Below are 72,089 nucleotides of genomic sequence, written 5' to 3'. Positions count from 1 at the left end.
AAAGTTTCGTATACAAAAGGAAAATCTGATGTAAGTACGATCAACCGTTGGCTTGAAGGGAAAGGAAGACAATATCAAAATGGGAAGTTTTCAGAGCAACAGATAAAGACTGCATTTGACAAGTTTGTGAATAACTCTTCTACTGGTAGTTCATCATCTCATGATTCGCAAGTTCCAGTACAAAAATGGAAACCAGTTATCAAAGTTGCGAATGTTGTGAAGGATAAGATGAAAGTCAATGGAAATCCAAAACTGTTGAACAACTATATTTCAATATCTAGATCTGATGATGTTGATATAATGGATAGTGTCACAGACAAAGTGTCAAGTGAAAGGCTATGGAAAAGTCACAAATGGACAAGTGTCAAGTGAAAGGCTATGGAAAAGTCACAAATGGACAATTCACAGTTAACAGGGTTGCTTCTGTTAAAGGTCTTCAACATAACTTGATTAGTGTTTCGCAACTTGTTGTGGGTACTGGAAATCGGGTTGTGTTTAACAAAGAAGGAAGTATCATTTCAAATGCGAAGACAAATGAAGTACTTCTCAAATCCAAAAGATATGGTGACATGTTTACACTAGACATCAAACCAATCGTGGGCAAACCTGTTGTGTGTTTACTATCAAAGGCATCTAATGATGTTAGCTGGCTCTGGCATCGAAGATTGTCGCATTTGAACTTTTGCAACATTAACAAACTTGTCACTAAAGATTTAGTTTGAGGTTTACCTATACTAAAATTTGATAATGATATTTTGTGTGCAGCTTGAGAACAAGTAAAACAACATAGAAAAGGTCATCCAATTGTGATAGATTCAAAGATCGTGGAACCATTGGAACTTCTTCACATTGACTTATGTGGACCGTCGACTATTGCTACAATCAATAAAAAGCGGTACATTTTAGTTATTGTTGATGATTTTTCTCGATTCACATGGGTATTTTTTCTCAAGTTAAAATCTGAAGTTGCTCAGATGATGATTGATTTTATCAAAAAGATTGAAATTAGTCTTAAAAATAGTGTTCACATAATTAAAAGTGATAATGGTTCTAAGTTTAAAAATCAAACACTGGACTCCTTTCTCACAAGCAAAGGCATTTCGCATAATTTCTCATCACCATATACTCCACAACAAAATGGTGTTGTTGAAAGGAGAAATAGGTCTCTTTGCGAAGCAGCCAAAACCATGTTAACATATGCGAACTTACCTCAATATCTTTGGGCTGAAGCTGTATCAACTGCATGTTTTACTCAGAATCGGTCTTTTATTCATCGAAGATTCAATATCACTCCATATGAAATACTCAACAATCGAAAACCTAATGTCAAATTTTTCCATGTTTTTGGTTGCAGGTGTTTTATAATGAATCTCAAAGATAATTTGACCAAGTTTCAAGCTAAAGCTGATGAAGGCATATTCTTAGGATATTCGCAAAATTCAGTTGCATACAGGGTGTTAAACAAGCGAACAAGAAAAGTTGAAGAAACTTTCAACTTAACCTTCGATGATTACTATCTTAAACAAACAGATAGTAAATTTGAAAATAAATCAATTCTTGTTAATTCAGATACTCAAATTGAGAATTCAGAAATAAATGATTTTGGTTATGACTTAATTTTTGGAATTCCTGACAAGGCAATTGATGCGGAAGTTAATGCTCCTGATAATCAAACATCAGAATCCTTAAAACATACTGATGATTCAACAATCACTACAAGGTCAATATCTTGCGAAAGTGTGCATGAAGTTCGTATGGAGGGGGAGCATACGGTTACCAAAGAACAGAGAGAGCAAACTTTCGAGGGGGAGAATGAAAATATGAATCATCAAGTTGAGGGGGAACATTCGCAATCTCAACAGAATCATCAAGTTGAGGGGGACCATTCGCAATCTCAACAGAATCATCAAGTTGAGGGGGAGCATTCGGAATTTCAACAGGAACATCCTTTTGAGGGGGAGCATCAAGATGAACATCATGTTGCGGAGGAACATGATGCAAAAGAGAAAATTAATCTTGATGAAAATGATGAATTTCATGAAATAAATGATAATTTTTCTGTTGCAGGATCTGAAAATGAAGATATGTACTAAGATGCACCATTGGAATTTGATCCTGATTTTCCACCACTTGAGAAATGGACAAGGAATCATCCCAAAGAACAGGTAATTGGGAATCCACAAGATGGTGTGTTGACAAGAGCTCAAATTCGTGCGAAAAATAAGGTACTGAATGCGAATCAAGAATTGTGTATGTTTAATGTTTTTATTTCGAAAATAGAGTCAAAGACAGTAAAGAATGCTATGGAACACTCAGATTGGGTTGTTGCTATGCAATCTGAACTGGCTGAATTTGAACGAAAAAAGGTTTGGAGATTAATTCCTAAACCTTCTGATGTTTCAATTGTCAGATTAAAATGGATTTTTAAAAATAAAACCGACAAAGATGGCAATATTATTCGAAATAAAGCTAGACTAGTTGTTAAAGGCTATTCGCAACAAGAAGGAGTAGACTATGAAGAAACATTTCTCCTGTTGCAAGACTCGAAGCAGTTCGCATATTTTTAGCTTATGCAGCTCACAAAGACTTTGATGTTTTTTAAATGGATGTTAAGTGTGCATTCTTAAATGGAGAACCGGAAGAAACAGTTTATGTTGAACAACCACCAGGATTTATAAATGAGGAACATGCTGATCATGTCTACATACTAGACGAAGCAGTTTTTGGGTTAAAACAAGCACCAAGAGACTGGTACGCAACACATACACATTTCTTGAAACAATCTAAATTTAAACAAAGATCAGTTGACCCCACTTTGTTTCACAAGAAAGTTGGGAATCATCTCATGCTTGTTCAAATTTATGTTGATGATATTATTTTTGGCTCAACTGACCCAACATTGTCATTTGAATTTGAAAATCTAATGAAGAGTCAATTTGCAATGAGTATGATGGGAAAAATTAATAATTTTCTTGGTTTAAATATAAGACAGAATAGGGATGGAATTTTAATCAATCAAGAAAAATACACAAAGAACTTGCTGGAAAAGTTTGGAATGACCAACAGCACGAAGCTGAGAGTACCTATGGCAGTGGGAACAAGACTAACTCCTTCATTAGATACCCCTGTTGTTGATTTAACATTTTATCGAAGCATGATAGGGTCTTTATTGTACTTAACTGCAAGCAGAACTGATATTATGTTTTCGTTATGTAATTGTGCTAGGTATCAAGCTAATCCCAGAGAACCTCATTTAACTGCAGTGAAAAATATTTTTTGCTATCTTAAGGGGACAATTTCGTTAGGACTTTGGTATCCTTCAAAATCGGGATTCTTCATTCAAGCTTTTTCAGATTCTGATCTAGGAGGATGTACGTTGGAGAGGAAAAGTACAAGTGGTGGGTGTCAACTATTGGATGGGAAATTGGTGAGTTGGCAGTCGAAGAAGCAAACTTGTGTTGCTATATCCACTGCTGAAGCTGAATATATTTCAGCTGCTGCTTGCACTTCGCAAATCATTTGGATTCAGAGTCAACTTTGTGATTATGCTATCAATATGAAAAAGATTCCCTGGTATTGTGATTCTCAAAGTGCAATTCACATTCGTCATAATCCAGTACAATACTCAAAGACAAAACACATAGCTCTTCGATATCATTTTATCAAAGATCATGTGGAAGATGGGAATATTGAAATTCATTTTGTTAAAACCAATGAACAACTTGCTGATATTTTTACTAAACCTCTTAATGAAAAATCATTGTTAAGAATTTTAGCAGGTTTAGGGATGATCGATGTGAATTCAGTTTTAAAATCAATAGTTCAAGAATGAAAGGTCCATTCAGCAGCTCTGAGTCGGAATCATTCAGAAGTTACTGTGCGTTAAGAGGCTTCGCATTGCTTCGCATCCGTACAACTGGTAACTAAGGTTCAATTTTTTTTTGAAAAACTTGAAAAATAAAAAATATTTTCTTTCGTTTTGTTTTCATTTTCGAAAATCCAAAAATCCAAAAAGATTTTATTTTGTTATGTTTTTATTTTCGAAAAATTCAAAAACCACAAAAATATTGTTTTTTTTAGTTTTGTGTGTTTTACTTTAGTCCAGAGCTTAATGCGAAGAGGTCATGCTTGTATGTTTCTATGGGAAGGTATCATTTCTTTCAACTTTGTACTAGTTAGGATGTCCCTAGAAGCATGTTGCAACATGTTGACCCAAGCCTCATATGACTCTATGTGTGAGAAACAAAAGCCTTAATGAAATTATCTTATGAAAATTTCTTCCAAATAAGGCTTATATTAGCATTAGTCAAAAGAGCTACCTTACTCTTCTCATATGAGTAAAAAGTTTTCTGTTTGGTCCACAAATAACAGAGGTACATTCGATCTTATAACCAATCTTTTTCATCACAAAATTCTTCACACAAAAATCACACACAAAGACATATGTCCGAGAGGTCTCTGATCAAACCCATCGAGACTTAGATATACAAAAATTTTGTATTTATGATCTGACATCATGAGTCCGTGATGAAGGTGAAATCCGAACATCTTACACCTAAAGGAATTGACGGGGAATATTGTTCCAGAAATTGACGAAACTTTTGTTTCAATACCAAAGTTCGAAACTCCAAATCATATTCAATTCGCATGCGTGGTCTTGATCAAACATTCGAAACCCACGATGTTTGTTACCCAACAAGATCCAGTACAACAATTTTTTTTCATGAATATGATTTCTGTGTGAGTTTCATTCGCATATCCTAGTCATGATAAACATTTTCAAAAGCCGACTTGTCACTGACTACACTGGTCATACAAGTAATTTCAGTTACAATTTCTCACCTCATGTTAAGGTTGATATGTAATGAAATTTTAAACCAACCCCACACTCACCTATCAAAAGAAGCCCTTTGATACTTACCAAAAAGTATTCGATTGTAATTCACGGGAACATACACAAGCAGTTGATCATCTCTCTTGATGATTAACGAAGCAACCTTTGCCTAGGGTTTCACTGCCTTCGTGTCAAATTACATATTTGACATCACAGATTTCCAAATTTTTTTACTTGCTTCTTATCTTATTTCTTTGATTCACAAGCACTCACGAAATCCTTGAGGTTCTGAGTAATACCAACTCAAGCTGATGATTTCAAACATCTGGCATATGACTTCGCTTTTCATCCCAAAAGTGAAAGAGCCTAACCTCAATGCGAAGAGTCATAACGGTTACAATTCCATAAAGCGGATATTGACAGGCTGTGTATACGTGACGTATGGAATTCTGCCCGATTTTCTAGGTGAGGTGACTGTTGCTTTTTGACGCATGGCTACCTTTTCGCAGTAATGGTCCGATTTTCAAGGTGCCATGTCGGATCTCATTAAATGCATCCCTCTTCAAATTCAAATCAATTCGGGTTACCTATAAAAGGGGTTTTAAGAGTGTTGTATACGGTTACGCGAACAAACACAAATACTCCTAAATTCTTTGATTCTTCATCTTCTTCAAACCCTAACAATGGCTGCTACTCAATCCAACACCGAAGAAGTTCTTTCACAATCTCTTATGAAGATCCAAAGCACAAACTACCAAGTGGATCCTAATGTCTCATCCTACCCAGAAGGCTTGAAGATGTTGATTGTTGCACTCAAAAGGTCACCTTTGTCAACTCCTATGTTCAGTTCTTTTCCGGTTCCGATGACTTGGTTTTCCATGGAGACATCAACTGCATCATACAACTATGCAACTGATGTCATCACTTTCAATCTGATGAACAACAAGAGGGTTCGTCTTAACAAGAAAATGTTCATTGACTTCTTGAATATTCCCAATAACCCTCCATTCTTTAAACCCATCAATTCCTAAATTATTTTAATGTTCAATGAGATGGGACATCAACCATCTCTTGAAAAGATTAGTGATTTCAGGAAATTCGGTTTACCCTGCACGTGGAACTTTCTCTTTGGTATATTTCTACGGTGTTTAACAGGGAGGACTGTCGGTCTAGACAGGGGTCGGATGGAAGTGTATGCAATGGTCATGGGTCTGTACTATGATGTTGGTGTTGATTATGGAACTCAACTGTGGAAGGAGTTCATCAAAAGTCTTGAAAACACGAATGCTGAGAAGGGGATTTCGTGTGCACGGTACTGGAGTCTAATTCTCGAAAAAGTGTACGAAAAAGAAGGTATTCACGTTCCTGAAGGTGGAGAGGTTGCAGAATTTTCATTATATCAGTTTCTAAAAGTGGTTGAAGATGATGAAAATATCTTCGCAAGTGTTGCATGGATTCCGGATGCGATGCTTCGCAAAGTGCACTCAACACACAAAGTTTTGGTTCGATACATGAAAACTTTTGATCCAGCTGTGCAAACTGGAGTGTTACTGGAAGTTAGTGCAGAATCCTCAAAGAAGAAGAAGAAAACTCAAAAGGAAGAACAACTTCAGTATTCCAAAGTCTCACAAGCTGAAGAGGTTGAGAAAGAAGAGATTTCTACCAAAACGAAGAAGGAGATTATACCCTCAAAGTCTGGGGTATTAAAGAAGCTTCGAAAATCTTCGCAGACAACGACTTCTTCTCTTAATATTCGCAAAACGGAGGTCAGTAGTAAGGGGGCAACATTTCGAGATGTTCCGGCTCCTGTTTCTCCTGGTTCAAAGTGCAAAAGAGCTCAAGAGGTTGCAAATCATATCAAAAGCTCTACAAGAAACGAAAGATGATCATTCGCAACGAATCCTCCGATGAAGAAGTTGTTCCGGAGACTCCACCTGTTTCACTCTCCAAAGTGGTAATTGTTTCTCTTCCTATCTCTTCGCATATTTCCACCACCACATCCATTCCACTTGAAGTAGTCACTACCAAATCAGTTTCTGAGGAGGTACCTACTTCGAATATGGTTGTCAACGTATCTGATACGGGGGCACCTATCACAAGTGTTGAAACTACCCTGCCTATCATCCTATCAGCTTCATTACCCATCTCTTCTGTGAATCTATCTACTTCATTACCACCATTTTCTCTTCTAAACACTCATATCACTACTTCCTTAATTTTTGATCATCCTTTACAACATCCATTTACCACCTTATTTCCACACAATCACCCGAAACTCCTCAACCTTCGCAACCAATGTCCGATGATGAAACCGAAGGAGGCAGTTTTGGAGGAACTTTTGAGGCCCTACATTTCGATTCAGAGGAGGAGGAGATACCTGATCATATGCTTATGTCAGGTAAGCAATTTAAAATCTTGAATCGAAAATTGAATGCCATTATTCAGTCACAAGCTGATTCTAGTACAAAGTCATCAATGTCGGGATTGGAGGTGGAATCTATGATAAAAGTTGGTGAGAAGAGAATAATTGAAAAAGTTGATCAGTCTGACAAGAACACTGAGCTTCGCATTCAAGCTCAAGGAAAATCATTTAATGGGGTTGTTACTGAGTTGAAAACTGTTACAAAAGAACGTCATGTTCTTTTTGTACAGGATGTCAAGAAGGTCCGAGAAGATGTTAATCTTAAGGTTGAAGAGTTAAAGAAGGAGATTACGAAAGAGCTTCAAGATCTTAATTCTCAAAATTTGGAGGTACAAAAAAGGGTTGATGTGGTTGCCACTGATCTTAACAAAATTCTCATTGATTATCAATCTCCTGCTCCACTTATCGAAGCCAAACAAAAGGAGAATAAGGAGCAGTTTGATAAACTCATTCAGTTGGTGACTGAATTAAAAACCTTGGTTTCGCAAACTTCTCATCAATCAATTTTAACTTCTGAATTTTTAACTCTCAAGGTCAACACCCTAGAACAAGCAATTCAGAAGGCTTTGGCCCCAATCACCAGCTTTACTTCTGTTACCAAAGAATGCCCCACCTGCTTTCACAGGGGTGCAAGGGGGAGAGAGAAAAGGAAGTAAAGACGACGATGCGAAAACAGTCGGAAAGGTGATTTCTACGCAACTCAAAACAACACTACCAGTGCTCACAAAGTCGATTTCCTCAACTGTAATGACAACAAGACCAATTGCCAAAGGAATTTCAATTGGTTCAAAAGATGGAGGAAGCTCAGGTGCGAAACCTCAAACAGAAGATATTGGTAAAGGGAAAGGGATAGCGTATGAAAAATCAAAAGAGTAAAAGACAGTAGAAGCAGAAGCCGAAATGGAGAGATTGAGACAAGTGCAGAGTATCATGAGGCAAAGGGCTAGTGATCCACCAACAATGAACAAGGGTGATCCTACGAAGCTATACTCGTATGAGACCATTGAATCCAAGGTAGTGGGGAGTGAAATGTATGAATTTGAGAAGAAGCCGAAGAGGAGCTATGACGTTGCAAATTCGGATAAATGCCAATTGGATTTTCTGATAAACGAAATGTTGTTTATTACGGCTCAGTACAAAATCAGTGAAAATTTGAAAATGTTGATGATTACATTCACATGAAAATCAGATTTCATGCTGTACTGGCAAAGAATCAAGATGAAGTCTGATCCCTAATGAAGATCAAAAAGGTGTTAACAATCAAGAAGGATGTGATGTTCGAGAACATGCTTCAAATTTTCAGATATTTTGTTATTCGAGCAGATGACAAGCATTATGATTTCACCATTGCCGATTTTCCCTTGATGAATTGTAATGATCTCATTCAAGTTTCCCTGATTCTGAAACACATGCAAGATAACAAGCTGAAAGGATATGAGACTGATTTGTGCATACTTGGTTTCGCACATATCAAGATATTCATAGATAACTACTATGATTGTTTAGCGTTAACTGATGAAGAACTCACATCAGGACTTGGAAGGAAAGTGAATGTTCCTTGGGAGACTACTTTGACACAATCGGCATTATCGAAGTATGTTAATGGAGAGATATGACTTAAACCCTTAGGCATGGTGTTTGCAGGGAAAGATACGAAGGGGAAGCCCAAGAAGTTTTTGTTTAAAGTCTCAGAGATTGAAAGATATACTTCTTCGCAATATACGAATTTCATTGTTCGTATGAATAATTGCAAGAAGAACAAAGAAGGAGACAAGAAGGAGCTTAAAAAGATTATCACCTGGTATGCTGAAATACGAAAGACAATACACTCAGCTGTTCAGAGACTCACAAACAGAATAGTTTCGACTGTTTACAAAGGGGGAGAATGTAGAGTCTATGTGTTGTAAAAGTCGAAGTGTTTGTTTCTTTAGTTTCGCATGTTAGTTATTTTACTAAGTCTTCTTTTGTGCGAAGCGTATAGTTCAGGACTTAGTATATTTTTTGTACACTCAGGTTGCCTATAAATAGGGATTGAGGTTCGAAGTAGAATAACGAGAGTATTCATTCTGCTTAAACTTTGTAATCAGTTCTTCATCAATATAAGATCTGATTAATATTTACTCTCTGTGTTCTTACTTTTCAATCATAAAATCATAATTGCTTTTGAAATCTCGATAACAATTCTCATTATGAACCAAACAAAATTAGGATTTATGGCTATTAAACCTAAGGCCTTTAAATTTTCGCAAATTAGGGTTTAAGAATCATGTTTTTCGAAAATCCCTAAGGGTTTTCTATCCCTTTCCTTTGGCTACTTTGAAATCGGAATCTAGGGTTTCCTAACCCCTAGCATTTTTGGTTTTTAGTCAAGGTTGAAAGACTTGCCTTCCACTCCAGGCAGAAGATTTCAAAATCTAAGGATTAAGTTAGTAGCTTGTTATTTTTGGTAATTATCTTGTTAATTGTTTAATTGGATAAATAAAGATTTCCCTACCTAAAATTTGAAATCCATGGATAAGGATTAAATTAAGTTAATATGTTTAATTTAAATTGGTAATCCTTATTTTATTTAATAATTTAATTAATTGTCTAATTTTTGGATAATTATTAAATCAATGGTTTTTAAAATTTTTAAATTTAAAATTAAATGGTTTTAATTTTTGAAAATTTTAATAAAATTAAAAAAGCCTAGTATTTTTAAAAGCTTAAAATACACCATTATATTATATGTAATATTAATGGTTTAATATTACTATATATATAACACACGTTAGTCGAACCGTTAATACGTCTCATTCACGAAGCCATACTATAAGGGAGTTTAAGAAAGCGGCCTGTAAAATGACCCTTATTGGGTATCCATTCTTATCCACCGCTCTCTTGTATGGTGGAGGTGTTGGATTAGTGTCTAAGTCCGTAACCATATTTGTCAAGTACTTGATCCGATTGTGCATGGTTCTTTTGGGTTGCCTTCACCAAAGCAACTTGACTGGAGAAATAAATAAAGAGAGAGGTTATTATGATTTATTAATATGTTATAAGAGTAATATATTAAAGGAAAAATCATATTTGTTTAATTAATATTGGTCAATAATTAATTAGGAATTAATTTTGTGATCAAGTGTAATTAATTAAACTAGAGGGGTTGAATTGTAATTATGTGATAGTTACAAATTAGGGCAATGGTTATCCTTATTATGGGTTGGATGAAATCAAGGGATAAGATATCCATGAAATCGTCCAAGAGATAAAAGGATAAGGTTTTTCAAGGCTTATCTTATGATTGCTTGGTGGGCAAGCAACTGGATAAGGATAATGACTGAAACCCTAATCACAACCCTATATAAAGACCCATAGACCTTGAGAAATCGTACACTTGATTCTAAGAGATCCCAAGGCCAATTTCTACCTCTCCCCTTCTCTCTCTATAGCTTCTCCAATTGCTTGTGGTGTTTGTGAGCCATTAGAGGCATTATACTTGTGGTGCTTGCTTTCAAGACTTAGGGTTTGGATATCTAAGTTGTTATTACAATATAACAATAAGAGGTATGTGATCTAACCTTATATGTGAATTTAAAAAATAGCATTGCACATTAGGGTTTTATTCTTGTGTTCATAATGTTGTGTATCTAATAGTGAAAACATAGATCCAACTCTAGGGTTGCATGTACACATAGGATTGTTTGTATAAATCCCATCAGTGGTATCAGAGCCATTGGTTAACTTGTTTTCAATTAGTTTATTCAATTATATGAACTTGAGATATTATGGTTTATAGCTAATAAACCCTAGGAGGCTATAGATTTCGAGATTAGGGTTTCCTAACCCTAATTTGCGAAATTATCATGAAAAGGTTTTATGAATCCTTTCCATTAGTCCAAGATTTCGAAATCTAGGGTTTGAAAACCCTTAGATTTCGAGATTAGCCTCCTTCCCAAGATAAGATCCTAAATTTTAGGGATTTGGATAATCCCATATCTTGTAATTATCTTTTAATTGTTAAATATGGTAATTAAAGATCTTGAATTATCCCATCCCTTATTTTCGAGATTTAGAGAGGGATTCAAGGGATTAGGATATCTTAAATGTATAAATGGTAATTATCCACATGATCTATAATACCTTGTGATTTAATAATTTAAATTAATTTTTTAATTTATGGTAATTATTAAATCAAGAGTTTTAATATTTAAAATTTTAATTTAAATGGAATTAAATTTCGAAAATTTTAAATTGAAGATTAAAACCCTAGTATTTTGAAATGTTTAAAATACAGCCTATACTATTATATTATTACAAGTTTAATAAATATATATGTATAATTAAAATGCTAGTCTTACCGTTAGTAGGCCTCATTCACGAAGCCGGACTAAAAGGTGGGTATAAGGTTGCTGCCTATAAAATGGCGCTTAATGGGTGTACACTCACACCCACCGCTTGCTTGACTGGTGGAGGGTCGTTAGCCGAACGGGTAGGATAGGGTAATCCTCTCTTCATTAATAAGTATAATGAACCTGTATAAAGTAACTAAACAATTTTACAAATTCCCAATCCTAGCTACTTTAGGAAAAGTGAATTGATGCAATCCCATGAAATTACACTTTGCACCCTTGCTAAGAAGTTAGTGGAGCATGTGTGGTTTGCCGGCACACTGATTGGTTCTAAGAAAAGGTGGCAAAGGGTGATTCTTTGTTTGTCATAGTTCGATGGAGCGTGTGTGGTTTACCGGCACATCGAATAGGTGATTGTAACAATGAAGGCACCATGTAGAGTTGCATGGTTATTCACACCCACTTTGTGATCCTCGGCATCCCAGTCACAAACGAGAGGGGCATATCGAGATTTAAACATGCCATTGAAAAGTTCAATGAATCTCTAAGAAAATCTAGGAATTCTCAATGCATTTAAAACTTAAGGTTATGTTTTTCATGGTGCAGAATTAGTGAATCGTCATTCACTTACCTCCAAATTATTTGCGTGTTAGATTACGGCATCCCTTTTCTAATATGTGAATAATGTTGTTGGGTCCTAGCCCTAATTTTTCGTTTTGGGTGTTTAGTTAGGGATTCAATTCTAATCAAACTTTGTCGATTCTATTTGTAGATGTCGAACGCGAACAACGTTGCTGCTAACTCATTCACGTTAATGAGTCTTTGCCAAAAGGTGACTTTCGATGGAATGAACTTTAGCGAATGGATAAGATACATTCACACAATTGCACGCTACGAGGACAAAGAGTATGTCCTCGACGAAAAGCTCGAGAAGGTCAAACCAGAAATCGGTACTCCGGAAGAGATGGCTGTCTTTGAGACCCACGAACGTGATGCAATGAAAGTACATTGCATCATGATAGCCACTATGAACCAAGAATTCCAAAAGTCCTATGAGGACATGTATCCGTATGAAATACATCAAGACTTGATGGAGAGGTATCATCAAAGCGTGAGGCAATAGCGCTATGAGATCATTATGAATATGATCACCGTTAAGATGGGAAGTGGAGAATCTCTTACCGTGCACTTGCAAAAGATGCAAAGATATGTTGATCGTCTTCGCAAGTTAAATGTTAACTTTGGGGAGGATTTGGCTATTGATATTGTTCTTCACTCCTTGCCCTCGTGCTACAACCAATTTAGGATGACCTACCACATGAACAAGGAAGAGGTCACCCTAAGCAAACTCCAAGGACTTCTAAGGACTGCTGAGAGCAACCTCAAGGAAAAGTTTGTTGCACCAACTCCCGCACCACCCGCTGCTCCTGTTTTGGCAATTGGACAAAGAAGGGGGAAGAAGAGGAAGGCTCTGTCAAAGAGCCACAACAAGGGAAAGTCTCAAGATGGATCCTCTTCTAGTGGGACCAAAGATGGCCCTGCTAAGCCCAACTCTAACCCAAAGGAGGCAGAGTGCCACTATTTCCATAAAATAGGGCATTGGAAGAGAAGTTGCCCAGAATATCTGCAAGCCATCAAGGATGGAAAGATCAAGCCATCTTTTGTAGGGTATATACACAATTAAATCTAATAATTCAACTCATGCTATTTCTTGGGTTCTTGACACAGGATGTGGTTACCACATTTGTTCTGATTTGCAGGGACTAGGAAGAAATAGGGATGTGGAGCATGGAAGAATAAATCTAATCATGGGGAATAGAAGAACGTCGGCTGTCACCAAGATTGGCGTGTATTCTTTAGTGCTTAGTAATGGATTAAATTTAGATTTGAGTAATTGTTGCTACTTGCCAGATATGGAAAGAAACATCATTTCATTTCATGGTTTATTTAGACAAGGCTTTATATATTCGTTTAATAATGAGAATGGTTCTATTTATGCTTATCTAAATGGTGTCTTATACTTTGAAGCAATACCTTGTAATGGAATTTATGAAACTGTTATGGTTGTAGATAACCTAGGAAATGATGTGTTGTGTATGGGTTCTTCCAATAGTATGGATAAAGAATCCTTGTGGCATTGTCGTCTTGGACATGTCAACAAGAAGCGCATAGCCCAACTCCAAAAGGATGGAGTGTTGGAGTCATTCGACCTTAGGGAAGATGACACGTGCGAATCTTGTTTGCTTGGAAAGATGACCAAGTCACCCTTCACTGGCACTTGTGCGAGGGGTGAGGGTTTATTGGATCTCATACACACCGATGTATGTGGGCCCTTTAAATCCACCACAAAGGATGGAAACCACTTCTATGTGACTTTTACCGATGATTATAGTAGATATGGGTATATTTACTTAATCAAGCCCAAGTCAGAAACGTTTGAAAAGTTCAAAAGAGTTCAAGCATGAAGTGGAGAATCAATTGGGCAGGAAAATCAAGATGCTTCGATCCGATCGAAGAGGAGAGTACCTAAGTCTTGAATTCCACGACTATCTCAAGGAATGCGGAATAGTTTCGCAATTGACGCCACCTAGGACACCACAGTTAAATGGTGTGGCAGAAAGGCATAATCGAACCTTGTTAGACATGGTCCGTTCTATGATGAGTCATGCTTCACTACCTATCTCATTCTAGGGGTATGCCTTAGAGACTGCCGCCCATATCCTTAATCGAGTCCCTACAAAGAAGGTTGCCAAAACACCTCACGAGATGTGGACAGGGAAGGCTCCCTCGTTGGCACATATCAAGGTTTGGGACTGTGAGGTTTTCGTAAGACGAGAAACTCACGACAAGCTCGAACCTCGTAGTGAGCGATGTATTTTCATCGGCTACCCGTAGAGATCCTTTGGATATCTCTTCTATAGACCGAATGACAATGTTGTCTTCGTCGCGAGGAGAGGATTTTTCCAAGAGCGAGAACTCATAAGCCAAGGAGACAGTGGGAGGCAAATCGATCTTGAAGAGATTCAAGAATCAAGTGATGAAGGAACCTCCACCGCTGGCTCTTAACCCGAGGAGGAAACTCCGGTTGAACCAATTGACAAGTCCTTACCTCTTAGACGTTCCGAAAGAGTTAGAGTTCAACCCCAGTTTTATGGTTTTCATATTACTACCGCAGGGGAAACGTATATTAGTGATAGTACACTAATAAATCTAAATGAACCTAATATCTATAAGGAAGCCATGGTAGGCCCAGAGTCTGCGAAATGGAAAGAGGCGATGGACAACGAGATTCAGTCCATGTATGACAACCAAGTCTAGAATTTGGTTGACAATGTGCCCAGACGTAAGACGATTGGGTGCAAATGGATCTTCAAGAAAAAGACCGACGTGGATGGGAATTTACACACGTATAAGGCACGATTGGTGCCGAAGGGCTTTACTCAAACTCCCGGAGTTGACTATGATGAGACCTTCTCACCAGTTGCGAAAATAAAGTCTATTAGGGTGATGCTGGCCATTGCTGCATTTCATGATTATGAGATATGGCAAATGGATGTCAAGACCGCTTTCCTTAATGGGAAGTTGGCTGAGGATGTTTACATGGCTCAGCCAGAGGGTTTTGTCGATCCAAAGCATCCCAATAGAGTGTGCAAGCTTGAGAAGTCCATTTATGGACTTAAGCAAGCATCTCGCAGATGGAATCTTTGCTTTGATGAGAAAGTCAAAGAGTTTGGATTTGTACGAAGCGAAGATGAATCATGTGTATATGTCAAGGCCAGTGGGAGTATAGTTAGCTTCCTCGTTTTGTATGTCGATGACATACTGCTCATAGGAAACGACATCCCGACTTTGCATGAGGTTAAGTCCTGGCTCGGAAAGTGCTTCGCTATGAAGGACCTCGGAGAGGCTTCCTATATTTTGGGAATAAGGATAGTGAGAGAACGAAGTAAGAGACTAATAGGACTTAGTCAGAATACTCACTTGGATAAGGTACTAAAACGTTTTAGTATGGAAAATTCGAAGAAGAGAGAACTACCGATACAGAGTAATGCCAAGTTGAGTAAGACTCAAAGTTCGAGTACCGAATCCGAGATATCAGAGATGAGCCGAGTACCTTACTCTTCCGCAGTTGGCTCAATCATGTATGCTATGACTTATACTCGCCCTGATGTGGCCTTTGCCTTGAGCTTGGTCAGTAGATATCAAGGGAACCCGGGCAAAGCTCATTGGATTGCGGTCAAGAATATACTTAAGTACCTTCGGAGGACCAAGGGATGGTTCTTGGTCCTCGGAGGGAGTGATGACTTAAAGGTATGAGGGTATAGTGATGCCAGTTTCCAAACCGACAGAGACAACTACCGTTCGCAGTCGGGCTGGGTCTTTACTCCAAATGGTGGAGCAATACTTGGAAAAGTTCCAAGCAGGAAACTGTAGCTGATTCAACGTGCGAATCAGAGTACATTGCAGCAAGCGAAGCGTCGAAGGAGGCGATATGGCTGAAGAACTTCATTGGTGACCTTGGAGTTATGCCTGCCATAAAGGAGCCTATGGAAATTTTCTGTGATAATGAAGGAGCGGTTGCCTTGACAAAGGAACCGAGGGATCATGGTAGATCTCGACAAATCGACAGAAAGTATCAGTTTATTAGACATCGAGTAGAAGAAGGACACCTCGTGGTTAACAGGATATCATCAGAAGATAACCCAGCAGATTCGCTTACGAAGGGACTGAGTAGGGTTAAGCACTTGCAGCATGCTAGGAGCATTGGGCTGAAGGATGACATTAGTTTAGATTAGAGAATTTTAAAAACAAGTAATAGATAAATGTAATTGACATTTGATGATTAAATAAAGGAGTATTATTTATAAGTAAAGTTACTGTCTTATGTTAATTGTTTAACTATTGTTTCACTTTGCATGTTTTGACTTCCAGAATAATTGAGTTTAATCGAATTATTCAAACAGTCCACAATCGTTCATATGTTGGAAGCAGGTATGAATGAAGATTGTCATGAATTGGTGTGTAGATTGTCTAAATGGTATTAGACATGGAAAATGTTTGCTATAACGTTCATGAGTGCTTATGAAAAGGTTTTGAGCATTGGAATAAACCCGCACTTACTGGAATCACTTTATGGAATGTGACAAAGGTGATCGCAAGATGATAATATCATATGGTCTTAAAACCTAGATATATGGTTTATTATTTTCTAATTGGTTGTGCATTAATAATGTGAAACCTCATCAGTAAATTGATGTCATAAAACGCATTGGTGTGTATAATTGATTGGTGAATAAGTAAATGCATATAAGTCGAATTTTATTTGTTACTTCTATCCTAAGAGGATAAAAACGATATCACGGCCGCTTGATGATTTGATTTGACTTATGTGCTGGGCCTGGTCAGGACTGAATTGATGTGTTCAATTAAGTTATATGTCGAATAAATCTGAGATCGAGAAACCAACTGCAGGACAATTAGTTCCATAAAATTGTCAACACAATATCTAAACAGAGGATTGTACGATACCTTATCTAAAGGACAGGTTACTGATAAGATCAGAGTTCAGCAGCGTCTTTGAGAGCTACGATTGCTAATCGAGTTGTACGTTACATTTGTGGTTACTAGACTTATTCAAGTGGGAGACTATTGGATTAGTGTCTAAGTCCGTAACCATATTTGTCAAGTACTTCATCCGATTGTGCATGGTCCTTTTGGGTTGCCTTCACCAAAGCAACTTGACTGGAGAAATAAATAAAGAGAGAGGTTATTATGTTTTATTAATATGTTATAAGAATAATATATTAAAGGAAAAATCATATTTGTTTAATTAATATTGGTCAATAATTAATTAGGAATTAATTTTGTGATCAAGTGTAATTAATTAAACTATAGGGGTTGAATTGTAATTATGTGATAGTTACAAATTAGGGAAATGGTTATCCTTATTATGGGTTGGACGAAATCAAGGGATAAGATATCCTTGAAATCGTCCAAGAGATAAAAGCATAAGTGTTTTTCAAGGCTTATCTTATGATTGCTTGGTGGGCAAGCAACTGGATAAGGATAAGGACTGAAACCCTAATCACAACCCTATATAAAGACCCCTAGACCTTGAGAAATCGTCCACTTGATTCTAAGAGATACCGAGGCCGATTTCTACCTCTCCCCTTCTCTCTCTATAGCTTCTCCAATTGCTTGTGGTGTTTGTGAGCCATTAGAGGCATTACACTTGTGGTGCTTGCTTTCAAGACTTAGGTTTTGGATATCTAAGTTGTTATTAGAATATAACAACAAGAGGTATGTGATCTAACCTTATATGTGAATTTCAAAAATAGCATTGCACATTAGGGTTTTATTCTTGTGTTCATAATGTTGTGTATCTAATAGTGAAAACATAGATCCAACTATAGGGTTGCATGTACACATAGGATTGTTTGTATAAATCCCATCAGGAGGGTCGTTAGCCAAACAGGTTCGATAGGACACTGAATCCTCATTAAAATTATAATGAATTATAAAGTAACTAAACTATTTTCTAAAATCCCATTCTTAGTTACTTCAGGAAAAATGTGAATTTCATGCTAACCCATGAAATTACACATTGCACCTTATTGGTCATTAGTGGAGTGTGTGTGGTTAACTGGCACACTAATATGGGACCAATATTATTGGCAATGGGTTTTTCAGTAAATTATTGTTGATTCAATGGAGTGTGTGTGGTTAACCGACACATTGATTGAGTGATAAATGACATCGAGAATGCCAAGCTAATTTACATGGTTATTCACATCTCGTTTGTGATCCTTGGTATCCTTGTCACAAAGTGGGAGCATAATCGAGATTAAACATGCTATTGAAAAGTTCAATGAATCTCAAAAGATCTAGGAATTTCATCTAAAACCTAATTCATTTAAAATTTCGTTTTCCGTGGTGGATTTGGTAAATCGTCATTTACCTACCTTCACATAATTTACAATTAGATTATGGCATCCCTCTTCCAAATTGTGAATTGTTGTGTTGGGTCCTAGCCTTAATGTTTCATTTGGGTGTTATATTAAGGATCCAAATCAACTTACTTGAATTTTCTCCCTTTTTTAGTTGTCTAGTTTTGACAACTATGGTCTTATTCAAATCATTTAGAAAAGGCTTTCCCTTTGAAGATGATCTTCCACATGATGATCAAGGTGAAAGATCGTTCCCTTCTTCGTGCATTGGTGGAACTAGAAATCATTCTCTTCCTCCGCCTCCTCCAATGATCCTCCCTGACCCACGTTTTTGCCGGCTTGAAAAGTTCAAGATCACTCAAGCCCTATTGACATGCAAACAACTAGATGGAAATTATGTGTGTGCACATGTTCTAAACATGAAGTTGCACATTGATAGATTGGGAATTTTGGGTGTCGTTTTCCCAAGAGAGCTAGCTGTTGGCTTGGTTCTTCACTCGCTTCCTAAGTCGTAGAGTCAGTTTGTTAAGGACTACTATATGACTGAAAACGACATGACCCTAATTGATCTGACATATTTGCTAATTGCTGCTGAAACAACAATGCTTTGGTGCACTGGTCAATCAAATTTGTTCGGAGAATCAGTTTCCTAAGGTTCCATGGACGTTGGTGATGGAAAAGTTGATAGTCCAGAAATGGTTTCTCCTCATAAGGGAAAGAAATCGGCCAAGGTCAAAAATTTTGACCATAAGAGAAAAGCCAATTCGGTGATAGTTCCATGTGCCAATGCTAAGGATTCCACCTATTTCTATAGTCAATCGAAGGGGCATTAGAAGTGAAGCTGCCCAGACTACCTAAAAGATCTTAGAGATGGTAAAGTCAAATTGTATGACTCTACTTCAGGTACATCCACCATCTAACTCTGTTAAGTTCCTATTTATAGATTCTTATTACATGATATGGTAATCACATTTTTATGTTTTGTAGGATCGAAGAAAATGAAGGAAGCTTAAGAGGAAGTAAGGCTAATTCTGATCCGAAGAAATGGATGTCGGTCACATGGTTCGATGATCAGAATTTTGAGCTGCTACTTAGGAGTTATGATAGATTGATAAGAATATTTAGAAACATAGTTTTCATGTGTATTTGCATTGTAAGGACAAGTTTTCTGCACATTATCAATAAAGTGAATTTTGGTTTTATTTGCTTGATGATTACTTGCAATGGCATTTATGAAAATTGGTGTTTATATTTCTATTATTAGCAATGTTGAAAATGGATTTGATTCTTACTTATATCGCTTGTGGTAGTGTTATAATTTACCAAGTGAGGAAGGATTCTCATCACCCAAGTTTCAATTGGACAGAAACTTGGAATCATACAATTTGAATTATGTGATGTATGAGAATCTTGATCTTTGGAAAATTAGGACCAAATTCCTTACTCACGTGTATATGTGAGTCAAGTGAAGGATTAAACGATCTAGTACACATTGATGTAAACTGGTCAGATCCACCACAAAGGACGATAAAGTATATTGTCATGATTTACTGTTGATTCGGTAAAAATGGTTATGCTTACAAGATTAAGTGTAATTCTGATACCTTGAAAAGTTTCAAAGTATAGCAGAACAAATAAGAAGAATCCATTGGGCAAAAAGATAAAAGTTTCTCCAATCTTAAAGGAAAGGAGAGTACTTTAGTATCATGTTTTATGATCATCCTAATGATTATGTAACTGTGTCACAATTTATCCTCTAAGGATACCTTAGTGCATTTATATGACTAAGAAGAGGAATCAGGTATTGTTGAAATTGTTAAAATCAAGAAGATGAGTCATAATTCATTCCAAAATCAATTTGTAGAGTCATACTCTAGTTACTCCAAGTTGTACCTTGAGTGACATGTTCTAAGTAGGTTTACAACACCTCATGAAATGTGGAGTAGAAATGTTTCTTACTCTTAGACATTTGAAATTGGTAGTTGTGATGTTTTGGTTTGAACAATGACCAACTAACACCAATTATATGAAGTGTTTTCATGATAAGAATCCACACTAACTCTTGAATATTTGTTTGTCAATGAATGATCTTTGACAGCGAATCTTATATGTCAAGAGTTCAGTGAGAGTCTTGTTGATCTTCAAAAGTTTCAGGAGACAATCGGGAAGAAACCTTTTAGTAATCACTAGCACACGACCTAAGGATGATAACCTATTGTGTTGATACATTCTTGTTTATGTGCCCATTGCAGTTAAGTTGACTATGCATGTGAGTTCTATGAGTTCTCATTTGATCGCATAAGGCAAAGTACCTTGATAAGTGAAAGTACATTGATGAGTGAATAACTTGGAAGCACTGGTAGGCCCTTGTGTTGTCGGATGACAGGAAATTAAGATTAAGTGAGTTGAATCCATATGAGTTTAACTTTGTCATAAACCTTGTCTTATGATAGTGGTTGGAAATGACAAATTCACATGGATATGAAAACATACACCGTAAAATCTAAGTGACAAGAGGTTTTTCTCTACTTCATGCAAATGATTGTGAGGAAACACATTCACAAATAGATTTTAAAGGATTAGAGTAGCCAGTTGTGGTAATTGCATTCTCAAATTCGAATAGGATTACATCATCCCTTTTTATAGTTCGAATTATGAGAAATGGCAAATAGCTTGAACATTCGGAGCTTATTGCTATAAGTTCTGAAGGGTTTAGACACACACATAAGCTATCTAATAAAATATGTATGAGTTTGAGAAGTCTAGATAAAGACATATCGAAGCACCACGTATCAGAAATCTGAACTTTGGTAAGAAAGTCAATAGGTATTGATTTCTAGAAGTCCAGCTGATTTCTGAGTACATGTCAAAGCTAGTGGGAGCATAATTGTTATGTTGGTAAGAACATAATTGTCATGCTAGTGGGAGCATGATTATTATGTAAGGTGTTGCAAGTTAGCAATGCTATTTATAGGAAACAAAGTTCTAAATTTGCAAAGTTGCAGAATTTGGAAATTGTTTCGCTATAGTAAGGCTTAAGGAAAAGGGAATTAATACTTCATTTCAAATCTAAAAGTTTAGATTGAAATTTTAATCAAACTTAGTCATGGACATATATGCATATCATGTTGAAATGATTCAACATAGGGAATTCAATATATGGAAATATTGTAGCAAGAGACTGATCAAGTATGTCTTTATGAAAGACATTATGTATCGGATCCCATATGCTTCGGATATAGGATCGATTGCATATGCTATAATATCCAATTGTTCTGATTTTCCAAATGTCTATGGAATTAAAAGGGAAAAAGATTGGAACCAGATATGACTAAAGTTGTTAAACAGCAGTCAAAGACAATCTAAAGTTAATCAAAGATTGGTTGCTTGTGGACAGTTGGAAGTATAGTATTAATTTGGACGGACCCTATTGACATGTTCTGAATAGAGGTAACTCTTGTTCATAATTGATCATCATAAGGCAATATGGAAATGTATCCATAATGGGAGTTGGATATTGAGATATATGTGAGAGTTAGAAACTTTAATGTAAGAAGGATGTTCAAGGAATGCTCTTTGAATGTGAGACTTCATTTCCATGGAATTGTTTTGTAACCAATCTCCAATGAAATGTTTTGTAGTGTCATTGGCAAAGTCTCTGTGATTTTGGTGCTTTGATATTACAATAGGATCATTGCATTTTAGTTTAGACTATAATGAATTCTAGTAGTGGTAAGAACTGGATATTCTTACACTTGTGATAAGGATTTGGAGTTGTGAAATGAGCATCATTGGAAATGTGTTCAATTGATTTGTTTCACAAAAAAAGGACCATAGATAAATATAGTGTGGGTGCTTGGAGCATGGCATGGCTATTGTTTTAATTCAAGTATTAATTTGATTACTCGAAACATTATACAATGAATAAAGTCTAATTAATATGGTGACTAAATAATAAGTGTTTTATTTATATTCAAAAGTTTTGAGACCATAGTTAATTAGATTATTCTTGCGTTTCACTTCGCATGTTTTACTTCCCGAATAACTAGGTTATTCAAACATCCATAGTCGATCATACTTTTGGAAGTAAATAGTGAATTAAGACTATCATGAATTCGACTGTAGATTGTCTAAGAGCTTAGACATGACACAAGTTTGCTACAGTGATCATGAGTACTTCTAAAATAGGAATTTGAGTATTGGATCAACCCATGCTCAGTGAATTACTTCATGGATTTTATCACGAGTAATTTTGAGATGATAATATCTTATATTCTTGAAACAGAGACATATGAGTTTTTTACGAGTCGGTTGTGCATTGATAATACGTAAACGCATCAGTAACTTGATGTTATAAAACGTATTGTTGTGTGTGATTTGATAGGTAAATATTACAAGCATATGAGTCAAATTTTATTCATTCCTTTTACCCTTAACGATATCCGTGGGCCCCTCGGTGATTTAGTGATGACATATTAAGCGCTTGACCAAGCATGGACAAAGTTGATGTGTTCAATTGTAGTCTAAGTCAGTCGTCGTGAATCGGAAATCGTGAAACAAACTTTGGACTGGGAGAATGATTAAAATCCATTTCTCATGTCCATACAATATCTTGTAGAATGGTGGAATATTTGATCACTTATCTAAGGACAAATCACTGACTAGCTCAGAGTTCGACAACAGCTTTTGGTAGCTAAAATTTGCTAGTCAAATTTTGAAGGTGTCAAAGCCCATAACTATAATTGGTATGTACTTGAATTGATACTAGCAATGTCCTTTCGGGTTGCCTTCAAACCTGTCAATTAAATAGGATAACTGTTAGAGAGAGAATAATGATTTATTAATTTATTACTTGGTTAATAAATTAATTTGAAATAAAGATAAATGATTTATTAATGTAATATGGATATAATATATTAATTATAAATCATATTGTTTAATTAATATTTAATCAGAAATTTATTTGGAATTAATTTTGGGATTTAAGGAATTAATTGAAATTGCAGGGACTAAAGATGACAATGTTCAATAGTTGAGCATTGAGCATTCTAGAGCCTCCCTAAAGGGTGGAACGAATTCTAGGGTGTTCTTTGGGTTTCCTTAGGCTCTAAGGGTGCCTTGGATGCCTTAGGGAGGAAGTTAAGGGATTAGGGTTATATTGGATACACCTGCTTAATCCAATACCTTCCTAGCACCTATATAAACCCGCTTAGGGTTAAATTTCGGCCGACAGACTCCAAAAAGAACCTAAGGGCTGAAATTCTACTCTAATTCTCTCTCTAAAGTATTCCTTTGTTGCTACGTTTGTTTGTGAGCCATTAGAGGCACGCCACTTGTGACGCTTGCTACCAAAGTTCAAGATCTTCAAGGATTTAATTGTTATTACAATATAACAATCAAGGTATGTATCCTAACCCTAATTATATGTTAATTTCGAAAATTACATGTGCCCCCTAGGGTTTCTAGATTTGTTTTCAATGTTTGTATGTCTAATAGTGAAAACATAGATCCTAAAATTAGGGTTGCATGCACACATATGATTGTTTGCTATGTATAAAACCCATCATAAAGTTCAACCTCGGTAACCATAGGTAACCGTCACCATCTTATCATCTAAACTCTCAACCACAAGGGAGTGTATTAGACTTCCAAAAAAAAAAGAAAATCACGACTCAACTAATCATCAAAGCAAAAGATATAAACGAGTGGTAAATTCTAGGCTATATAAACCTACCCATGGAACTCCCCGGACGTAGTGACACTATAACTGATACAATTGTCGCTATACATACCTGAATGTATGTAACGATGATATAACAACTTACAACATGAAGAACGCATTAAAAAATGTCTTAAGGCCATGTCTTCACTTTCTGAAAACTGTAGGTACTTGGACCTATGCCACCTATACCACTAAACACGTGCATTTGACCCTATTGTAACCAAGACATAACTCCACAACAGTAAGCAGTCCTGGTGTGCCTGTCCCTTCTATTTGTACCGACCGTATTTAAACTTACGGTGTACGGACACGAGAGTCTTCCAATATTACCAAAGATGTCGTGATTCTTTTGCCCTTCGATTATTGAGACAACAACGTTAGACTTCTTGATACTTGTCAAAAGAGTTAGGATTCGTGCCCACTTCCTATTTCCCAAATGTGTCTCTAAGCTAAGGCCTCTACTTTTGAGTCGCCTCATGACTCCTATTAACAACATGAACAACTACAAATCCACTCCTCGAACCTAACGACTGGCCTATCAGAGCCACTTATTAGCTTATCTTCGATCCACCTAATGATACAAGGTAACTCCTTTAGTAAGGTATGCGAGACCTCAATATCAATTCAGTTACTCAATGATGTATTGTCTAAGCAAATCCCCAAACTATCGACTCCAAGTTGCGTAATCGTCATTCTATTTAATATCAACAGAACTCATCACCACGTATTCAAAGTGTTATCATTACATTACTCTCTATGTACTCGCTCACTGTTATTCTCGATCATCATTCCCCATTGCGTACAATACCACTATCATAATTATCTCAGTATCTCATTGTCAATTAATACAGTATCATATCCCCTCGTATGGATCTCATAGCCACCATGCTCAATCAAATAGGAAGACTTAAGATTACTACAATTTATTAATACACCCATACTAATAACAATATTACCACTTTTAGCTCCTTGGACCTTCCGTGACTTCTCCCGACCCGAACATGGATCCTGTGCTTCAGATACCAGGAGCTCTACTACTATCTTTCACACATATGCATGTTTGTTTCAAGATCCATTCTGGACTGTCCAATTCGCTCCTTGTCGTCAATTTTTATCATATATAATCTCTACACTAGCAATTTATATCATTTTGTAGTGTAATATTTTCATTTTCATTCCTCTACTCTAATCCACAAGGAACCTCCTCCGGCACTGAAATGTTGCCAAATGAATGCACAATCATACACAACGTGAAGCCAGATAGTCATACGAATATCGAATTCCATGCCAGAACGGTTAGACTCTAACAAGAGTTGCGCATTAGGCTAAATCAAACATTCTAAGTCTATTTGGCTCCTATTACATACAAATGGTCAATTTTACTCTTGTTAGAAGCATTTCTCATTACGGACCAGTATGGATAAATGGTCAATTTTACTCTTGTTAGAAGCATTTCTGATTTTTGGTCAATACTAATGAAATGTAGAGGCCTAAAAAAAGAAACAATGGGATTTAGTTTCGACTAAAAAGGTTTTCTCATGATCAATATATGGTCTCTTAAAGATATGGATAGATTGGTCCATTTTTCAGAAAGATAAAACTAGGGTTATGATTCAATCCACTCAACCCATTAAGTCTCAAGTTCGATTAACATGTTCCAGGTCAGTAGCACATCAGCCCTAGGACTTATAGGACATTTTCATGAAATAAGAAAGAAATCATACCTAGGTTGTTGAGATTGAAAGCTTCATACAAGCCTTGCACCTAAAATGATTTCGACAACTACCCTAAAATTTCTGCCATGATCGACGACTTGTAACTCGCGCTCCATACAATATAACTAAACTTACAACAATCACACCATCAATATATGTATTAGGAATCTACACTCCAAATTTCTCGACGATCCAATGGTTTAATCTTCAGGAAACGTCCGAGCACTGCTGAAAGAGGTCTTCAAAAACGGGAATTCCAAGCAAAATGGATATTAGGGTTAAGTTGTGTTTAAGGCCCCCAATTCAACCCAAAAAATTTTCCCTTATGTCCTTAGGTTTGAAAAAATAACTTTGTTGCCCCTCTTTGCAATATTATGACTTTAAAGTCCTCAAGTCTCAGTTCGGTTCCGCATAACTCCACCTATCATCGATTTGACATTCAAGTAATTATAATTTCATTTCATACACCCCCATACTTAGTCCTGAAATATAAAATTAACTATTGGAATTCAAATATTTGAATTTATAACCTCAAACTTTTATTTTTTTGACCCATGATTATAACAATTTTAATTAATTGGAAATTAGGGTGTTACAAAACAGCTTTTACATTCATTTTCAATGCATTCCAACCCAAATCATATATCTATCAACATCCAACTCATTCACCAACATAATAACATATTCCCATTACTTCTAAATAACTAATAAACACATAAAAGGCATCAATCAACATTTTACAATCTTAATATTACCAAAAGGACTAAAATGCCCTTAAGCACACAATAACAATCTAAAACATTTATACCAAAATTATAGGTTCTTACATGTAATTGATATTACAAAATAGTAACAAAGACACACTTATGGGTTATTTTCCAACATTTTTCCACTTGGCCAAGTGACTATTTGTATAAATGTTTTATTATCTTGACCAAGTTACATCAATTTGGTTTATATTTACACCAAAACCAATAACGTAAACCCTAACATGTCATTCTAAGACAAGGGAACCCCACTGATCATACTTTGGTGCTTCATATGTAATTAAGTGTTCACCATTTATTAATATTGACAAATTACATATTATAGTAGAAAAATAATACAATTCTTGAATAACTAAAATTAAAGTTCCATTCAAATTACTATGCTATAATTACATAATATTAGGTGTAGACTTAAACCCATATTGAAATAAAAATTAGGTGCTAGACCTTTCTTCATCATATCCGTTAGAATATTTTTATTGTTGAGGTGGTCGATACAAATATCATTCTCCCCCACTCATTCTTACAGGAACAAGGATTTTGTATCAAGGTAAAGCCCCACTCCACTTTAGTTATTGCTAGTGAAAAAGTTTATATATGCAAAGTTGTAAGAATAAATTTATTTAACAACCTTGAAATGGAATTTATTATCAATATTCTTGTGATTAAACTTCTCAACAATATTCCATCGTAGTTGTTGTGGTCGTCAACTTTTACTTATGACTCTTTCATGATATTGGACAAGCGATAGCATAAATATCTAACCCAATAATGAATTTTCATATTTACATTTTCCAAAGTAAGAGTTGAATAGCGTATCACTTCTAATACATCACGTATTTTATAGACAAGTTTGTGATCCTTAGTCCCTTATAAATATCATATGACTTTCTTAATGCTTTCCACTAATCTAGCAATATTAGATTGATACATCCTAACATGTTAGTGACATAAGTGATGCCAAGATGAGTACAAATGTGTGCATACATAAAGCTTCCAACTACCAAAGCATAATGAATTAAATTCATTTGATCATGCTTTACCTTTGCTTTTGGGCATTGAAATAAGCAAAACACTTCCACTTTAACTACTGAGCATCAGAGTGGGAGCATTGTTTATTTTATCGACTAAGTACGCGCTTGATATATGCCTTTTTGGACAATCCTAAAGTTCCTTGATTTCTATATCGATGTATTTCTATACATATAACATAAGTTTCTTCACCGCGACTTGCATATTGAATGATGTGATAATAAACATTTTGATTCATACAACAAATCGATAATTCTAATTGCCAATAGCATGTTATCTACATATTAGAATGACAAAGTCCCTCCTACTTATCTTGTGGTATATACATTGATCTACTTTTCTTAACGAGTTCGCTACTCTTCATGAATTCATTGGACTTTAGGGTCACCTGTAATTACAATATATTATTATATTAATTAGGCATATAAATTAAATTTCATAAAAAATAAAAAGACATTGAGGATGCTATATTAGTGAGGTTATTTTTGAATTCAGATTCGAGGTTCCATTCCTCTCCTCTTGGAGCATATTATCGATTTAAGTTACAAGTTATGTCTTTGTTGTTATTGCACATCAAGATACTTGGTGCTTAATTATTTTGTTTATGGATATAGGAGTTACTTTAGGGGTAACCATCTCGGTGATAGTACATTACCAAGTCCATACCACCAACCACGTGCCAGTCCTTGAGAGTAGTAGCAACTCCTCCTACTCAAAGTGGCGGCAGTTGCGGGGAGAGTAGTGGAAATGGTGACAAGATGATCTCACTCAACTCGATTCAACGTGGTCCCCTCCCTAATAGAAATATTGTATTACAGCGAAAACAGGTACATATTTTTAACTTATACTTTTTTGTTTCAGATAGTTACAATTTGGGCTATAAATAAGTCGAGCCCCGGTTCAACAAAGCTTGAGCTCAATCGACTTATTTGTCAAGTGACTACATTATTCATGTTTTTGTTTCTTTTTATTTGGTTTTTCACACGTCATGTGACGGTTAGCCTATAAGGAATCAATTTTGAAAATTAGCATGGCATTTTGAAAAAGAAGATAACTTTTGTATATTACTCAAAGTTATAGTCTGAGCAACATGGTTACATATCTCAAACCAAAGTACGTATATATTGTATCCATCCTTTCTTTTGAGTTAGGCCAACTTTTATTATTAGTGTGTAGGCACGTGCATACCATTTCATTCATTGGTCACCCACATTGCAACTCTCTTTCTGTTGTTTTTTTTATTGTGGCTGACTGGCTGTAAAAATATGTACACTTGTTTTTTCTTTTTCATCCTTTTTAAAATATAGAAAATATGCTTGATTGTAGCCTTACTCTTTAATAAAGATAATAACATCTATAACTTGTGCTGGTGATTTTAATGTTATCAATATATTTTGGTGTAATTATCATTAATAATGAGATAGGCCGAGTTTCATTTACTAACCGAGCTTGGAGGTGCAGGGGTGCACACTTGGTGTGATAATTATGAACTTGGGAATATGGGGGACCGGGGGCAATGCCCCTGGGTGCAGGGTTCCACGGGGTTGCAGCCCCTTTGCGGGGTCTAGGGACAGCGCCCATAGCGGTGGTTCTGTTGAATTGTCAGCGAATGAGGTTCTAAGGGGCAACGCCTTGAAATCTAATGAGTTTTACACGACTTCATGCAATTTCCCGCCAGAATTCTCCTGATGACATTGTGATGATGTAAGCGTTAGTTATGTCTAATAACTATCGGTTTTGGCCCCAAATCAGGAGGCAACCGTCACAACCTCTTTTCCCTCTAGTATAAAAATCTTTTTTTGGTTCCAGAAAAGGGTTAGAACTCATATACATGAAAAGTATATTTTGTTCTCTCCATCTCTACAAAACACAAATGTAACACCCATAAAATCATGCCAATTTTGAACTTTTAAAAACATTTCAAAACCATTAAATCATTACAATCTTGTTTTCAAAATATATAATCTCAGAGTTTTTCCCAGAAACATAAAAAAAACATGGGGAGTTGTACGATCATGCCTTCGCCTTGTCGTGATCCCCTGATGTGCCTAAAACAATAAACTGAAACTATAAGCCCGAGGCTTAGTGAGTTCCCCTAAAATACTGATACACTACACATAACACATATACAAATAACAACATGTACTAGGTTCACATCTTTACAGACTGGATTACCCCCTAGGCCCAAAGTGTGAGTCTGTATTGCCTTACGGGCCCACAACTCATATCTGGCTTGCCGTGTACGAGTCTCCCTTAGCTCGTAACTGGAATGCTCCCGAGCCCACAGTACGAGTCTGGCATGCCCCACCTAGCCCTCAGCTCGTATCTGGAATGCTCCCAGGTTTGTTGGTTACCGCACAGAGCAGTATCACCTCAACCCATCCCACATAACATGTCAACATATAACACAACCACTGCACATACAGATAATCACATAACAGCACAGGTAGTCCTATTGATCTACCTAACTAGCATAGCAACTAGTATGCAACATTAACTCATACTCAACATACCACTACTACTAGGATAACATATCCAATGGGCCGGTCTTGGTACCTTAGACCCCTTAGTATAGTAAGGTAACTCACCTCTCAACTGTCGACTCGAAAGATAAGCTCAAACTCTCGGATCACCGCCACAAACTCCACCACCTATATTCACCATAGAACCATACTCATAAATTTCCAATTTCCCAAAATGCCCCAGAAGTCAATTAGTCAACCCTTGGTCAAAGTCAAAGTCAATGGTCAAGGTCAACAGTCCATGTTGACCCGACTCGTCGAGTCCTTCCTGAACTCAAGTAGTCGTGAAATCCCCCCACTGACTCGTCGAGTTTCCCTGCAACTCATCGGGTTCATGCATGTCCAAATGTCGGGAAAACCCTAGTTGACTCGCCAAGTCACCCCATTGACTCGCCGAGTCCATGCAGAAGTCCTTGCACGACAATCTTCATCGGACTCGCCGAGTTGACCAAGCAACTCGCCGAGTCCATTCATCCCTTTATCCATTCAGATGCTTTTTAAGCCATTTTAAGGTTTCATATTGCAGATCCAGTTTTCCAAGGCATGTTTATCACGTAAAGTTGCAAACTTTACGTGCATGCAAGGCTTTAAAGGCTTAGAATGTCAAATCCAAGATTGTAATGGAGTTTTACACATAAGGAGAGGTTTACACTTGCTAAAGCTGGAACTTTATGGACTTAGACACCAAAGAGAGTTCAGATCTGAAGTTCCAACTTTAGATCTTAGCTCATACCTAAGAATACCTTCCTAACATGCTAGCAAAGTCCTAATCTTTAACCAAATGAGATCTAGAATGAAATGAGTTCAAGGTAATGACTTGATACCTTCAAATGATGCTAACTGATGTACATTTCAGATCCCCACTCGTTCCTTGCTGCTAGCTACTTGATCTCCAAGCTCCTCTCACAAAAGATCCACCTTCCAAAGCTTAACACACACGAATTAGGGTTTGCTGGACTCTCAAGAGGCTGTAAGGGGATACGGGAGGCTAATGATCCCTTAAATAGGGTGCAAAACCCTGAAAATTAGGGTTTCATACACCAGCTCCTACTCGTCGAGTCCTATCTTGGACTCGGCGAGTAGGTCACTTAAACATGTGGCGCAACCCGCTGCTACTCGACGAGTCAGGGCATCGAACTCATCGAGTAGACCTTGAAATTAAGAAAATTAAAGCCATAAAAGTAATACCTGAGAATCGGGGCATTACAATTCTCCCCCACTTGAACTAGACTTCGTCCTTGAAGTCCGTTGTGGTGAACAACTCCGCATAGTGCTCCCGCATCTTAGCCTCCAGCTCCCATGTCCACTCGGATCCCCTCCGATGCTCCCACTGTACCTTTACCAAAGGTATCTCCTTGTTCCGGAGAACCTTCACCTTCCTCTCCAGTATGGATACGAGCCTCTCCATGTAATTCAGGCGCTCATCGGCCTGAATATCATCCACCGATACCACCACCTCCTGATCCATAATGCACTTTCGCAATTACGAAACGTGAAAAGTGTTGTGGATCTGACTGAGCTCCTCCGGTAGCTCTAGCCTGTAAGCTACCTTTCCAACCCTAGCAATAATCCTAAATCGCCTAATATGTTGGGGACCCAATTTCCCCCTCTTCCTGAAGCGGATCACACCCTTCCAGGGCGAGACCTTCAGGAGTACCATGTCCCTAACCTAGAACTCTAACTCGGATCGGCGTTTGTCGATGTAACTCTTCTTCCAACTCTGAGCGGTTTGCAGTCGCTGCCTAATCTGCTAAATCTTCTTGGTAATCTGGAAGACTACCTCCGTCCATCCCATCACCCTATGTCCGACCTCACCCCAACAAATCGGGGTACAACATCTCCGCCCATACAACAGCTCGAAAGGTGGGGCACCAATGCTGGAATGATAGTTGTTGTTGTAAGCGAACTTTGCATGGGGTAGGTGGGAATCCTAGCTCCCACCAAAGTCAATGACACACACCCTCAACATGTCCTCGAGGGTCTGTATGGTCCGCTCTCTCTGATCGTCGGTCTGTGGATGATACGTTGTGCTAAAATGTAGCCACGTGCCTTGTTCCTTGTGGAACTTCTGCCAGAAACGGGAGGTAAATTGAACATCTCGGTCGGAAATAATGGAGACCAGAACCTCGTGGCGAGCGACGATTTCGCGGACATAAACGTCGGCCAACTTCTCGGCCGATGAACTCTGCCATATGGCCAAGAAATGGGCTTTCTTGGTCAATTGATCCAAGATGACCTATATAACATCAAACCCCTTCGCCGTCCTCGATAGCTTGATAATGAAGTCCATCGTGATTTGTTCCTATTTCTACATGGGAATCTCCAGGGGCTGCAACGTATCATGCGACCTCTGACGCTCGGCCTTGACCATCCTAGGGGTCAAGCACCTCTCAACGTACTAAGCAATTTCTCGCTTCATACATGGCCACCAGTAACTCAAAATCAAGTCCTGGTACATCTTGGTGGCCCCTGGGTGAATAAAGAAGTGAGACTTGTGAGCCTCCTCCATCACTGTCTGTCTGACCACACCAGACATCGGAACCCATACCAGACCGCATCGGGTCAATAGTCCCCGACTATCCTGCACAAACCGGGTGTTCTTGCCCCTGATCCTTACTAGCTTCCAGCTCTCTGGTCGCATGCCCTCAGCCTGAGCATCTCTAATCGAACTCATAAGTGGAGAATCCACCGCTATCCTTATACATGTCGTTGGGGTGGAAGACCCAGCTGACTTATGGCTTAGAGGGCCCGCCACCACATTCTCTTTACCGGGGTGTAAAGGTTCTCGTAATTATAGTCCTTGACTACATCTAGCTGCCTGCGCTGCCTCATGTTCAGGTTCGACTGATCCATGATGTGTCTCAGGCTCTTATGATCCGTGTACATGGTACAACGGACCCCATAAAGGTAATGTCTCCAAATCTTGAGAGCGAATACCACTGCTCCCAACTCGAAAGTGTGTGTAGAGTATCTCGTCTCATGCAGCTTCAGCTGCAGCGATGCGTAGGCTATCACTCGTCCTCTCTGCATGAGGACCGCCCCCAGTCCTGTGATGGATGCATCACAGAACACCACAAAATCATCGACTCCCTCCAGAAGAATCAATACTTGAGCCTTGCACAACTGCTGTTGGAGGGTCTCAAACGCCTCTGCTGCTCAGGGCTTCACCAGAAATCCACCCCCTTCCTTGTCAGATGAGTGAGGGGTACTGCAATCTTGGAGAAATCCCGTATGAATCTCTGGTAGTACCCTGATAATCCCAGAAAACTCCTGATATTCGAAGGAGATCTCGGCACCTCCCATTGCATGACTGCCTTGATTTTGGTCGGGTCGACCGAAATCCCCTCCTGGTTAACGAGATGTTTGAGGAACTGTACCTCTCATAACCAAAACTCGCACTTCAAGAAGTTGGCACATAGCCATTCTCGTCTCAGAACTCCCAATAACTCCCTGAGGTGCTCCTCATGCTGCTCTTAAGTTTTGGAATATACTAAGATATCATCAATAAACATGATGACCGAGCGATCAAGCATCCATCTGCAAACCTGATTCATCATGTCCATAAATATTATTGGCGCATTGGTGAGCCCAAACGGCATCACCACAAACTCGTAATGTCTATAACGAGTCTGAAACGCGGTCTTCTCCACGTCCTCCTCTCTGACCCAGACCTGATGATACACCGAACTCAAATCTATCTTGGAAAACCAAGATGCACCCTGTAACTGATCAAAGATATCATCTATCCTCGAGAGTGGATAACGGTTCTTCACCGTCAACTTGTTCGACTCCCTATAATCAATGCACATCCAAGGCAAACCGTCCTTCTTCCTAACAAAGAGGATCGATGCTCACCATGGATAACTGATCGGTCGAATGAACTGCTTGCCCAGTAGTTCCTGCAGCTGTGATTATAGCTCCTGCATCTCGGGTGGTGCCAAACGGTATGGCTCCTTGGCGATAGGGGCTGCACCAGGCACCAGGTCGATCCAGAACCCAACCCGCTTTTCCGGAGTTATCCTTGGTAACTCCTCCGGGAACACGTCAGCAAACTCTCTAACCACTAGAACCTATAAAACTGTAGTCTGATCCATGACACGTGTATCCACCACATACGCTAGATAACTCGCACACCCATGCTGCATATATTGCCGAGCCCTAGTAGCTGAACAAAACCCTACTCCCATTCTGGTTCCCTTGGCATATACAATTAGTTCTCCCCCACTTGGGGTTCGAACTACCACCCGCTGACCCTCACAATCAATCATGGCACTGAATCAACTGAGCCAGTCCATCCCCACAATCACGCACACCTCCCCCATGGGAATCGGAATCAAGTTTATCGGGAAGGACACCCCGAAGATCTCCAACTCACATCCTCGGTAGACTAAAGAAACAGAAACCACGTGTTCGTTGGCGATAGAGACTCGCAACGGACACTCTAGCTTGCTTACTGGCACACTAAATTCCTTACTAAATGTTTGTGATACAAATGACCGACTCGCCCCGAGTCAAATAAAACCAATGCAGGCAAGGAGTTCACTAAAAACGTACCTAATCACAGGTACAACAGATAATCATAAAACATATATAATAAATGAGGTAAAGGATAGAAACATACCAACAACCACATTCGGTGCTACCCTAGCCTCCTCGAATGTAAGCTGGAAGGCGCGCCCCTGAGCCCTTGGGGGCTCTACTCTACCCTGCCTCCCATCGGTAATCCTCAGTGTAGCCGGTGTGGGAGCCTGCGCTAGCTTAGCGGCAAGCAACGGGTAGTTGGCCTTCACGTGACTAACCTGATCACAGTGATAACATAACCTCATACTCGGAACCGGGGTGGCCTGGCAACAATCCTTCACATAATGCCCCTCCTTGCCACACCTGTGGCACCCACTACTAGCTCGACAAACCCTAGAATAACCCTTGCCGCACTTTCCACAAGTGCGGCTCTGCTGACCCCCGGTCCTAGAATCAACGGTCTTAGACCGCTTCGGCACAGGATGTGATTGTGCCGGGGCCTATCGCTGCTCCCTCAATTACAGCTCAATCTCCAAATCACGTCACCTAGTGGCCTCTTGTAGATCCAGTAAAGTATCACATCACTATGTGGAAACAAACTGATGAATTTCAGTCTTGAGCATGCTCAGATAATGTGTCATCTGGGCCTTCTTAGAAGCAAACTTCAGGCAAAACATCTCCCTCTCAGTAAACATACGGGTGATCTCCGTCACCGAATCCCCATCCTGTCTCAAACTCAAAACTCCTGCGCCAAACATTCCCGCTCGACCCGTGGAATGTAATGGGCACGGAACATGTCCCTGAACTACTCCCAAGTAATAGCAGCTCTCTGATCATCAGTGTACAACCCTGTCGTCAATCTCCACCAATCCTTGGCCCCTAGCCTCAGCATGTTCAGGGCACATCTAACCTTATGGTCAGTAGTACATGAACACATGAAGAAAAAGCCATCCGCGTCAGATAACCACCTTATGGCTCTAATCAAATCTTGGGTACCATCAAATGTCAGGGGCTTTGTGTTATCGAAGTCCCGGTACTGGAACCCCCAACTGGCTCCTCCTCCTCCTGCCGATGTTACAACCAATGCAGCTGCAGCGGCAGCTGTCTCTACAAGGGTTGTGTAATGCTCGTCGAAATACTAGACCATGGCGGTCTTAATAGACTCAAACATCTCTGACAGCTATGCCCGAAACATAGCAGCAACCTCATCATGCAGGATTTCTCGAATCCTGGCATCTAGCTCCTCTGTACCCATCTGCACCATAGTCTCGGGTGCTACTGGACCCTATTGGCCTTCGTCTCCTGATCCTGATCCTGACCCAAATCCAGTCACAACGCGTCTCGTAACCACCATTCTGAAAGCATACCAATAAAATATCAGATAATCCACATAATAATAGGAGACCAACATCCAACTAAACCCTAGGGGTTGTGACTTCCTTGCTACGTGTATGGGTCATGTGCTTTCAGTAGTACGGGCCCATACTACCTTCCACACATACCCATATTTGTCTCAACTATCACCACAATGCCCTAACGGTATACATAAATTGACAAGTGCTCAATCCTCACTCCTAGAGGAATGCTAATTCATCTTATAATTGGCCTCCTGGCCTCTCACGACCCACCCATCCATGAAACTTCCACCAACCCTGCAGCACTAGTGTATGCTATCCATACATAACGCTGGACCCTATAGACTTTCAAATATCCGATCCTACCCTAAGCCCCCAATCAAACAAGAACAGAACATAAGGCCAAATCAAACATTCTCAGGCTATAAGATCTTAATTATGTATAACCGTGATGCATACACTAAGTAACTACAGTAATGATCTCAATTTCACATAAAGGAAACCCTAGGCTAGCAGGCATCAAGTAATCTGACAATTCTATCATGCAATTCCTGAGGATCCCTAGCCTAGTACTAAAATGTTGTTCTAACATATCACAATATCAAATAACGTATGGTATTGTCGGGCCTACTTACCGGCTCCGGCTGATCGTACACCCTGCATCCTCCTTTGATATTTTGAAAACCTTTTTGAAAAAAAAAATCATTTTGAAAATCTTTTCCTTAGTTTCAGATTGGATTCACATAAGTGTTCCTCCAATTCACTCAAACCAAGGCTCTGACACTAACTTGTAACACCCATAAAATCATGCCAAATTTGAACTTTTAAAAACATTTCAAAACCATTAAATCATTACAATCTGGTTTTCAAAATATATAATATTAGAGTTTTTCCCAGAAACATAAACAAAACATGTGGAGTTTTACGATCATGCCTTCATCTTGCTGAAATCCCATGATGTACCTAAAACAATAAAGTGAAACTATAAGCCCGAGGCTTAGTGAGTTCCCCAAAAATACGGATACACTGCACATAACACATATACAAATAACAGCATGTACTGGATCACAGCTTTACAGATTGGATTACCCCTGGGCCCACAGTGTGAGTCTGTGTTGCCTTACGGGCCCACAACTCAAATCTGGCTTGCCATCGAGCCTATAGTACGAGTCTCCCTCATCTCGTAACTGGAATGCTCCCAAGCCCACAGTACGAGTCTGGCAGGCCCCACCTGGCCCTCAGCTCGTATCTGGAATGCTCCCGGGTTTGTTGGTTACCGCACGGAGCAATATCACCTCAACCTATCCCACATAACATGTCAACATATAACACAACCACTGCACATACAGATAATCACATAACAACACAGGTAGTCTTACTGATCTACCTAACTAGCATAACAACTAGCATGCAACACTAACTCATACTTAACATACTACCACTGCTAGGATAACATATCCAATGGGCCGGCCTTGGTGCCTTAGACCCCTTAGTATAGTGAGGTAACTCACCTCTCAAATGTCGACTTGAAATATAAGCTCAAACTCTCGGATCACCGCCACAAACTCCACTACCTATATGTTGGATTAGGTGTCTAAGTTCATAACTATTTCTGGAATGTATTTGACCCGGTTAGCATGGTCCATTTGGGTTGCATGGCATTGCAACACTTGGATAAACTAAATGAGAGAAAAGACACTTAATATTTATTAATATATTATAAGTTCTAATATATTAAGAATATTATTTAATTAGTATTGGTCAAGAATTAATTTAGAATTAATTAAGTGATCAAAAAGAGACTAATTAAATATATGGGGTTGATTGTGTAAATCTGTAACGCTTGTGTTTCCGAGCTTGCCATTTTTAGCAATGTAATAGTCTAGGTTAACCTTTGTAACCCGTTTTGAACTAATAAGAGTGTATTATTTGAGTATTATGTATTTTGTGCTTAATTGCTTAATTGTGTGGTTTGATTAATTAAGAATAAAAATAAGCGTCAAAATTTAAGTGTAAAATAAAGTTGATATCATTGGATAATGTTGTAGTGGTTGAAACGAGGTTTCCGAATATATATAGAACGCCCAAATCTGACTTTGTATGAGGAAGTTATGATTTATTGAAGTTTCGACTTAGCGGTATGAAGCCCGAAATACTCGATTTGAGATCGAGCGGTTTTTAGCCGAAACAATCTAAACGAGAATCGAAGATCTCGTTTTTGGTATCGAAGCGATAAAAAGTTAGGCGAGAACGGACGTCAAACGAAGAAGTTACGAATTCATAACAAAGTTTTTCTGTCCCGGCCTATTAAAAATAAATAATAAAAATAAAGTTAAAATTAGCCGATGGAGTCTAAACGAAAGTTGTAGAGCGTAGTCTCACCTTCGCGTGGATATAAAGAACGTCGAAAACGGAGTTCGTATGAAGAAGATATGAATTTCCGAAGTTTATTAAATATTTTGCATTTAAATTTAATTGGAAAATCCGGCATTATCCGAAGAGGAGTCATCGGACTCATCCGAAGTACGCCCCACGTACACCGAGGAATGTCGACACTCGCACTCAAGCACTTCTGATACGTAAGCAATGACGTTTCGGAGCAGTACGCCCCGCGTACTCCGAGGCTCCAGCCTCCTATAAATAGGATGCGAGGGCAGCCGACTCTTTTGCTATTTTTCTCTCTTCTCTCTCCCGTTTTGCATCGATTTGCATGCCAGAAGTACCCTGAAGCCTCGGTAATATTCTCGAGCCCCGAAGCAAGTCCCGAGATCCCAAAGATCCTGAGAAGTGCGATTCCCGAGCCGAAGCTCTGTCCGAGAGAAGTTCGATTTTTGTAGAGATCTTCCAGATCTGCTGAGGATTACTACTTCTGCAAGTCGTAGTGCTGTCCGATCATCTTCTGATCAAGTGAGTGTATACTACCTTTCATAAACACAATAATAATACAAGTATGGTTTGAGTGTATAAAGTATATTGTTGTTTATATGTGTGAGTGTGTGGTTACTTTCTTCTAACGCATAATTATAAAGTATTTTATACGAAATACGTGTTATGTGTATATTTATGTTATATGTGTGAATGTATATTCACTCTCTTCTATCTCATGGATCTGATTTGTTTTCTATGAAATACGTGTTATGTGTGTGTGCCTTATCTGTTATGTGGAATATGTATTGATTAAAGCATGCTATACAGGTTTTTTTAAACTATGTATAAAAATATATATTTTTATCTACTAATATGTTGGGTAGAACATGGGTAGATAGTTGGTGTGTAATAAACAGATGAGAGGCCTCGTTGTTGTTTTGATTCGGTCATCTAGCGGAGTTTAGATGACGACCACGGACTTTTCTAGACAGTTTTGTGGAACATTAGCAGGTTCGCCACCTGTAGGTGTTAATGAACTTGGGTGTTCATTCGCTGTACTCCATCCCCCTCATGGTTGCCTTATTTGACTTATATTGCTGAGGAACCCCAGAAGCATGTGTTGTCGCCCCGATGAAATATTCTTAGACTAGGTCCCTTGTGTTAGTTATTTTAGGGACATAAAGTGAGAATAACGGGAATGGGTAATTGGGTTATTGTTGGTTGGTGAAATTAAATATAATTATTTATTGTGGGTTGAAAACCCTATATGCTCACCAGGCTCCCAAGCCTGACCCACTCAATTTTATTTGTATTACAGGAAGTGGCGCGAGGGCATAAGATGGATGAACCATCAAGTTGTTTTGTTTACAAGTCTGTATATGTATATATTTGTTGAATGACTTGTAATGTTATCGTTTATGCTTATTGGTCTGTATCGGAACATGACACCCCGAGTTTTGATTATATAATGAAAATACATTTCTTTTATGAAATGCTTTGGTAAACATTGTTATATCATGTTTTGTTTTTGGGAACAAATTCCGCAACTCTTTCAAATCAAAAGGATTTACTCTGAAATTATTTTAAAAGCATAAATGAAAATCGGTCTTTTCTGGCCGAGATTTTGGGGATGTCACAAAATCATCTATTCTTGTATAGTTGGGCTAATGATCCATGGTTTGTATGGATTGGGTTAAAACCCATAAGGTGCTCCATGGATAGTCCATGGATGTTACAAACCCATGGATCATGGAATATGAAAAGCCATGAAAATTAGGGTTTACATGGTGTAACCCTACTTGTGCCACAACTATATAAAGACCCCAAGTCTAGGAAAGTTGGCACTACTACAAGCAAGTAAGAGGGAAAGCCAATTTTGTGGTATAAGATTTCTTCTCTCAAAGTTATTCTAAGTGTTGTGGTCTTGTGTGAGACATTTAAGGCATCACACTTGGGGTGCTAGGCTCACAAGGTTCTCAAGGAATCCAAGCAACTACAAGGTATGTTCTTCTACTAGTATTTATGTTTAAAAGTTCCCCATGCCATGCTAGTTAGGACAATAACCTTGGAAAATCAATTTTGCATGTATCTTAGTAAAACATAGATCCAAGGTTTCTAGGGTTGCACGTACACCTTAAGAGTGTTAGAATGCTCAAAACCCTTTAGTGGTATCAGAGCTTAGGCTTGTTTTCTTGATACTTGATGCAAAATTAATGAAAAAGCTCAAAAATATGCACTCTGCTGAGTGGACTCGTTGAGTCCATGGGGGGACTCGTCGAGTCCAAGTGCAAATTCATCCTACTCGTCAAGTAGGTTCATGTACTCGACGAGTAGGTGCCCCTGATTGCAGATTTTCGAGTTTTCCTGCTGAAAATGGACTAGAAGCATTACCCTAAACTGTTTTGGTGTTTTAAAACTTGTTTTAGATGGTGTAATGGTTATGCTAATCCATTTACAATGGCTAATATCAAATTTTCAAGTTTTGTATGGTTTATTTATGATTCTTGAAATTGTTGATACGAATATTCATGTTCTTATGAGTTTATAAGATCATAGGAATTATTTGTAACTTGCTTGTTGATTTAATTCTTGATCTTGATGTGTTTTAATGGAATCCATAATTTGTCCTCAAGTTATAGATTACCAAAAGTAACACTTTTAAAGTCCATTATTAAACACATAGGTTACATAAAATGAAAAGTCACCCATTTTATTAATCCATTAACTCATAAGTTATGAGAGATGAAAAGTTTTGAAAGTTACAATACTTGACCTCAAGTTTTGGAACATGTAAAGTCACTTTAAAAACTTTAGTTCCAACCCCTAGAATTTTAAAAGTTAAAATTCAACCCTTATACTTTATAATATTATAAGTTAATTAATTATATATATATATGTATGTATGTATGTATGTATGTAGAAGACCAAGTCATCTTACTATTAGTAGGCCTCATTCACGAAGCCGGTCTATAAGGGGGTATAAGGTTGTTGCCTATAAAATGGCAGCTTAATGGGTGTCCACTCTCACCCACCGCTTCCTTGACTGGTGGAGGGTCGTTAGCCGAACGGGTAGGAAAATGACTTTAAATCCTCATTAAAAGTATAATGAATCTAAAGTAACTAAATGTTTTTCTAAATTCCCAATCTTAGTTACTTTAGGAAAATGTGAATAAGGTGCTAACCCATGAAATTACACTTTGCACTTTGTTTAAGTCGTTAGTGGAGCGTGTGTGGTCAACCGGCACACTAACTTGGACTTAACAAGGTCGGAAAAGAGTGGCTTAAGGTTTATCATAGGTTGGTGGAGCGCGTGTGGTTAACTGGCACATCGATTGAGTGATAAACATTAAGAGTACCAAGTAATTTGCATGGTTACTTCACACCTTGTTTTGTGATCTTTGGCATCCCAGTCACAAAACTTGAAGGGCACACTCGAGATTGAAACATGCCATTGAAAAGTTCAATGAATCTTAAAGAATCTAGGAGTTTCAAAAACCAATTAAAACCTAATAATTTTTTTTTTCATGGTGGAAATTGGTGAATCGTCATTCACTTACCTTCAAATATTTTATAGCTTGGATTACGACAACCCTCTTCTAAGTTATAAAATATTGTGTTAGGTCCTAGCCTTAATATTACATTTGGGTGTTTTATTAAGGACTATCTTTATATCAAATCTAAACTTGTCTTTCTTCTTTTTCAGATGTCTACTAAAATTGTTGCTTCTAGCTCAAACCTACCAACTCCTTCTCTCTCATTAACCTTTGTGGGAGAGTCATCTTTGATGGTTCCAACTTTATGGATTGGATCCGGAACATCAGGATGGTCACTCGTTACGATGACAAAGAATATGTCCTCGACAAGGAGCTGAAGGAACTCGATGAGTCGTCTGCTACTCCTGAGGAGATCGCTGAATTCCAGACTCATAAGAGAGATGCCACGAAAGTGGCATGTATCATGTTGGCCACAATGATAGCCAAGCTCCAGAAGTCCTATGAGGACTATTACCCTTTTGAGATGCACCAGGACTTGATGGACCGCTACCACCAAAGTGCTCGCCAAGAGAGGTATGATATCATCTGCTCCATGATAACAACCCGAATGAAGGATGGTGAACCCATCACGAACCACTTATAGAAAATGCAAAGGTATGTGGACCGTTTGCTGAAGCTAAATGTGAACTTCCCCGACGAGTTGGGAATTGACATCATTTTGAACTCCTTACCTTCTTGTTTTGATCAATTCCGAATGACATACCACGTGAACAAGGAGGAAGTTACACTCAGCAAACTTCAAGGAATCTTGAAGACCACTGAAATTGGTTTTAAGGGTAAGTCGGTTGTTACCTCTCCTACTCCTACCGCGGCTCCTGTCTTGGCAATCGGGCAAGGCAAAGGAAAGAAGAGGAAGAGCCACTCTAAGGGTACCAAGGGAAATTCCCTTGATGGTTCATCTTCAAGTGGAACCAAGAAAGGTTCTGTCACTCCGTCTATTAACCCTAAAGAGGCTGAATGCTTCTATTGCCACGAAAAGTCACACTGGAAGCGAAACTGCCCAAAGTACCTGCAAGATGTGAAGGATGGGAAAGTAAAACCCAACCATGAAGGTATTTACACTATATTGTCTAATAACTCACCTCATTCTAATTCTTGGGTCCTTGATACCGGTTGTGGTATTCATATTTGTTCTGATTTGCAGGGACTAAGAAGAAGTGAGGATGTGGAGCATGGGAAGATAAGCTTAATCATGGGGAATAGGAAAGCTTCACTTGTCACCAAGATTGGAGTTTATACTTTGTTTCTAAGTAGTGGGTTAACTTTAGATTTGAATAAATGTTGTTACTCGTCTGAAATGGCGAGAAATATTATTTCCTTTCATGCTTTGTACAAACAAGGGTTTACCTTTTCTTTTGATAATGAATATGGTAGTATTAATGCTTTCTTTAATAATGTTCTTTATTTTAAATCGTTACCTTGTGATGGTGTGTATGAAGCTATGTCGGTTGTAGATAATCTAGGAAATAATGTATTGTGTATTGATTCTTCCACTAACTTGGATAAAGCATCATTATGACATTGTAGTCTTGGACATGTAAGCAAGAAACGCATAGGCCAACTCCAAAAGGATGGAGTTTGGAGTCATTTGACCTAAAGTCAGATGATAGTTGTGAATCTTGTCTACTTGGAAAAATGACAAAATCACCCTTCACTGGTTCTTGTGCTAGGGGTGAGGGTTTGTTGGATCTGGTACACACAGATGTGTGTGGACCTTTCAGAACCGCCACAAGGGATGCTAACCGCTTCTATGTGACTTTTACTGATGATTATAGTAGATATGGATATGTCTACTTAATCAAGCATAAGTCAGAAACCTTTGAAAAGTTCAAAAAGTTTAAGCAGGAAATGGAGAATCAATTGGGCAGGAACATTAAGATGCTTCGATTCGATCGAGGTGGTGAGTATCTTAGTAGAGAGTTCCTTGACTATCTTAAGGAATGTGGGATTGTCTCATAATTGACCCTCCCAGGACACCACAGCTTAATAGTGTGGCTGAGAGGCGTAATCGAACGTTGTTGGACATGGTTCGTTCCATGATGAGTCGAGCTTCACTACCAATCTCATTTTGGGGGTATACCTTAGAGACTATTGCCCATATCCTTAATCTAGTCTCTACAAATAAGGTTGCCAAAACACCTCACGAGATGTGGACTAGAAAAGTTCCCAATCTAGATCACATCAAGATTTGGGGTTTCGAGGCTTTCATGAGGCGCGAGACTCACGATAAGATCGAACCTCGAAGTGAGAGGTGTATTTTCATCGGCTATCCATATAAATCCTTTGGTTACCTCTTCTACAGACCCAGTGATAATGTGGTCTTTGTAGCAAGGAGGGGAGTCTTTTGCGAGAGAGAGTTCATAAGCCAAGGAAACAGTGGGAGGCAAATTGACCTTGAAGAAATTCAAGAGTTAAGTGGTGAAGGAACCTCAAACCCTAGCAATCAACCAGAGGAGGAAACTCCTATTGAACCGACTGATGAGTCTGTACCTCTAAGGCGTTCCACAAGAGATAGGAAAGCACCTGAGCATTACTATGGTTTCCATATTATTATGGAAGGTGATACAATTATTAGTGATAACACACAGATAGGTCTGGATGAACCTAACAACTACACGAAAGCCATGGCAGGCCCTGAGGCTGCTAAATGGAAAGAGGCTATGGATACCGAGATACAGTCCATGTATGACAATCAAGTTTGGAACTTGGTTGACCATGTACCTGGTCGTAATACAGTTGGGTGCAAATGGATCTTCAAGAAGAAGACCGACATGGATGGTAATGTACACACTTATAAGGCGCGACTGGTTATAAAGGGCTTTTCTCAAACTCCGGGAGTTGATTATGATGAGACCTTTTCACCAATAGCAAAGATTAATTCTATTAGGGTTATGTTAGCCATTACTGCATTTCATGATTATGAAATATGGTAAATAGATGTCAAAACCACTTTCCTTAATGTAAAGTTGGCTGGGGATGTTTTCATGAGTCAGCCAGAGGGTTTTGTTATCACAGAGCACCCTAATAGAGTGTGTAAGCTTGAGAAATCCATTTATGGATTGAAACAAGCACCTCGCAGATGGAATCTTTTTTTTCAATGAGAAAGTCAAAGAGTTTGGCTTTTCGAGGAGCGAAGATGAATCTTGTGTATATGTCAAGGCTAGTGGGAGTATAGTTAGCTTTCTGGTATTGTATGTGGATGACATACTACTCATGGGAAATGACATCCCAACTCTGCAGGAAGTGAAATCCTGGCTTAGGAAGTGTTTCTCTATGAAGGACCTTGGAGAAGCTGTCTATATCCTAGGGATAAGGATTTTGAGAGACAGGAGTAAGCGACTAATTAGACTTAGTCAGAGTACCTACTTGGATAAGGTACTGAATAGATTCAGCATGCAAGATTCCAAGAAAAGAGAGTTACCGATCCAGAGCAACGCCATACTGAGTAAGACTCAGAGCCTGAGTATAGAGGATGAGATAGCTGAGATGATTCGAGTTCTGTATGCTTCTGCTGTAGGCTCAATCATGTATGTTATGACTTGTACTCGTCCCGATGTGACCTTTGCCTTGAGCATGGTCAGCAGATATCAGGGGAACCCTGGCAAGGTTCACTGGACTACGGTAAAGAACATTCTCAAGTACCTGCGTAGGACTAAGGACTGGATCCTTACCCTCGGTGGGAGTGATGACTTGAGAGTAGTAGGGTATAGTGATGCTAGCTTTCAGACTGATAGGGGTAATTTCCGCTCTCAGTCAGGCTGGGTCTTTGCCTTAAACAGAGGAGCAGTTACTTGGAAAAGTTCCAAGCAGGAGACAGTGGTTGATTCAATAGGCAGCAAAGGAGGCTATATGGCTAAAGAACTTCATTAGAGACCTTAGAGTTGTACCAGCTATAAAGGAGCCTATGGAAATTTTTTGTGATGGTGATAGTGCAGTTGCCTTAGCCAAGGAACCAAGGGTTCACGGAAGATCCAGACACATCGACAGAAAGTACCATTTTATCATACATCGAATTGAAGAAGGACTCCTCGTGGCAAAGAGGGTATCATCGGATGAGAACCCAACAGATCCCCTCATGAAGGGACTGGGTAGGGTTAAGCATCTCCAGCATGCGAGGCGCATAGGGCTGAAGGATGATATTAGTTTTAGTAGTTAGATAATTTTGAAATTTGTAAAGTGTAATTGACATTTAATGATAAATAAAAGTTGTTGTTTATTTATAAGTATAAGTGTTGCTATCTTTTGTCAATCGTTTACTATAATTTCATTTTGCATGTTTTGACTTCGAGAATAATTATGTTATGGTATATCATGTTATTCGAATTCTCCACATTCGGTCATATGTCAGAAGTAGATATGAATCAAGAGTTTCATGATTTGGCTTGTAGATGTCTAAGTTGTTGGACATAGCAAGAGTTGCTACAACACTCATTAGTGCTCATAAGTTCTGAGTATTGGATTCAACCCACGCTCACATGTATCACTTCATGGAATTTATCTCGAGTGATCGTGAGACGGTAATATCATATAAGTCTTCAAACCTAGAGATATGAGTGGTTGACTATGAGTTGGTTATACATTGATTGTACGAAAACGCATTGGTAACTCGATGTTATAAAACATGCCTTTGTGTATGATTCAACAAGTAGTAGAACAAGCATATGAGTCGAAGTTTATATGTTCCTTCTTGGATTAGAAGCGATATCTGGGCCCCTCAATGATTGTGTTTTGACCTATGTACCGGGCTCGGTCAGAACTAAATTGATGTGTTCGATTAAGTTCGATGTCAAACAAATCAGAAATCGAGAAACAACTGTTGGACAAAAGTAAGACATCGTTCCATGTATTTGTCTGGATGATATCTAGAATAGAGGATTATTTGATCACTTATCTTAAATGACGTATCATCATCATCTCAGTTCCGCGAGACCTTGAAAGAGCTATGATTGTTGATCGATTCCTGAAGTCATTCTTACAGTTATAGTTATTAGACTTATCCAAGTGGAAGACTGTTGGATTAGGTGTCTAACTTCATAACTATTTCTAGAATGTACTTGACCCAGTTAGCATGGTCCATTTGGGTTGCATGGCATTGCAACACTTGGGTAGACTAAATGATAGAAAGGACACTTAAACTTTATTAATATATTATAAGTTCTAATATATTAATAATATTATTTAATTAATATTGGTCAAGAATTAATTTAGAATTAATTAAGTGATCAAAAAGAGACTAATTAAATATATGGGGTTGATTGTGTAAATCATCTATTCTTGTATAGTTGGGCTAATGATCCATGGTTTGTATGGATTGGGTTAAAACCCATAAGGTGCTCCATGGATAGTCTATGGAGGTTACAAACCCATAGATCATGGAATATGAGAAGCCATGACAATTAGGGTTTACATGGTGTAACCCTACTTGTGCCACAACTATATAAAGACTCCAAGTCTAGGAAAATTGGCACTACTACAGGCAAGTAAGAGGGCAAGCTGATTTTGTTGTGTAAGAGTTCTTCTCTCAAAGTTATTCTAAGTATTGTGGTGTTGTGTGAGGCATTTGAGGCATCACACTTGGGGTGCTAGGCTCACAAGGTTCTCAAGGAATCCAAGCAACTACAAGGTATGTTCTTCTACTAGTATTTATGTTTAAAAGTTCCCCATGCCATGCTAGTTAGGACAATAACCTTGGAAAATCAATTTTGCATGTATCTTAGTAAAACATAGATCCAAGGTTTCTAGGGTTGCATGTACACCTTAGGAGTGTTAGAATGCTCAAAACCCTTCACTATATTCACCATAGAACCATACTCATAAATTTCCAATTTCCCAAAATGCCCCAGAAGTCAATTAGTCAACCCTTGGTGAAAGTCAAGGTCAATGGTCAAGGTCAACCGTCCATGTTGACCCGACTCGTCGAGTCCTTCCTGAACTCGAGTAGTCGTGAAATCCCCCCACTAACTCGTCGAGTTTCCTTGCAACTCTCTGAGTTCATGCGTGTCCAGATGTCGGGAAAAGCCTAGTTGACTCGCCGAGTCATCCCATTGACTTGCCGAGTCCATGCAGAAGTCCTTGACGACAATCTTCATCAGACTCGCCGAGTTGACCATGCAACTTGTCGAGTCCCTTCAGCCCTTTATCCATTCAGATGCTTTTTAAGCCATTTTAAGGTTCCATATTGTAGATCCAGTTTCCCAAGGCATGTTTATCACGTAAAGTTGTAAACTTTACGTGCATGCAAGACTCTAAAGGCTTAGAATGTCAAACCCAAGCTTGTAATGGAGTTTTACACCTAAGGAGAGGTTTAAAATTGCTAAAGCTGGAACTTCATGGACTTAGACACCAAAGAGAGTTCAGATCTGAAGTTGCAACTTCAAATCTTCACTCATACCCAAGAATAGCTTCCTAGCATGCGAGCAAAGTCCTAATCTTTAACCAAATGAGATGTAGAATGAAATGAGGTCAAGGTGACGATTTGATACCTTCAAATGATGCTAACTGAGGTAGATTTCATATCCCCACTCGTTCCTTGCTTCTAGCCACTTGATCTCCAAGCTCCTCTCACAAAAGATCCACCTTCCAAAGCTTAACACACACAAAAATGGAGCACACACAGATTAGGGTTTGCTGGACTCTCAAGAGGCTGTAAGGGGCTAAGGGAGGCTAATGATCTCTTAAAAAGGGTGCAAAACCCTAGAAATTAGGGTTTTATCCTCCAGCTCCTACTCGTCGAGTCCTATCTTGGACTCGACGAGTAGGTCGCTAAAACACGTGGCCCAACCCGCTGCTACTCGATGAGTCAGACATCCAACTCGTCGACTAGACCTTGAAATTAAGAAAATTAAAGCCATAAAAGTAATACCTGAGAATCGGGGCGTTACAACAAAACAACAAGGTATATTTCTATGTTTTGATTTTGGAAGTGGCCTAATTTTCAAAATTGCACTTTTTGGATTATCCTAAACCGGATTTCGTGATACCTCGCATAAGGGTCGACATAACAAAATTTGAAAAATGATTGCAATCACGAGCATAGAAATTATCCAAGTTAATTGATATTCTAAGACCCAAAATATTACAAAATTGGTTCTATAAGTAGAATTTGGCTTAACTCAATAAGGTTCTTCCTCCCCCTCTCTGTTTTTTTATTTAATTTTTTTACTTTTAACAGTAAATATATAAAGGATGAGTGTATGTATGAATGCTTTTCGTCAACTCTTTAGAACTTACGAAATTGCGGCAATTTGCCAAATTAGTCCACCAATTTTTGTATCATCTTAAATTTTGAATCAACATTGAGTTTGACCACTTAACCCTTTCTTCAGTCTTTTTGTATTTGGTTTAATAGGCAATACATGTTTTATTCGGTAGACATATGAGTTAGAAGCATGCACAACACCATATCCTTCTTTTGTCTAGAAGTAATTAGGGATGAGCATCGGAAGCGGGTACCTGCTACCGGAACCGGAACTGTCGGTTCCGAAACTAGAACCGCCTTAAACGGTTTCAGTTCCCGTTCCTAAAATCTTGGAACCGCCTTAAGTGGTTCCGGTTCCGATTTTTATTTTTTTGAAATCGCTAATACACGATACCCTCTGGAACCGATATATATATATATATATATATATATATATATATATATATATATATATATATATATATATATATATATACTAGTTGTGAGACCCATGTATTACATGGGTTAATTTAAAAAAAAAATTAAATATAAAGGTAAAATATTTGAGAACTTTGAATTTATAAGAAAAATAATGAATTATTATAATGAAAATGTTTTTTAGTTTTTAAATTTAAACAAATAATTTAAATAAATAAACAAAATAAACTAATGAGCTTTAATTTTGGGAATTTTAAAATTAAAAGGGTTGTGATTAATGAAAATGATATACATTTGTTACTATATTTATTGCAAGTATTACATTAAAATATTATGTAAAATTTAATAAAATAGAAAAAACTCATAAAATGACAAGTGGAAAAAAAAATTAATTAAAATAACCACCAAATGATATTTGGCAAATTGAATGATAGTGTGACACATGACAAAAAAACATATATATATATATATATATATATATATATATATATATATATATATATATATATATATATATATATATATATATATATATATATATATATATATATATATATATATATATATATATATATATATATATATATCAAATAGAAAATGAAAAGATGACAGTTATAAAGGCGAACAACAAATAGCAATTTTGTGCACTGTGCAAAAGAAAAAGTGTTATGAAGGTATGAGTGTTTAAATTGTGTGATGTATATTTATGCTAGCCTTATATATAGGAAACCAAGGACGCTGTCATCTTATTTTGTTGTTAGAGCTTTTGGCTCCCCATAAAAAGATCTCCTAAGCATCTAAAAATTTTTAAGTAATCATTTTTCATAAATTCTGTGTTTTATAAGCATAAATCGGTTTTTTATAGGTAAATTTAGTTTGAAAATTTTTAGCAAGTGGATATCCGGTTCCGGAACCGGTTCTGACGGTTCCACGAACGGTTCCAAAATGTTAGGAACCAATATATCTGGTTCCGATTCCAGTTTCAATATCCTAGGAACCGTCGGTTCCGATTCCGGTAATAGTATATTTGGCCGGATATCCATCTATGCTCATCTCTAGAAGTGACCATATTCCTTTAAAGTTACAAAGACTTAAACAAATATTTCAATATTTAAATGTTGTCTTTTGACTGTCAAAAAGATGTGACACCTTTTACAAATAATGGTACATCATACCATTTAAGCTATCTACGTCAAATAGTCTCAATATGTCAAGATGTACGTATGAAGTCAATCGCAAAACACTAACAATATTTTGGATATGTCAGGTTGACCTTTTATATGGAATTCCATTTATCAACCGTAAGCTCTCATCGATGATGTGATTATTTTGTGAGTTGCCAAACTCAGTAATTTCCTTTGATCACGTGACCCTAATCTATTGGATCTTTATTTGAGGTTTTAACTAGCAACTTTTTTAACTACCAATTTTTTTTAACTGCGCGTATGCTTTTCCACTTGCATGTATGTGGATATGTCATTTCAATAGAAAGATCCATTAAACAAATTTGGTGTTAAAATGAATCTAAGAAGCTTATGTATTGGACAAAAATAACTTTGCTTGTATCTCTAGATATTTTAAATAGCCACAAACTATGTATGTGGTCTTTTCTTTTTTTAATCTAAACAGTGATCAGGGGTTCGATTCATGCCTCTAGTTTTCAGATTTTTTATTTCTGAATATTAATTAAATGAATTCTATTGTTAATAAATTAAAGTTTGATCGGTTTGGACGCTTGGTTCAGAAACTTGCCATTCATAGTGGATTTGACTTTCTTTTGCCATGGTTCTGTTTCGTTAATCAACTACATAACTTTAGGTTCCTTTGACTTTTGTCATAAATTATTTGGAATATTAAATACACATTGATTGATTACTTAAGTTGCTTCCTAATTTTTTCAATAACATTTTCATGATTTTTGATTAACGAAAAATAATATGACAAGATATTTTTCTTAATGTTCTAAATATATTAATGAGTTTTTATTTTTTAAGCAATAATCCAACGGTCCAGCCCAATTTACGTTGAAGTGATCAAAAAGCGTGGTCAATATTGACCATAGCGGTTGCTATACAGAATAACATAGCATAGCAAGTGTTATTAGGTCTTTGGAAATTAATGATTTATTACTTTTTATTATTACTTTTGAGAAATATTTTTTTATTATTTAAAATACATATTAATTTTTTTATTTCACTTAGATCCTATTTAAAATTTTCATTTTAGAAATATTTAAGTTGTGTTGGTTTGTCACAACTAGCTGCTACACTAATTTATTTTTTAAAAAAATAAAAATTGTTATATTTCACAAGCCAAAAAATAACTGATAAGTTATCTTATAAGTTAGTTTTTTTAAAAACTACTTATAGTGATTTTCATTAGCTTTTTTTTAAAATATACCGAACATACCTTTAATTAATTATCAAAAAAAATATTTTTTTAAAATGTCATTTTATATCTTCCAACTAGTTTTTTATCAAAATTATTATTTTGTCAGCTATCTTATAAACTAGCAGCTAGCTTTCCAGCTAGTCTGTCAAACATAACATTAATGTTTATTCTTTTCTGTTTAATATTTCTTTTAATCAACTTGTATAATAAATGACTATTTAACCTAATGTGTGTGTGTCATCCGGTTGGGCAAGGTGGCGTATAGGCTGGACCTACCACCCGAACTCAGTCAGATTCATAGCACTTTTCACGTCTCCCAGTTGCGGAAGTGCCTGGTGAACAATTTGACAGTGGTGCCTTTGGGGATATTCAGGTGGATGACAGTCTGAACTGCATCGAGCGGTCAGTAGCTATCCTCGACAGGAAGACGAAGGATCTGAGAAACAAGATGGTGGAACTAGTGAAGGTGCAATGGCAGCACCGCAAGGGCTCGGAATGGACCTGGGAGCCGGAGGACAAGATGAGGGAGCACTACCCTGAGCTTTTCCCGGATTCAGCAGCAGACTTCGAGGACGAAGTCTAAAATAACTGAGGGAGTTACGTAACACCCGGTTCCTGATACGTATTTAAATTCAAGTAATGTCGTAATTTACTCTGGGACTCGGCGAGTTGGAGGCCCAACTCGTCGAGTAGACTCGACTTTTGATCGGAGGTTTAAGTGACCTACTCGACGAGTCGGAAGACCGACTCAGCGAGTAGGAACTGTTTGGAAAAAACCCTAATGTTTAGGGTTTGCACCCTATTTAAACACTTTATCTCATCCCAAACCAGCCTCCATCACCCTCGCAACTCAAGGAAGCCCTAGATTAAAACCCTAAACCCTTATTGATTGTTCTTAAGCCTTTGGTGCCTTTTTGGTGTGTGTTTGAAGTTGGAGAAGAATAAGGAAGCTTGGAAGTTCAAGTAGAAGCAAGGAGATCCATAAGTTTTACTCCATTCTCAATTCATTCAAGGTAAAAAGTTGAGACCTTGACCATCTATCTCTTAGATTTTGATTTGGGGCTATTTCTACCCATTTTATGAGTATAGAGAAGCTAAAACCGGATTTTGTGGGTATGCTTGAAGTTGCACTTCGAATCTGGAACTATTGGGGGTCTTTATGGCATAAAGGTGCCAACTTTGTTGCCATAAACAACCAATGCATCTTGTAGACCCTCCTTTATGGCCTTTTGAGCCAAAGGCCCTATGCATGTACATCAAGTTTGTAGCTTTACGTATAAACTGGACCCTAGAAGGCCATATCTATGGTTTTGATGCGTTAAGACCCATTGATATGTGTATTTTTATATATATTTATGTATAACATATCTTAATATTTTAGCCTTTATTATTATTATTTAGAACTAAAATATACTTAATATGCTTTGAAATATTTAATTACAGTTAAAATGGGAGATGGAATGCAAAAGAAAGAGAATGGAGCTGAAAAGATGCAAAAAGGATATTGCTGGCAGATTGACCCCTCTTCAGTGTTTCCGGTATATCTGATGACTCATAAGTCCAATTGACAAGATTCAAAATGTTCTGGAAACTAAACGAAATTTCCTACGACTTATGTGAGAGGGCGTTTTTGCTAATTCGGAATTTATCTTATCCAAAATCGGCCTTGAAGATGAAGCATAAAAGCTGGACGGAAATTCCCTCCAAGTTACTTGTTCCCCAAGCACCACTTACCTTATTTTTATTTGCTTAATCCCTAAGCCACATTAGTTTCCTTATTCCAATCCAACTCTAATATTCCATATTAATTCCATCTACATTTAACTATACATACCCCATATCATTCCACCATTTTGAATAATTTAGGATATTCCACTTCGACTTGTGCAGCAAGAAAACTTCATAGCTGCCGTTTTGAGGGTCTAGAAGACGGCCGGAAGGCCGTTAAGCTGACGAGAGCAAAGATCTGAAGGATTAGAGAGCGGATTCGTGTCGGTAATCATGTGGTTTGTTATCGTGACCATGTTTAGCATTCCACTGCGATACTACTATGTTTTTACTTTCTGATTTTGGTATCAAAACCGTTTGCTTTGAGTTTATGTTTAGATAAAACCTTGATTTGTGGAATAATTGCTATATTGGATTGTTTTATTTGTGTTTAATTTTTCTTGTTAAGCTTGTTAAAAGATCCCCATGTGTTAATGATAATTATTTTATGTTAATTATTAAGTATATCGAGTTGTATGAACGTCTGTTTGATTGCTTGCCTCTTATGATTTTGATGACCATCAAGATTATATGACTAGGAATAGTGAACATGAAACTAGGGTTAACTAGGAAATAAGTAAATTAATGTGTGAGCATATGTGACGACCAACCACATATGAGCTAATTGAATTAACCAATTCGATTAACTAATATTACAAGTCTTGCTTGATACGAACTAAACACTAGGAAACATGTTAGTTTAATCAATTGATCACTGCTTGAATTGACTTGTTTGCTAAAGGATTAGTAATAATGAACATGAACCTAATCTTTTTAGAAATCGGTGAACATGAATAAATAAATCTGTGTGTGCAATTGTCTATGATTTTAAGGTGTAATCTGTCTAAACCAAAGTACCTAAAGAGATTTGTCTACTTGTCAGTTTATCGAGATTTGCTATTTAGTTATTTGTTTGAGATTTAAATTAAACATTTATTTATTCCTTTCATATGTTTTGAAACCTATAATCAAATATGTTAAATTAATTCACTACTGTTCCCCTTGTGTTCGACACCCTTGCTTATCAAAGATATACTATACTCGATCAGGTTCACTACCTGTAAGGTGTGGTTTAGATGCGATAAATTAGGAATTATAAATAAAAAAACTAGTGCATTAAATATTCACATCACCCATTATAATCGAATGTATAGTTTTGGAAAAAGATTGACTCGCCGATTCAAGGTGTATTTTCCACCAACTCCTTTCTGCTTTATGGACCAGATGTTAAGATTGAAGGTCCCTCAGTTGTTTGGGCTCATTAAGGATCTGTAAATCATAGAACTCGACGAGTGTATAAACAGACTCGGCGAGTTCAAGGGAATGTCCCAACCACATGAAGATGGACTCGACAAGTTCAGGGATAACTCAGCGATTCATAGACTGAACACCTTCATATGGACGAAGATGAACTCGACGAGTTCTACGACGAACTCGGCGAGTCGGTTAAAGATAGTCCAATGTGTTGTTGAAGGCGAACTCATCGAGCTCTTGCTAGACTCGACGAGTAGGGACGAGATTATGGAATTTTGTACATGAGGGGACTCGGCAAGTTGGTGAACCAACTCGGCGAGTCGAGTCAGCCAGATGTTGACTTTGACCAAATGATTGACCATTGACCAAGGTGTTGACCTTGACTTTGTCTTGGACTTGAGTTGACCCTTGTAAGGGTTACGCATATGCATTGATAAGTTAGAAAAGTTTTAGTGTAGGGATTGAGGATTCAAGGAGAGTTGGTTTTCATACTGAGATCAGTACAGGCACTACACGACTTTAAGGTGAGTTCCTTCTAGTAAGGGTGGGTCTACGGCCACAATGCCGACCCACCAGTAAGGGCGTTACATAGATGGTTGTCTTTGTGATAATCATCTAAGGTTGATGTGTGATATGATTATTGTGCTTGATATGCTTGTTGTGCTTGATATGTATTAGTAGTAGTAAGGGTGAAATAGTCCCCGGTTACCGTTTGAAAGATACCGAATGGGAGGGTAGCTCCTGGTTACCGGTTGAAAGATATAGAAGGGGAGGTTAGTTTTCAGTTACCGGTTGAAAGATACTGAAGAGGAGGGTAACTCCCAGTTATCGGTTGAAAGCTATCGAAGGGGAGGTTAGTTCCCAGTTACCGATTGGAAGATACCGAAGATTATTCATTATTTGGTATGGTTATGATGGGGGAACTCATTAAGCTTTGTGCTTACGGTTTTTAGTTTTGGTTTCAGGTACCTCTTCATCTAAGGGGAAGGATCCGGCAGGGTAGCAGCGCATCACACCTTTGTCACACCCCAAAACCAAGAACGGCGGAAACGTTCCGGGGTGGAGGACGTCATGTGAAGTATCATAACAGTGTAAAGTAGTAAACAAGCAACAACATCATCCATTGCATTAAAAGTAATGTTTTAATACATGTGTGTTCTTTCATAATGTACAACAATAAAATGAACAATCAAAATAAGATGAGTCTTATCTGTGCTCCGTCTTCTCAAAATCTGGCCATCGTGCCTGTCTAACTGGTGACCTGAGAATACAAGTTATTTTGAAAGCGAGTATCAGTCCAAAGCTGGTGAATTCATAAGTATTCAAGTGTCATTGTCTTGTTTGGAAAACTGTCATGATTGTCTGGCAAATCTTTAAATGTAACAATTGATATAAGTTTGAAAATCCTAGAAAATCCTTTATTTCCTACAAGTATGAAATGTAGTCTTCTACCAAGACCCGAATGTTCTGTAAGTAAAATGATAGTTTTTCCTTTCTATTGACTAGTACTAAAGTACTTAGTCAAACTCCTCGTTTATGTGAAAGTATCACAAAATAAAGTAAACAGGAAAAAGTATATGATAGTCTTCTACCAAGACCTAAATGTTCTGTAAGTAAAATGATAGTTTTTCCTTTCTATTGACTAGTACTAAAGTACTTAGTCTAACTCCTCTTTTATGTGAAAGTATCACAAAATAAAGTAAACAGGAAAAAGTATAACCATGTAAGTGTTATCCCTAGGTACTAGGGCTAACACGCCATCGCGTAAAGCGAAATGTGTAACCTAATGAACATTCGAAGATTGTCCACTCATCCTCTGTAGCGGCAGCAGGGTGGAGGGAGGGTTAGTCCCGAAATCGATCTACCTAGTATAAGTATTAACCTTAGACCTCCGTAGATGGTCATCAACCACTGGTGCTAATCAGTTGGGATTCGGAATGGTTAGTCCCGCCTAGATATCCTGTTGAATTGGGATAGGAAAGACAATTTACACAGAAGGTTCTAATAAATCTTCCTCGTAACCCTAGGTACAAGTATCCAGGTAAATGAATACAGGATAAAGCATCTATGTAACGGTACTCGTGTATGGTATTCATGTAAGCGTATTCAGATAAATGTATCTATGTAAACGTACTCATGTATCTTGTAAGCCTAAGTAAATGTACTCATGTATCATGTAATGTACTGGTATAGACTCATGAATGAACTGACTCTTGTGTGATTCCTTGTAATAGGAATAATGTTTGATATCTTCTAACTATCCTTATGATAGTTAACTGAAAGGTAATTGGTTGTTCAAGTAGGTTTATACACCCTTGCTACCCAAGAGTGTTGGAAACTAAATGAAGGGTGAAAACTATAATCTCAAACATATATAGGAACATAAGTGTATAAGTATAGTTTTGTTCAAGAAGGTAAAAGTAATGGTTTTGTAAGATATCTAAGAGTTTTGAACAATAATTAAGAGTGACTTGATGTCATTTTAATAAACATTTCAAAACTAATACTTTTGTTATCAAGGTATTTTAAGATAGAAAACCATTTCATGCATCACATTTTGTAGTATGTGAAATGTGCTGGATGAAAACACAGTTATAAAATACATAAGATTAATTTAATAACATATTGTTTTCTACTTGTATTCCCCCCCCCCCCCCCCCATTAAAGTATTTAAAATCATTTAAAACATTGATTAAGGGGTATGAACTCACCTGTAGATGGTGGTTTGGATGAACTGAATGGCGTACGATTGTTAGGTGTCAAGTGAGGACTTGTACACACACTATGATCCTAAAGAACATATAATCACACATATATGTAACCAATTAGTCTTAAATTACTAATTGATAATGTTAAGACATCCTAGACCACAATAAACACTTTATATAAGTGTTATAAGCCCTAAGAATTGCATCTAAGTTGTTGTGGGACAAGGCACTTGGGTTTAGGGTTCCTAAGGACCCCATACTTGACTTTACTCTCCATATAACCCCACACAAGGAGTTTACGGCTGTGAACTCCAAGGCTTAATGTCCTTTTTTGTTTTGAGGTGCTAAATGATTCCTAGAAGCATTCCAACTTGGTGGGTTAATTCATGGAAGGGTTTAGGGCATAATTACACTCCTTTGAGGAGTTTACGGCCCCAAGGCCAATTCCTTTGGAGTTTACTGCCATAAACTCTCATGGAAGGGTGTTTTTGATGCTTTCAAGTCTCATACACATGTAGGATGGGTTCTAGACTTTTACTTAAAGAAAATGAAGGCCTTAGGCACACTTTAGTGCCCTTAATTCATGTTTACGGCCCAAGAACCATATTAGGGCCGTAATCTATCTTTGAGAGGGGTTTTTGATGTTTTAAAGTCCCTCAAATAGCTAGGAGTAATTCTAGGTAATTGTCCATGGCTTTAGGAATGCCAAAAGCACTCTTTGGTCCATGTTTTTGGAGTTCACGGTCTAAGATCTTCTTGGGGCGTGAACACCAAAACTTTAGTGTTTCATTGATGTTTTCTTGTCCCAATTACACCTATATACAAGCCTAAGGTAGTAACATATCACGGGGGAAAGGCTAGGCATTGTTTCGGGAGTTTACCGCCCAAGAACACCTTGGGGAGTAAACTCCTAAATCTAGTTGTTTAGCTATCTAATCCATGTTATAAACACATTAAGAGCTATATAACACTACTAGAGAGAGGTACTCACGATTTGGGATGAAAACCCGAAGATCCGTGAGAGAGAAAATGGCTTTTCTCTAGATGGAAATGTAACTAATGAATGAATATGGTTCAGATTTCTATTTATAGTCCTGAGATTTTTGGCAGAAAATATTTTATTCCCGGAATGATCTCTAATACAATAGAGTGTTGGAATAATAGTGTTGCACAAAACCCTAGTGCATCCACTCTCCTGATATCTCCTGAAGTGTAAACCCTGAATTATTCAAACTTATACGGAAAAGTCTGAAAATTTTTTGTGACTGCTATAAATTCTATTGACGTGATATTGTTTGTTCATAATGGAAATTTCGGGTTGTCACAACCTTCATACATGATTTTCCGCATTTGAGAAACCTGGGATTGTACTCTGATAATACACCATTTGCTAATATAGTTTGAGACTTGTGATTTGTGACTTTATGTTTGAAATGATTTTAATGTTGTTTTTCCATTAACTATTTTCACAATTAATACATTTCAAAACAAAAAAATTTAGGTCCTGATTTTGGGATGTTACAAGTTGGTATCAGAGCCTTGATTTGAGGGATTCAGGCACACCTTCGGGGTGTATGGACTCAAACCGAGGGCTTGAAGGATTTTTACAAGAAAAATAGTTTTCTAAAATTTAAAATAAGGAGTTTTGGGGAAGAACAAGGTATGTGGTGCGTGCGAACGGCCGAGCTCAAGTAAGTTTTCCCCAAGATACCCATACATGATATGTTATGCTGCATGATATGATTATGAGAATTGCATGCTAGACTAGGGCTAAGGATCTAGGGAGGATGCCTTGTATGCTAGTTATGTGACTATGAGTCCTACATGCTAGATTAGGGTTAAGGATCTAGGAAGGATGCCTTATATGCCTGTTGTATGGGTTTATTGAGCTATATGCTAGGACTGGTTAGTCAGCAGGATGGTAGCCTGATTAGGTTATGCTTGGTAATGGTTTCTCAATGCACGAATGTTGCTTGCTTTATGTTGATAGGGATTCCGACTAGCTTTAACTAACGAGTAAGCGGATATGTAATAGTATCTCCAAGCTAGTTAGGGGAAGATGGTAGGGACTCCTTGTGCATCTAAAGGCGGAGAGTAGGTCGGGAATGCCCTGGGACAAACCTAGGATGAGATTAGTCGGAAAGGAGTATTATTAGAAGGGACTTGGTGAAGTCAAAGCAATCCTTGAGGAAAGTACGGATATATGTGGAAGGTATAATGGGCCCGTACTATTGGAAGCAGAGGATCCGTACTCGAATCAAGGAGGGCTAAGATGTAGGGGTGTCGAACGGGTAAAATTTTTCAGGTTTCAGGTAGAACGGGTCGGGTAGAACGGGTATTTCCTTAAGAAAATAATACCCGATACCCGACCTATATTGTAATTCGGATTTTTGGGTTTTGGGTATTCGGGTTTCAGGTCGGGTCGGGTAATTATCGGGTATACCCAAAAATTTCTTAAATGACACTTATTGATAATTTTTTATTTTTTTATTTTTTTATTTTTTTATTTTTTTATTTTTTTTATTTTTACATGTTGATTGGTTTAATAAAGAATTGGGTAGGAAAATACTTCACACAATACAAATCATTATAATATGTTATGTACATTTTTAATTCCATTCCGTGCGATAGTGAGAAACTGAGAATTGTGATGACAGTTTAGGACTTCAGCTTTAGCGTCGTATTCCCTTTGCAAGTTTGCATCGACTGTCGAGTCGTCGTTCATAAGAAGGAAACGAAGGGTTTTGTTTTATTTGAAGTGTGTGTACGTGACTGCATTGTATATTTGGTATTATTTAAAAAACGAATTCGGGTATTCGGGTATACCCGAAAATATATACTCATACCTAAAACCCGACCTATATTATTATCGGGTTAACCTATTACCCGAATGTTCATACCCATTACCCGTTCTACCCGACCCATTCTACCCGAATTCTGAACGGGTCGGGTGGGTAGAACGGGTTTCGGGTTTTTTCGACAGGACTACTAAGATAGAACCAGGAAACTTGGAGAGTGTGTGAGACCTCTCGAGAGTATGTATGACCCTGGCATTTATGTGTTTATTTTCAGAATGTCGATTATGCGACATGGAGTAGGAGGCTCAGGATCTAAGTCGGGATTAGGATCAGGCTTGGGTGCAGGATCTGAGCAGGTTGATGACTGGCTACGTGATTTCATCGCGTCTGAGATCATGAGAGGTATTCTTGAGGCGACCCCAGTTATCAGGTCGATCAAGGAGGGGATTATTGAGTTGATGGAGGATTGCCTCCTAGCGTTTAGGAGTGACTTGGTGTCCAGCCAGTAGGGTATGTGCACACTGTCCTTCAAGGACTTCCTGGGGAGTGGTACGCCAGACTTTCACAGGGCGAACGACCCCATTGCTACCAGGATATGGATCGCATATATTGAGTCTGCGCAGTTGATGAGCTACTACTCGGAGGGGTCGAAGGTCCGCTTTGCTGCGGGTTGTTCGAGGGATCGAGCCAGAGATTGGTGGGAGTCAGTTGGTGACTCGTTGGGGGCCCCAGCCATTGAGGCTATGACTTGGTCAGACTTTGTTACCAGATTCAGGGCCGAGTTCGCGCCAGCCATGGAGCTTCAGCAACTGGCTAGGGAGTTTCTTGACATGAGACAGACTACGGAGTCAGTGGCGGAGATCACAGCCAAGTTCCAGGAGAGGTCCTTGTTGGTACCTCAGTACGTAGGGGATGAGGAGATACGGAAGACCCGCTATCACGATATGCTGAGAGCTAACGTTTGGGAGCATGTCATCTATTCCGCTTGCCCTACCCTGGATTCCATGATTGCCAGGGCAAGGGAGAGGGAGATTGATCTGGAGCACCTCAGGAAGAAGAAGGCGGAGAAAGGACAAGTTGTTGGAGTTTCGGGGAAGAAACCTAAGGGATTTGACGCTAGGTCGAAGGGCCAGCAGGGCCGGGAGCGCTATGGGAAATGCGTTAGGTCACAAGAGGGAGTTTTCCACACAGGGTCAGGATCAGGCTGCTATAAGTGCAGCAAGACCGGGCATTTTGGCAGGGATTCTACTGCCCCTGCCCCTAATGTTCAGACTTCGGATCTGATTTTCTTTCATTGCAATCAGAGGGGCCATAAAAGGCCAACTGCCCTGGATTAACAGCAACAACAGCAACGCCAAGAGTGGCGGCAACTCTAGCGACTACACGGGTTATGGATGGCTGGAAGATCAAGCCAGAGGCTCTAGTGGTGAGGAGCCAAGCTTTTCAGTTGACAGCTGAGGAGGCACGCGCCGCACCCGATATGGTGACAGGTATGGTTTCTTCTCTCTAACTTTTATTATTGTTTAGGATCGTTCCATGTGAATAGTATCCCGGTCCGGGTGTTGTTTGATTCGGGTGCTACCCGATCATTTATCTCTCTTGTGCTTAGCAAGAGGTTTCCTGAGTCTTCGGGCATGTTAGATTGCCCTCTAGAGGTCGAGATTGCGGCCAACCGGTCGGCGCGAGCATCAGAGGTTTTTAGAGATTGTGTTTTGAGGTTGTACGAGGAGCGCTACTTGGTAGATTTGGTTCCCATACCATTGCGGGGGAACAAGGTTATCATAGGGATGGACTGGTTGAGCCCCAATAGGGTAGTGATCCATTGTGTGCAACAGTTGGTTCGGATCAGGACCCCAAGTGGGGGAGAGCTGGTGATTCAGGGCGAGAGGCCACAACATAGACCAGCTTTATGTTCAGTAGCGAGGGCTAGGCACTACCTCCAGCAGGGTTGCATGGGGTATGTCGCCTATGTTTTGGATACCCGAGAGGCGGGTAAGGCGACGGTGAGTTATGTGCCAATGGTACGAGAGGATGCAGATGTATTTCCAGAGGAGCTGCCTGGGATACCTCCGAAGAGGCAGGTAGAGTTCAGGATTGACCTGGTCCCCGGTGCGGCTCCAATAGCCAAGGCACCGTATCGGTTGGCTCCTTCTGAGATGCATGAGTTGTCTACACAGCTATAGGAGCTGTTAGACAAGGGATTCATCAGACCTAGCAGTTCACCTTGGGGAGCCCCGATTCTATTTGTGAAGAAGAAGGACGGGTCGCATCGGATGTGTATAGATTACTGAGAGTTTAATAAGGTAACGGTGAAGAACCGTTACCCACTCCCAAGGATTGATGACCTCTTTGACCAGCTTCAGGCAGCATCTTGGTTCTCCAAGATTGATTTGCGTTCAGGATATCATTAGAGGAGGTTCAAAGAGGAGGATGTGCAGAAGACTGCCTTTCAGAAGCGATATGGTCATTATGAGTTCGTGGTGATGCCTTTTGGGCTCACCAATGCTCCTGTCGCGTTCATGGATCTCATAAACTGCGTGTGTAGACTGATGTTGGATCGGTCTGTGATAGTTTTCATTGATGACATCTTGGTCTATTCCAAGACTCGGGAGCAGCATGAAGAGCACTTGTGGGGGGTATTGGATACTCTTATGAGGGAGAGCTCGTATGCCAAGTTCTCTAACTGTGATTTCTGGTTGTGCGAGGTGCAGTTTTCTTGGGCACCTTGTCAACCAGGATGGGATATCAGTCGATCCGGCCAAAGTGGAGGTCGTGATGAAGTGGGAGGTCCCGAGGTCTCCATCTAAAATTTGAAGCTTCCTAGGATTTGTAGGTTACTATCGTAGATTCATTCAGGACTTCTCCAAGATAGCCGTGTCTTTGACCCGGTTGACAAGGAAAGTCGTGGTCTTTCGCTGGGGGCCTGAATAGCAGGCCGCATTCAAGTTATTGAGATAGAGGTTGTGCGAGGCACCAATCTTATCCCTTCCAGAGGGCGTAGAGGAATTTTTTGTGTATTGTGATGCGTCCATCTCGGTTTTGGGTGCGGTATTGATGTAGAGGGAGCATGTTATCGCCTACGCTTCGAGGTAGCTGAAGCCTCATGAGGCGAACTATCCGACGCATGATTTGGAGTTCAGGGCAGTTGTTTTTGCCCTCAAGATTTGGCATCATTATCTTTATGGGGTCCGTTGTACCATTTACACGGACCATAAGAGTTTGAGGTATCTTATGGATCAGCTAAATTTGAATATGAGACAGCGTCGATGGCTAGATGTGGTGAAGGATTACGATTATGAGATCCTTTACCACCTGGGGAAGGCCAATGTCGTGGACGATGCGCTTAGCCGCAAGGCAGCGTCGATCGAGGATATTTACATGAGGATGACCGTGGTAACTCCACTATTGGAGCGGATTCGAGAGGCCCAGCTGGAGGCCATGAAGGAGGAACATCGTAAGAGTGACCGTATTGTAGGTCATGTTTCCTCCTTTGATTATGACAGTCGTGGGCCATTGACTCTACACCGAAGGGTGTGGGTCCTGTATCATGGAGGTGTGCGCTTGGTATTGATGGACGAGGCGCATAAATCCTGGTTTTCTGTTCATTTCGGGGCAACGAAGATGTATATGGATCTTCGTCTTGATTACTGGTGGCCCTGCATGAAGCGGGATGTATCCTGGTTTGTAGAGAGATGTATGACATGTAGGAAGGCCAAGACCGAGCATCAGAGGCCTCACGACAAGACCCGACCATTGGATATCCCGTTGTGGAAATGGGAGGATATCACTATGGATTTCATCACGAAGCTTCCCAGGACCGCGCGGGGAGTGGATTCAATTTGGGTCATCATGGATTGATTGACCAAGAGCGCCCATTTCATTCCAATTCAGGAGAGCATCTCGGTCGAAAAGTTGGCCGATATTTACATCAGAGAGGTGGTGGCTCGGAACGGGGTGCCGGTTTTGGTGATTTCTGACAGGGACGTGCGGTTCACTTCCAGATTCTGGAGGAAGTTTCATGACTAGCTGAGGACTCGTCTACACTTTAGCACCGCCTTCCACCCACAGATGGATGGTAAGAGCGAGCGGACCATCCAGACATTGGAGGATATGTTGCGGGCGTGCGTATTGGACTTCAATAGTAGTTGTGATACCTACCTTCCCTTGGCAAAGTTTTCCTATAATAACAGCTATCATGCGAGTATTGACTGTCTTCCCTTTGAAATGTTATATGGGAGGAAGTGCAGGACCCCGATATGCTGGGGCGAGGTTGATTAGAGGGTCATGGGGAGTACCGAAGTGCGGAGTAGGCTTCAAACTGCTCAGAGTCGGCAGAAAAGTTATGCCGATAGGCGTCGTTCGGACCTGGAGTTCCAGGTCAGGGATATGGTGCTTCTGAAGGTGTTTCCTTGGAAAGGCGTCATTCGGTTCATGAAATAGGGAAAGTTGGGCCCCCAGGTACATTGGACCTTTCAGGGTCGTCGCCCGGGTAGGCAAGGTGGCGTATAGGTTGGACCTGCCAGCCGAACTCAGTCAGATTCATAGCACTTTTCACGTCTCCCAGTTACAAAAGTTCCTGGTGGACGATTCGGAGGACGGATGTGGGAGCACTATCCCGAGCTTTTTCTGGATTCAGCAGTAGACTTCGAGGACGAAGTCTAAAATAAGTGGGGGAGTTATGTAACACCCGGTTCCTGGTACGTATTTAAAATCAAGTAATGTCGTAATTTACTCTGGGACTTGGCGAGTTGGAGGCCTAACTCGTCGAGTAGACTCGTCTTTTGATCGGGGGTTTAAGTGACCTACTCGACGAGTTGGACGACCAACTCGGCGAGTAGGAGTTGTCTGGACAAAACCCTAATGTTTAGGGTTTTCACCCTATTTAAACACTTTATCTCGTCCCAAACCAGCCTCCATCACCCTCCCAACTCAAAGAAGCCCTAAATTGAAACCCTAAACCCTTATTGAGTTTCTTAAGCCTTTGGTGCCTTTTTGGTGTGTGTTTGAAGTTGGAGAAGAATAAGGAAGCTTGGAAGTTCAAGTAGAAGCAACGAGATCCATAAGTTTTACTCCATTCTCAATTCATTCAAGGTAAAAAGTTGAGACCTTGACCATTTATCTCTTAGATTTTGATTTGGGGCTATTTCTACTCATTTTATGAGTATAAAGAAGCTAAAACTGGATTTTGTGGGTATGCTTGAAGTTGCACTTCGGATCTGGAACTATTGGGGGTCTTTATGGCATAAAGGTGCCAACTTTGTTGCCATAAACAACCCATGCATCTTGTAGACCCTCTTTTATGGCTTTTTGAGCCAAAGGCCCCATGCATGTACATCAAGTTTGTAGCTTTATGTGTAAAATGGACCCTAGAAGGCCAGATCTATGGTTTTGAAGCGTTAAGACCCATTATAACTGACTGTATAGTTTTGGAAAAGGATGGACTCGGCGTGTTGTTCAGGGGACTCAGCGAGTCGTGGTGTATTTTCCATCAACTCTTTTCTGTTTATGGACCAGATGTTAAGATTGAAGGTCCCTCAGTTGTTTAGGCTCATTAGGGACCTAGAAATCATAGAACTCGACGAGTGTATGAATAGACTCGGCGAGTTCTAGGCAATGTCCTAACCACATGAAGATGGACTCGCCGAGTTCAGGGTTGTTTAGGCTCATTAGGGACCAGAAAATCATAGAACTCGACGAGTGTATGAACAGACTCGGCGAGTTCAAGGCAATGTCCCAACCACATGAAGATGGACTCGACGAGTTCAGGGAGAACTCGACGAGTCATAGACTGAACACCTTCATATGGATGAAGATGAACTCGACGAGTTCAAGGACGAACTCAACGAGTCGGTTGAAGATAGTCTGATGTGTTGTTGAAGGCGAACTCATTGAGCTCTTGCTAGACTCGACGAGTAGGGACGGGATTATGGCATTTTGTGCATGAGGGGACTCGGCAACTTGGTGAACCAACTTGGCGAATCGAGTCAACCAGATGTTGACTTTGACCAGATGATTGACCATTGACCAAGGTGTTGACCTTGACTTTTTCTTGGACTTGAGTTGACCCTTGTAAGGGTTACGAGTATGAATTGATAATTTAGAAAAGTTGTTGTGTAGGGATTGAGGATTCGAGGAGAGTTGGTTGTCATATCGAGATCAGTGCAGACACTACAGGACTTTGAGGTGAGTTTCCTTCTAGTAGGGGTGGGTCTACGGCCACAATGCCGACCCACCAGTAAGGGCGTTGCGTAGATGGTTGTCTTTGTGATAATCATCTAGGGTTGATGCGTGATATGATTATTGTGCTTGATATGCTTGTTGTGCTTGATATGTATTAGCAGTAGTAGGGTGGAATAGTCACCGATTACTGGTTGAAAGATACCGAATGGGGGGGGGGGGGTAGCTCCCGGTTACCAGTTGAAATATACCGAAAGGGATGTTAGTTCTCAGTTACTGGTTTAAAGATACCGAAGGAGAGGGTAGTTCCCAGTTACCGGTTGAAATATCTCGAAGGGGTGGTTAGTTCCCAGTTACCGGTTGGAAGATACCGAAGATTATGCATTATTTGGTATGGGTATGATAGGGGAACTCACTAAGCTTTGTGCTTACGGTTTTTAGTTTTGGTTTCAGGTACCTCTTCATCTAAGGGGAAGGAGCCAGCAGGGTAGCAGCGCATCACACCTTCATACATTATTTTACGCATTTGAGAAACCTGGGATTGTACTCTGATAATACACCATTTGCTAATGTAGTTTGAGACTTGTGATTTGTGACTTTATGTTTGAAATGATTTTAATGTTGTTTTTCCGTTAACTATTTTCACAAATAATGTATTTCAAAACAAAAAAATTTGCGTCTCGATTTTGGGATGTTACAAGTTAGAATCTACAAACAAATTTTACATATAGTTTTCCTAAAACAACCTAATTCCTTCATGGTGTGATGCAAAGCCTTAGTAGTCATACAAGCCCTATTGAATATGTAGCTTTTGATTCAACAGAAGTTATGGTTGTTGGATATTTTTGGACCAATAATAAATGTATATAAATAATGTTAATATTAATTTTATATTATTATGGAAATTATATAAAATTGTTGATGGATCAATTTTATAAATAAATGAGGATATACACTTATCATGTTTATCTTATAGGTTGAGTTCCCGGTTCGACTCAAGATCTCCTAAATCCCTAATATCTCTCGCATTCAATTATATCTCCATCTATATAAATATGTAATGAGAAGCAGATTGAAAATACACGAAATACACATGTAAATTGTTTAGGTTTTGCATAGGGATTTTAGAGAGAGTTCTTAAGATCAACTGGAAAACCCAACCCAGTTCTTTAGATCTAAAGATCATAATGAAACAATCATGTAATCATTCTTTCATGTTTAAGCTTTCTTTTAATCAGATTTGAGATTAAGATCTAAAGCTTCTGCTTTTTATGTTTTGGTTATTAAATAACCAATAATTGGTATCAGAGCATCCTCGAATCTGTTATTGGAAATTATATTTTGGTTTGGGTTTAGTTGATCTTTGAACTACTACATATCGGAATATATCCGCTTACTCTTGTTGTTCTTGTCGTCCTTTTCTTATATGACCTGATGGTATGACACAATGAGTCGCATGTATAAAAAATGGACAAATGTTGATGTTCTTTTAATATTTTGATTTTGCCGAAAGTGAGTTTTAATTGGCTTTTATGATCCTACTTTGGCTTAGGTTGCAACGTTAAAACATTAACATAAGGAAGTATATATATATATATATATATATATATATATATATATATATATATATATATATATATATATATATATATATATATATATATATATATATATATATATATATATATATATATTAGTATAAAATGAGATGAAGTTCAAATTTACTTTTTATTTTTGTTTGCAATTAAATTTAATTCTCGCTAACATTGTATGGAACTATTTTATTAAATTGGTTGTTTTAATATGGTCAGCTTGTATGATAATCTTTTTCATTGTATTATTAAATTTTGGTTTCATGAAAACATGCGAAGTGTTTATGGAAATTTATAAACGTATTTTGGGTTATTGATAAATTTCATTTATGAAATATTATTTATTTTAAGGGTAAATTAATTGACACAATATGTGTAACAACCAAAAAATCTTGATAAATTTTTTCATTGAAAGACCATCAATTTCATTCATTAAATTGTTTCAAAAACCATCACCAAATATAATATCCAAAATATCATAGTACAATTATTGAAAATCCAGAAATCATGAGGGGAGGATGTTGTGTCATCACGTTGGGCCCTTCCATTTCAAATCGGAAGTACCAAAAACAATAAACATAAACCGTAAGCATAAAACTTACTGAGTTCCCCAAAGTACCACATATCAAACATACAATTGGGCTTAGCCCTAGAGCATGTTCCAACTTGATATGCATATATGGGCCCAGCCCTGGGGTGTATTTCAACCCGATCAACACATATGGGCCCCACCCTGGGGTATATTTCAACCAAATCATACAATAGTGGGCCCCGACCTGTGGTCTATTTCAACTTGATCATACGATATTGGGCCCCGCCCTGAGGTTTATTTCAACCTTAACATGAAAACTTACAAGAGCAAATAATTTAGAAATACATTTGATAATACCATTAGAATCAGTAGAGCGGTGAGTATCAATGAAGGATTGGTTTATAAAATGAGAACTCACAAATTTACTCTTAAAGTCTTCCTTTAAGAAGTCAGCTTCATAAAAGGTTTGTTTAGTCTCAACAACTTTGGTTAATGAAATAGCACCTTCTATATCACCTCCAAGAATTTTCTTACACTGATCTAGAATCAAAGCATTAATGATTCTTCTTATATTAAAGTGAGAAGATGCCCAATTTTTCAAAATAAGTTGACTGCGATTAGCATGATCAAAAACTTTTTCTTTTTCATTGTAAAGAAAATTATTGGTCAGCGAGATAGAAGTTTTTTCCTTTTTTAGAGCATAAATAGATTTTTCAAGAAAAGAGTTTTTTCTTTGAGTTTCTTTAACTCAAGACTGAGAGACGATTTTTCTTTATTTGAGACCAATAAATTTAAAAGTAAGAGATCAATTGAGTCATATTTTTCAATATTATCAACATAGGAAAGATTACAAGATTCTTTACCTGATACGCTGAGGTATCATCCCATTCTGACTTGAGGTTCTTTGCGACATGAGGAGGATCAGCGTCAAGGATCTTAATGCTATCATGATTAGTGCCAGTGTGTGGTTCAACAAATCTGAGCCGTCAGCCACTTACATTCATCGTCTGAGGAGTTTTCCTTTTCAAAAGAAGATGATAGAGTGATCATCATCTCTTGAGCTGCTGAGTAGCTTTGAATCAAATGATAGACAGAAAATGGGAGTGAGTTTCCAATAGCAATTCTCACCTTTACATAGAGATTCAACATCCTCTTCTCTTCCTAGTTGAATCCGGGAACAGGTTTCCCTTTCAGCTTGCTACCAGATGCACCATCACTAGATTATTGATGTATAGTGACGATAGGACCTTTATTGACAACACCGAGCATATCAATGTCCATGAACTTGATAGCTTTCATGGCCTTTGATTTCCATGCAGAGAAGTTATGTTTGTCAAACGAAGGAATCTTTTTGCAAAAAGTTTATTTTGGATTAAAAGAGGTTGACATGATTACTTAAGTGTATCAAAAACCTGCTATGATACCAATTAAAGGTTTGTATCGATCGGATACACTTCAAGTATAAAGAATAAAAAGAAACTTAAACAAAGAAAAGTAAAGAACAGAATTTAAAAGACATGAAGAGTTCTCCAAATTGTTCTTTCACCAAGAATGAGGTTTTGTCCTCAACAAGAATATGGTTGCCACAAAGACGATTGCAACACCGAGTCGTGTTCATGACATTAGGTTTTTCCCTAATGTTGTATATATACAAATCTATACATTCAATCCCATGATTTAAGGGATTGCGTCTAATCTATACCAAGAAGCGATCTTATCACAAAGATACCAGATATACTCTATACTTATCTATATCATTACCTTAGATACAAAAGATTACAATCGGATAAATGTACTATAAGCTAACGCTGATAAGCTTGATACGTTGGCACTGTAGATATAATAGACGCTAACATTGATCTATCAGTGTGTCGTGTGTTTGACTCATCAGATCATAAGGTGTGACCTTACAAGAGTTTCCTTAAGTTTTTAGTGGGCGAAGCCCTGCGGTGTCTAATAGACAGCGATTAGGAGCTCTTGATTCAAATTTATGTCCGCTTAATGCCCAATTTTCATTAGTGTGCTCTGTAAGTTAATATATGCTTATTTTATTTAAGTGTAACTTTTAATTATAATCATAGTCATTGTTATGAACTTATAATTAAGATTTATCAGTGATTCCAAGTCGTAATCTTGATTGATCTACTTAAGGGGATGATGTATACGTTGGATTTAATGAGGTTTTTAAAGTGAAATTTCCAAATAGTATACTCTGTATACTAAACGGACCCTACCTCCGATATGATCCTACTTGGTTATGTCTTATCAGTTATAGATCAGTAGACATTGGGATTATTGAGGGATCTCAACTATTAATTAGTCATAAGAAATATTAGACTAAGACTTAGTAATAATGATACTAGGTTACGTCAAAGGAAAAGTCAATTGCTAGAAGTGAAGCGTTGTCTGAGTTTTGAATCATCACTTGCACAAGTGAGTGGGTAGTTACTTTCACCTTACACATAGATATGAAGTATCTAAATAATTAAATGCTATATGTTCTTATGTGGAAAAAAAATTGTGTTAGATGAAATATTATAAGATGATTTTTACATGATTTACCATATATGTATTTTCTTACCTATAACGTGTTGGGTAGAAATAGGTAATGAGGGTTGAATAGAATAAAGAGGGAGGTAAGTGATGAAAGATGAAAACAATAATAGGCCTTGACTTTAAAGAAGACGTCATCTAGCAGAGTATAGATGACAACCATGAACTATTCTAGACAGTCCAGTGGAACGCTAGCAACCTCACAACCTATAGGTGTTGTGAACAATGTGTTCACGAGATGTACTCTAAAACCTGTTAACATGTATTATAGGTGGACTTCCTAACATAATACTGTCAACAAAGAAGATGATCCCTAGGATAAATCCTTAGGAATAAATATAGAAGAAAACCTATTGACAAGTATCAAGGAGGAATCCTTGAACTAGTACTGTCAGCATAGATGATCCTTAGGATAGATCGTTAAGAATAAATAAGATAAAGAGGATGGGAAATTGGGTTAACAATTTGCTAATTAAACATATTAACTATATTATTATGGGTTGAAATCCCTATGTACTCACCAGGTTTCCTAACCTAACCCACTCAGTTTATTGTATCATAGCAATCATATATGATGATATAGGTATCCGCCGAGAGATTTAAAGGAGCTATA

The sequence above is a fragment of the Lactuca sativa genome, chromosome 8 (genome assembly GCF_002870075.4).
Source record: "Lactuca sativa cultivar Salinas chromosome 8, Lsat_Salinas_v11, whole genome shotgun sequence".
Taxonomy (NCBI): Eukaryota; Viridiplantae; Streptophyta; class Magnoliopsida; order Asterales; family Asteraceae; genus Lactuca; species Lactuca sativa.
The sequence above is the reverse complement of the archived record's forward strand: the minus strand, read 5'-3'. Positions refer to the sequence as shown.